Source organism: Pseudonaja textilis, chromosome 7 (assembly GCF_049901715.1).
Source record: "Pseudonaja textilis isolate UNSWEBS1 chromosome 7, rPseTex1.2, whole genome shotgun sequence".
NCBI lineage: Eukaryota > Metazoa > Chordata > Lepidosauria > Squamata > Elapidae > Pseudonaja > Pseudonaja textilis.
In genome coordinates this window covers 56,713,048-56,785,136 of record NC_141996.1, presented here as the reverse complement: position 1 = coordinate 56,785,136, position 72,089 = coordinate 56,713,048, and the positions used below count along the sequence as shown (strand labels likewise).

The following is a 72,089-nucleotide window of genomic DNA, read 5'->3' as shown; positions in this document are numbered from 1 at the left end:
GGGCGAGCATTGGATGAGTGGGGTGAGCGAACATTGGGTGGGCAGGGCAAGTGAGCAAGCAGCAACTGGTTGACCGGGTCAGGGGCATGGCCAGCCAGAAGTCACTATCGGTTTGGCGACACATGCCAAATCATCACTACCGGTTCTCCTGAACCAGTGTGAACCAGCTGAATACCACTACTGATTTCCAGAAGAAAAAATTGCAGACTACAGGAATCAAGAGCACTACTCACATGGCCCTGAGGACACAGATAAACCTCCAATGACTGTCTAAAACAGGGTTGTTAAATTCACATCATCATGGTGGCATCACATGATGTTTTGGGACTTTTTCCCCCTTCGCTAAATTGGGCAGGGGCATGGCCAGTGTATGACACATTCCGGCCCATGGGCTGTGAGTTTGGCAGCCTTGCTTTAAAAGAATGCAAATGATCAGCTCTCTCCAATGACTTTAAATCCTTCCATTCCCCACTATTCTGTCAGAGCTGAAGAAGTTTCTTGGATGAGAAGCGAAATGTCTTCAAAGAAAAAACAGTTGCCTCCTGAAAAAAGCATCTTTGGGACAACAGCCATTAGAAGAAATATCTCAGTACTATATACTATAAATGTTAATGAATTATGGAATAAATGCAATGACTTTTGGAAAGACCTATGCAAACCATTCAGAGCAGCTCATGCAATGATTTGCAATGCATTAGCAGAACCCAAGTTTGCAATAAAGAAAGGAAGCCCAATTTATGAAAATGGTAGAAATACCTGTCTAGGGAAATTTTATTGTTGGAAGTTAAAACCCACCCCTCCCCTAGAATGAAATATTCTAGGATATACTAAAAAGGCAGAATATTTCCCCTAAAAGATAAGTAGAAACTCAGAGAGGCAGAAACTCACTCCCTGCCTTTGTCAATGGTCCATTAAGGCCTGAGTCAATCTATTCTACATAACTAAAGATCTATCTCCTCCAGGTAGAGCCATAATAGGAATTGCCCAAAGCTCTTTCATTACATCATCACTCAGCAAGAGTCAACCAAGCCTGGGACTCAGAACAGCCTACAGAGTTACCCCTGCATCGCCCCATGGGAGTCTGACAACCAATCAGAATACAAGCTCAAATTCAAATCCCAACAGAGGGCATAAAACCAAGGGACTCTCAGCATTTCTCCCCTTTTTTCACCCAGGAGCTCCCAGGCATGTGATACTATCCACCATTAAACCATCTTTCCAAACATATTTCCAGTGTCTTTTTCCCCACTTGGAACTGAACCCAGAAGGATATTTCTTCCAACAGTATCATGGGACACAATCCAATATATTATGCTACAAAGATCTATTAAAGTATTACAAATTAATAGCAAGCAACCTCCCCCTCCTTTTAATAATCCTGGAGCACCAGGAAACTACAAGAGTTGATGTGGTTCTCATCTTCAAAAAAGGAAAAAAAACAGACCCAGGAAACTATATAGACCAATCAGCCTAATATCAATACCTGGGAAGATACTGGAAAAGATAATAAAAAACGGATCTGCCAACATGTAGAAATAAATAAAGTAATAACTAGCAGTCAGCACGGGTTTGTTAAGAACAGAACATGCCAAACCAAACTTATTTCATTCTTCAACACAGTGACTAAATTAGTAGACCAGCAAATTACTGTGGACATAATATATTTAGATTTCAGCAAGACATTTGACAAAGTAGACCACAACCTACTTCTTAGTAAGCTAGAAAAAAGTGGAATAGATAGCACCACCACTAGATGGACTTGCAACTGGCTGACAAATGGTACTCAACAAGTAGTCCTTAATGGGTCTAAGTCTACATGGAGGGAAGTAACCAGTGGGGTGCCACAAGGTTCTGTCTTAGGCCCAGTACTCTTCAATATCTTCATTAATGACTTAGATGAGGGAATAGAAGGGGAACTTACCAAATTTGCAGATGATACTAAGCTGGCAGGAATAGCTAACACCCAAGAAGATAGGCTCAAGATCCAGATGGATCTTGATAGACTTGAACACTGGGCCGTATCTAAGAAAATGAAATTCAATGTGGAGAAAAGTAAAGTGCTACACTTAGGCAAGAAAAACCAAAAGTACATATATAGACTGGGTGAAACCAGGTTTAATTGCAGCAACTATGAAAGGGATCTTGGAGTCTTAGTGAACAGCCAGCTAAATATGAGCCAGCAGTGTGCAGTAGCAGCCAAAAAAGCTAATGCAATCCTAAATTGCATTGACAGAGGGATACAATCAAGATCAAGTGAGGTACTAATACCACTCTATAAAGCCTTAGTAAGACCACACCTAGAGTACTGCATCCAGTTTTGGTCACCACATTATAAAAAAGATGTTGAAACTCTAGAAAAAGTACAGAGAAGAGCAACCGGGATGATGATGATTATCTGTTAAATCTGTTAATATTGAGATTTAGATCTGGAATATTTGTAGCGACCTAAGGTACTTCTCTGATGCATCTTTAAGATGCTCTGGATAAACTAAAAAGCAATCCTCTTATTTCTGGTTTACTAAATGAGTCTTTTTAAATTACTTTAGAAACTATGCTGAGTAGCAGTTCTATACAGTTTTATACAACATTGGATAGGAAAGCTTCTCTGGAATGCTGACAGGCCCCTGAAACTAGCTTTGTGGGTTTGATTTAAAAACAACAACATTTGTTTCAGTCAGTGTGAGATGAACTTCTAATTGCTTCTGGTTACCCAGATGTGAAATTGCTCTTCATTAAACAGTAATTTCACTAAAACCCATTAGTGTTTTTCCTCATCTTCTTTGGATAGTATGTGATTTTAAATTTGCAGCTAACACATGTTGGGAATAAAATTATTTGTTCCAAAAAATGTAAATGCATGAGGTCACAATATCACTTTTTTTTTCAACAAGAAAGCAACAATAATCTCTTTCTGGCAGACTATTTTCACAATGCTTCTTCTTGTGCAGAACATCCATTTTAAGGACTTCTTTTTAAAATTGATCTTCTGAGAATTACACTCATATTTAAACATCCATGAATCTCAGGGCACAGTCAAGCATTATATACAAACACATAGAACTCTCAATACTTTTTTTTAACGAACAGCAGGTTCTGCATGAAGAAGTAGAGTATGATACCTACCATTTTCTGCTTTAATTTGTTCCCAACATAATGCCATGACCCATGTGGGATTACATGCTGATGTTTACAAGAATAAAAAAGCATTTGTAAGTCCCCAAAGGAAATAAATGAGAATGGGAATTGAAAACTACATTATTCTCCCAGGTCATTTTTATTTCTATAGAATTGCAGATAAGAATTATGAATTCTATGAGATAAAGCAGCTATAGTGTAATGTAAAATTAAAGAGGAGATTGTTACATTTTCTTCCATTTTCACATATCACTGCTTAAAAAACATTAGGACCCCATCAGATACAATTTATCATTGTAGACAAGAATTAAGTGGAGTTAATTATCCCACTGTAGGATGTGGGCTTGGAAAATGCCTATGTTTGGCTGGATTATACTCATGTTAAAAATAATACAGCATTTTCATCTAGCTCTTATGTAAAAAAATCTCATAGGGCAACTTAAAGGAAAATATAAAAGATATTTGGAAAAAAAATGGAAAGAGAGAAAAGGATAAATGACACTAGTATTAGTTTTGGATTGCATTACTGCATCCATTTAAATGATTTCAAATGCTTGAAAGAAATTCACATTTCTTTCAGTTGTAGACTAAAACGTTTTATGCTAGCTTTTTAGCTGGGCAGCATATTTTCAACATGAATAAAATTCAGCACAGATCAGCTTGAAACCACTAGATATTGAAAGGACATATATGAATAAAAACAGGATTTACTCAGTTGACCAGAAATATTCTTAGGACATTGAATTGAGATGTGGTGGGAATATATTTAAAATAACTGAAAGCCCAGCTTTATAAGTATCAACAAAGTCAAATAACTGCAACTTTCCATAGCATGTTATATTCTATCTTGGGATAAAATGCATTTAATTGCAATTTAATAAAGGATAATATATAGTGTTCAATAATGTGGTTTACATAATTATTTCAATTTTATGAATGAAAATTTCTAAAATGAACTATCTAAGACAAATGACTTAACATTGTATAACAGCCTAAAGCAGGTACTGTCTAATGTCATTTTAGCTTAGTATGTTACACCTGTGAGCCAGTTTTGAGTAGTAGTTAAGGCACTAGGCTAGCAATCAGGAGACCATGGGCTCTAACCTGAGGTGGTATTCAGCAGGTTCTGACCAGTTCTGGAGAACCGGTAGTGGAAATTTTGAATATTTCAGAGAACTGGCAAATAGCACCTCTGACTGGAGATATTACAGTATCCTTCCCCTGCCACGCCCACCAAGCTCACAGAACTGGTAGTAAAAAAAAATGAATCCCACCACTGGTTCTAACCTACCCTGCTTACATACAGTGAAATAAAAGTAATATAGCCAAGGAGGTGCATTAATATAGCAAGGGGGTTAGATTAAGAAAAAAGATTTCTCCACTGTTTACTGGTTCCGAAATTATTTCTTCAGAAGGTTGTTGTAAGGAAACATTGAGAAAAGAAATGAAAAGTATGTTAGAGTCTGAGCTACTTGGAAAAAGAAGAATTAAAAAAGAAAACAACATTAAGAACAAAAAGCAACAGAAAAACAAAGAGACCCACTATTATATAGAAGTTGTCTGAAAACTGGTTAGGTGATGGAAGAAAGACTTGTGCTTTATTATGAAGTACCAGTATATACTCTTGTATAAGATAAGGATTTTTTATGTTTCACTATTTTGCTGCAAATTGTATTGCTTCTAAAATCCTTTATGTGCTATTGCAAGACAATAGTTTTAGTTCACACAGGAACATCTTTGCACTACAACAAACTCCCCCCAATACCAAATTACCCCTTCCCCCATTTCTATGGCAGCCACCAGGAATCAAGCAGCAAAAGATGTCAAGAAAACGTCGGCCTCCTTGCAAAAGAGGCGTTAGCCCTGGAAAACAAAACATAGAAGGTAACAGGCAAAGAAATATCCCAAATGGGAGTAAATCAATGTTTATCCAGGTATTTAGAGGGAAACAATTGTATAAGTTTAGGGGCCCTGACATCACAGTCATTAACCCATTCTGATTGTGAAGGAGGAAAATGTTTCCAAAAGACCAGATATTGGAGTCTTCCCCTATGTTTCCTGGAGTCCAGAATTTCCTTAATTTCAAAATGCTGTTCACCTTCAATTAGGAGGATAATTAGGATTAGGATACAGTTGAAAAAGCTGAGTTATTCTATCTGGAATATTTTAGAGGAAGGGAGGAAGATACAAGAAAAGAAGAGTTGTTAATTGAATTTCAAGAGGAATGTACAGCAGTAATTGAAAAAGAGGAAGGAGCCATAGGTGGTGTACCCAGAGAGCAACAAGAACCAAGATCTACTAGAGCAACAAATCCTTCTTATAAAGTCTAAAATGGATGAGAAAAAACTGATTACAATTAATATAAATGGGCTTAATTCAGCTATTAAAAGAAGAAAAAATATTTCACAAGTTAGAGAAATTAAAATTTGATATAATCTGCCTACAAGAAGTACATATTAAAAAACAACATTATATATTGAAACAACAAAAATTAGGCAAATTATTTACAGCATTGACACAGTGTAAAAAGAGAGAAGTGGTGTTACACATTAGAGATACAATCCCTGCGGAACAAATATATACAGATGATGATGGAAGGATTTTGATGGTGGAGATAACGGACAATAATCTAAAGATACTTTTAATAGCAATTTATGCCCCAAATGATAATCAAGAAGATTTTTACAGGAAATTACATAAGAAAATAAATTGCTAAAGATACTTTTAATAGCAATTTATGCCCCAAATTATAATCAAGAAGATTTTTACAGGAAATTACATAAGAAAATAATTGAACTGCACTATGCCAAGATCTGTCTGATGGGAGATTTTAATGAAATAATAAATGACAAATTGGATTATAAAACACACAAAAAACAGCAAAGAAAGCTAGAAAGACATTGCCAAAATCCTTCTTTCGAATGATAGATGAGATAAACTTAAAAGATGCACGGAGAGAGAGAAATGTGGAAAATAAACAATATACCTTTTATTCAAATATACATGCATCATCGTCTAGAACTGATATGATATGGATGTCAACAGAATTGCCTTTTAACAAACATTGAAATAGAAGCAAGTAGCTGGGCAGATCACAATCCAATAACACTTGTATGGAAAGGACAAAAAAGGAGATTTAGATGGACTTTAAATAATATGATATTAAAGGAAAAAGATTTTAAACAGAAAATTGAGAGAAAATTGACTTTTTTCTTTAAAGAAAACACAAAAGAGGATACATCATTACAGAAACTCTGAGACACAATGAAGGCTTACACAAGAGGCTTGATAATGGACCCTAAAGGAAAAGAAATATAAAACAGAAAAAAACCTTTAAAGTATTGGAAGATGACTACAAGAAGTTGGAAAAAGAACTACAAAAATTTCCACAAAAAAGGACATTAAAATTAAAATGGATATAACTAAACATAAAATGGGGCTAATGGAAAAAGAAGAAATAGCACAAAAAATTAGAAATGCTAAGCAGAACTATTTTGAAGATGCAAACAAACCAGGCAGATGGCTAGCATATAAATTGAAAAAGGAAAGAGACTCGAGAAGGATAAATCAATTGATAAATGAACAAGGACATATATGCAATAGAAATGTGGAGAAGAAAAAAATTATTCAAGATTACTATGGAAAACTGTACCATCAAGAGAATGTTCAGGAGGAAAGAATTCAACAATACTTACAAGGAATCAAATTTGCCTCAGATACCCAAAGATATTGAAATAATGTTAGAAAGTAACATAACAATGATGGAATTAACAGAAGCTTTAAAAAAGCAAAACATTGGGAAACCAGGTCCGGACCGTTTGCCAGTGGAATTTTATAAGACATTCCAGGAAACATTGAATCTTCACTTATTAGAAATTATGAATGAAGTTATGACAAAGAAGAGAATACCCAAAACACGGTCTGAAGCATATATCACACTTGTACCGAAGGAGGACACAGATCCACAGCAAGTTAAAAACTACAGACCTATATCACTATTAAATTCAGTTTATAAAATTTTTGCTTCAATTCTGGCAGAAAGACTGAAAAGATACTTAAACAATTTTATTCATCCTGATCAAAATGGATTTCTGCTGAAGAGACAAATTAAAGATAATATGAGAATAATTTTAGATACACTGGAATACTATGAGGCACATTGTGAAAAACAAATGGCTTTGATGTTTTTAGAAGCACAAAAAGCCTTTGATAATGTGAATTGGCGTTTTATGCTGTTACAATTGGACCAAATGGGCTTTGGTAAAAAATTTACTCAAGCCATAGAAACGATATATCATAAACAAACTGCAAAGGTTATGATAAATGGAGAGTGAACAGACTTTATAGATATAAGAAAAGGGACTAGACAAGGCTGTCCACTGTCGCCTCCGTTGTTTGTGTTAACACTGGAAGTGCTGAACAGGAACATCAGAGAAGAAAAAGAAATAAAAGGAATGAAAATTTAAAAAGAAGAGTATAAATCACAAGCTTTTGCAGATGACCTGGTATTTATATCAGAAGATCCATTGGAGTCTGCACCTAAACTGATAGAAAAAATAGAAGAGTATGGGAAAGTAGCAGGTTTGAAAATAAAGATAAAACAAAGATTTTTAGCAAAGAACATGTTAGTAAGACGAAAGAAAGAATTGGAAGAAGTTTGGGGGATCCAGGTCACAAACAAGGTTAAGTATTTAGGGATACATATAACACCAAGATGTAGCACGCTTAAGGAGGATAATTATGTCAAACTTAAACAACAGATTGCGACAGACCTGATAAAATGGGAAAATTTACAATTATCACTGATTGGGAGAATATTTACAATTAAGATGAATGTATTACCTAGAATCTTATACTTATTCCAGACAATTCCAATCAGATTAGGGAAAGAATTTTTTGAAGATTTAAATAAAATAGTGCTAAAATACATTTGGCAGGGGAAGAAAGCGAGAATATAACTTAAATTGCTGCAAGATGCAAGAATAAGAGGAGGATTTGCTTTGCCCAATTGGGAATTATACTACCAAGCGACGAATCTGATGTGGGTAAAGGAGTAGATAACACTAAGGAATACTAGACTTTTGAATTTAGAAGGACATGACTTGCTGTTAGGGGGTTATGCCTTCCTCTGGTATAAGGAAACTAAAATGCAGGGACATTTTAGAAGACATTATATTCAAGAAGTATTGTTTCTAAACTGGGAGAAGATAAAGAAGCAATATTATTTAAAAATTCCACTATGGTTATCTACTATTGAAGCTTTTTCCTATCCAATGATATATAAAAAGGAACAAACAGTTAGATATGGTGAGATATTGAATGAAAAAGGTGATCTTAAATCTATGCAAGCGTTGGAAGAACAAGGTGTAAAAATGAATTGGTTTTCATATTTGCAAATACAATCTAGATTTGATAAAGATGTTAAAACAGAAGGTATCTATGACAAGTTGACTGATTTAGATAAAATTTTGACAGGTACTGATGAAAAATAAAAATACCTTATGAACATTTGCTAGTTTAAATTAGAGGAAGAACAAGTAAAAGAAACAATGATTGTGTGGGGGGAATATGGGATATGGGATTGACTTAGATAAATGGCAAAAATTGTGGTCTCAAAATTATAAAATGACAATGTCAACTGCGTATAAAGGAAATTTGTATAAGATGTTTTACAGGTGGCACTTACCCCGATGAGAATTGCCTGGAAATTCAAGAATAAATCGGATAAATGTTGGAAATGTCATCAGATACCTGGTTCATATTACCACATGTGGTGGACATGCTCGGATGCAAAAAGATATTGGACTATAATCCATACATGGTTAGAAAAAATAACAAAACAACACATAGACTGTAAACCTGAGATATTTTTATCGGGAATTATACCAGAAATATATTGTAAAGAATTGAAATATTTGATTTGATTAACAGTGGCTAGTATTTGCTTAGTATTTGCTAAGAACTGGAAAAATGAAAAAATACCTATGCAGGAGGAAATTATTAAGAAAATCATGGACTGTGCCAAAATTAGTAAATTGACATTTGAAATTAGAGAACGAAAGGATAAACAATTTTATATGATATGGGATTTGTTTTATCAAAGGTTAGATAAAAAGACATGGTAAAGAAATAGACTAGTAAGCCTTACAATAAAAGTTAATAGATTGATATAGAATACAATATAAAATATATAACCATTAGATGAATGTATAAGATTAAATCATAATGAAAATTAGAATATCTCATATAAAATGATGGAAAAATAGTCAAATGAATGTTTAATAATTGATATTATATAAGCACAAGCTAGATCAATAAGGTGAGAATTTATATAACTTGTGAGTAATGGTAAAAACAGGATAGCACAAAAGATTGTAACCAACTGACACACTGTATGTATATAATTGAAAGATGGTTTTATGTTTTTATGTTTTGTTCATATGTTTGTTGTAAAAAATAAAAACTTTGTTTTTTTTTAAAAAAGATTCTTATGCTGTGGATATTGCTGTAGTTCTTTTTCCAATTTCTTATAGTCCTCTTCTAGAATCTATTGTGTTTGTCTTTTTTATATATATTCCTTTTTTTTGTATAAGTTATAACCACACCTCTAATATAGGCCTTCATAGTGTCCCATACATTTTGTAATGAGGTTTCCTCCTTTTTATTTTCTTTGAAAAAGAAAGCCAATTCTTTTTCCATGTTATTGGCAAATTCTTTTTCCTTCAGAGTTAAATTATTCAAAGTCCATCTTGACCTTTTCTTTTGTCCCTTCCAGCTGACCCATATTGGATTATGGTCTGCCCAGGTACTTGTTTCAATGTTTAGTTCTTGTATATTAGGGATTAAATCCATTGACATCCAAATCATATCTATTCTTGACCATGATAAGTGTCTATTAGAGTAGAATGTATATTGTCTATTCTTGCTATTCAATTCTCTCCATTTGTCTTTAATACTCTGTTTCTCTGCCATTTTAAAGAAGGATTTTGGCAATGTCTTTCTATTTTTTTTAAATTTACTTTCTGTGTTTTGTAGCTGAATTCTGTATCTACTATAGCATTAAAATCTCCAAGAATGCATATAATTATCGTATTCCAATTCAATTATCTTTTTATGTAATTTCTTGTAAAAGTCTTCTTGTTTTTTATTTGGTGCATATATTACTATTGAGCATCTTTAAGTTGTTGTTTATTTCCACCATCAATATTCTCCCTTCTTCATCTGTAAAGATTGATTTAGCTTTAATTGTATTCCTGATATATAAGACTACTCTTGTCTTGTTTTGTTGTGCCAATGAAGTGTATAAGTTCCCAATTACAGAAGAATTCAAAACTTGTGCATGTTGTTTTTTAATGTGCACTTCCTGTAAGCAAATTATATATAATTTCAGTTTTTCTAATTTATGGATTTTTTTTCCTTTTAGTAGTCAAATTAAGTCCATTTATATTTATAGAAATTAATTTCTTTTCATCTTCCATTATTTATACTTTATATGTAGGATTTATTGCTCTTGTTGCTCTTTGCTCTCTTGGTTCTTTTGGTTCCTCCCTGCCACCAATTGCTCCTCCATCTCATCCTCTTTCTTCTCTTTTTTTCTTTATCCATTTCTTCAGCCATCTCCTGTCTGATTTTAATTTCTTCCTTTCTTGCTCTCTCTTCTTCTTTTCCTCTAAAGTATTTATCATAGAATAGCTCTGCTTTCTCAACTGAATCCAGTCTGTGTTTTTGTTCTTGCCAAATAAACATCAAGCCTTCAGGGATCAGCCATCTGTAATCCACTCCTTTCTTAATTAAAATCTTTGTCAAGAATTGATATTCTATTCTCAGGTCTCTCACTTTCTTTTTTTTTTTTAAATAGATTTTATTAAATTTACAATTTAAAAACACATCGACAATACATTTACAAAGTAGAAAGAAAGACGGGTAGGGGGAAAGAAGGAAAACACCTGGCCTAGCACACCAGATAAAGGCTGGTTGGGGGAAAGAGAAAGGATATAGAGGGAGAGAAGGGAAGGGAAGGGGAGGGAGAATAGGGTAGAAATACAATTAAAAATGAATGATATCTTTTTGTGACAGTCTGTAAGGATCATTACTCTTCATCATATCCAATCTACTCCTCTTTTCCATTATGTTTAAGTTACTTTTTATCATTTACATAATTTGTCTCTGTGTAAGCCAATTATACCATGAGTCCCAGTTGTCGTAAAATGTTGAGGACTCTTTGTTTTTTAATGCTATCGTTAATTTATCCATTTCAGCACACTCACAAATTTTCTGAATAACCATTTGCTCTGAAGGTGTACGAGGTAATTTCCAGCATTGAGCAAACGCTAATCTAGCTGCGGTTAGAATATGGATTATTACGTATTTTGTTTTTTTGGATAAATATCTATCAGAGATCCCTAGCAGGAAGAACTCTGGTTTATAGTCTATTTGTTCTTTAGTTATCTCCTCCAACCATTTTCTGATTTTTTGCCAAAATTTTTGGGTAGTTTTACAAGACCACCACGTGTGGAAAAATGTTCCTTCAGTGCTTTTGCATTTCCAACACCTTGAGCTCATGTTAGGGTTCATCTTCGCCAGCCTCGAAGGGGGTAAGTGCCATCTATATAACATTTTATACATATTTTCTTTGTATGCCGCAGATTTTGTAATCTTGATGTTTCTATTCCAGATCTTTTCCCATTCTGTTAATGTAATGCTTCTTCCAATATTCCTACTCCACGTTATCATGTTCCCTTTCACTATCTCTTGCTCTAATTCTACCTCCAATAAATATTTATAGAATTTGGAGATATTCTTTTTATTTGATCCTAATAAAATTTTATCTAAATATTGTAATTTGCTATAGATTCCAAACTCTTTGATATCTTGTTTGTATCTGCTATGGATTTGTATATATAACCACTGGTCAATTTTAAATCCCTGTTCCTGTAAGTCCTGTCGAGTTCTTAATTTTCCTAGAGGGTCTAATAAATCTTTATATTTAGTCGTTTTTGTTATATCCAAATTGTTGGGATGAACCATTGCCTCCATTGTTGAAAGCCAAATTGGAATTTTTGAATAATGTTTTTCGCATATTTTTTTCCAATTAGTTAATAATGAATCTCTAATAAGGTGTCTATGAAAATATGACTGTTTAGTTTTCCCCACATCCCATAGAAATGTGTGCCACCCTCTCTGAAGATTGTGCCCTTCCAAGGCTAAAGTTCTTTTATTGAGTAAATTGACCCAGTCTTTTAACCATAATAAGTTGGCTGCCCAATAATATAATTCCCAATTTGGGAGCGCTAGCCCCCCTCTACTTTTTGCATCTTGTAAAGCCTTAATATTGATTCTAGCTTTTTTCCCTTGCCAAATAAATTTAAGTGTTACCTTATTTCTATCTTCAAAAATTTTTTTTGGTAATTTAATTGGGATTGTCTGGAATAAGTAAAGGAGTTTTGGTAAGATGTTCATTTTGATCGTGGCAATCCTGCCCAGTAGAGAAAGCTGCAGCTTATTCCAAGATTCTAGGTCTTTCTTAATTTGCTGTAATAGTTTATCATAATTATTCTCTTTGAGCGATTTACTATGTGGTGTTAACCATATGCCTAAATATTTGACCTTTTTTGTTGCCTGTATCCCCATGGTTTTTTCTAATTCTTTCCTCTGATTCTCTGTTAGATTTTTAATCAGTAATTTTGTCTTATTTCTATTAATCTTTAATCCTGCTACTGAACCAAATTGTTCTAGTTCTTTTATTAGGTTATGTCCTTTTTCCATGGGTTCCTCTAGGAAGAAAACCATATCGTCTGCAAACGCCTGTAGTTTATATTCCTCTGCTTTGACCCTAACTCCTTGGATTTCAGAGTTTTGTCTTATCCGTGTTAACAGTGATTCTAAAGCAAGTATAAATAGGAGGGGTGAGAGGGGGCAACCCTGTCTAATGCCCTTTTCAATGTTTAATGGGCCTGTTTGTTCACCATTAATTAGTATATTGGCCTGTTGGGTATTGTAAATTGTTGTGATAATGTTCTCGAATTTAGTGCCCAGACTCATGTTATAGATTTTTTGTATTAAAAAGTGCCAATGTAGATTATCAAATGCTTTCTCCGCATCTAAAAACATGAGTGCAAATTGTTTCTCTGAATGAACTTCATAATATTCTAAGACGTCAATAACGGTTCTTAGATTATTTTTGATTTGGCGGGATGGAAGGAAACCATTTTGGTCTTCATGAATGTATAAATTTAAAACTTGTTTTACTCTATTCGCTATAATTGAGGTAAATAATTTATAATCAGAGTTTAAAAGTGAGATTGGTCTATAATTGTTGATATATCTGGCATCTACATCCTCCTTCGGAATTAATGAAATCAACGCCCCCCTCCATGAGTCTGGCATTTTGGCTGCCAAAAGTACTTTGTTAAACACTTCCAGCATCAGTGGCCCTACTAGCTCTATTGTGGCTTTGTACAATTCTACTGGAATCCCATCTGGACCAGGGGATTTATTATTACTTTGATTCTCCATTGCAGATTTCAACTCAGACCATGTAATATCCTTATTTAATAATTCTTTGTCTCCTTCCCCTATTGTTTTATCATTTGTATTCTCCAGAATAAGTTCTTATTTTGTCTTCATTGATTTCTTCTTTTTTATATAATCTTTGAAAATAGTTTAATATAATATCTTTTTTCTTCTCAAACTCATGTTGTGGTATGCCTTTCTCATCTATTAGTTGGTGTATCAGTCTCTTTTCTTTTTCTTTTTTAAGTTTATAAGATAGCCATCTTCCTGGTTTATTGGTGTGTTCAAAATAATTTTGTTTGGACCTTCTCAAGCTAACTTCTATTTTATCTTGTTCAATTAAATTCAGCTTATGTTTGGCTAATATTAACTGGTTTTGTATTCCTTGGATCTTAGGGGTTTTTTGTAATTGTATTTCTAAATCTTTGATTTGTTGTTGTAATACGTTTTGTCAGGCATAAGTTCTCTTGTTTCTCATAGCATTATAGGAAATTGTTGTACCTCTTATAATTGCTTTCATAGTATCCCAGATATTCTGTTTTGAAGTTGTTTCATTATTATTATCTTTTAGGAAATAGTTTAGCTCCTCTTTCAGCTTATTAATATACTCTTCTTCATTTACTATTTGGGTGTTTAGTGTCCATCTTTTTTTTATTCCTCTCCTGTCTCTCCAAATTAGCTGTATTGGGTTGTGGTCAGCCCATTCATTTGGTAGGATTTTAATTTCTTTTATTTCATTAGCCAAATCCAAATCCATCCAAGCCATATCTATTCTAGTCCAAGTCTTATGTGGATTAGAATAGTATGTAAATTGTTTCTCTTCAAGATTCCGTTCCCTCCATAAATTTTTTAAATTTAACTCTTTCATCATTTCCTTACATGCTGCAGAAAGTTCCCTTTTCCCCTTCTTGTTTTTCCCCATATTACTATGGTCTTTTTGGTAGTCTGCAATGGAGTTAAAATCGCCAATCAAGCAAATGTTCCTTTTTTCAAAGCCTACTATTTTTTGGTGGAGGTGTTTAAAAAATTTCCCTTGGTCTTCATTTGGGGCATAGATTGCTACAAGTAAAAATGTGATGTGGTTTATCCAAACTTGTATAACCAGAGTTCTTCCTTCGGGATCCGACCAGGTTAATTCTGCCTTTACATCTTGTTTTACGTAAATTGCAATTCCTTTTTTCTTGTGTTTATTGGCCGGTGCCGTAAAAAGTTTCCCTAATTTTGGACAAATTAGATGTCTTTCATCATTTTTCGAAATATGTGTTTCTTGAAGACATATTATATCTGCGTTATGTCGAATAAGTTTTGAAAATATCCTTTTTCTTTTTGATATTGAATTTAATCCATTTATATTGATGGAGAGCAACTTCTTCCCCTCCACCATTTATCTACGTCTGCTTAGATTTTTGCCTAGTAATGATTCGATTCTCTTGTTGTTGTTGTTGTGGGATTTGCTCTTCTCTCCCAGGTTGTGGTTTATCACTTCCTGAAATTGGAGAAAGTCGTTCCTTTTGGGTTCTGTGATGATATCGATCCTCCTGTGGTCTCCTTTTAAGTTCTTCTTTAGTGGATTGACCATTCATATCCGTGAGCTGTTGATAAAAATCTTGGGCCTGTTCTGTCGATTCTATTTTGATTTTCCTCTCTTTCCACGTAATTAACATCCCTTCCGGGATTAACCATTTAAATTGGATTCCTTTTTTATTTAAATCATTAGCTAGAAATTTATAGTCTTGTCTTATCATCCTCACTTTCTTTGGAATTTGTTTTAAAATCATAATTTCTCTGCCTTTATATGATATTGTTTCCTCCCTAGACATTTTCAAAATTAAATCCCTCAGACATCTCCTAGAGAAGCGGATATGGATTTCTCTTGGACAGTTGTTGAGTCTGGCGTAGCTTGTGCTAACCCTATATACCTCATCAAACTCTTTAATTAGATCATCTTTTTCCTTTCCTAACCATTCAGCCAATATTTCTGCCATCAAATGTTCCAAATCTTCATTTTTTGCTTCAGCCACATTCTGGAACCTTAAATACGCCATTGCTTTGTCCATCTCGAGGTGGACCAGTGAGTTTTCCGTTTCTCTAAGTACATTTTTAAATTCCTCATCCATCCTTTCAAAGTTAGTCTCCATGCGTGTTGTTCTACTCTCTATATCTTTTATTTTCACTTCGTTTTTCTCCATGGCCTGCTGTAGAGACCCTATCTTACCCTCCACCTTCGATATATCTGCTTTCATTTCAGCCTTCAGTTTCCCCATCTCATCTTTCAATTCGCTTATATCTGCTCTAGTTTCATTGTGATTTTTAATCATCATTTCTTGCATTTTAGATATAGTTTCCTGCAAGGATAATAGGGAAGTTTGTATATTAATGTTAGGGACATTAGGCTGCTTTTCCCCCATTAAGGACTCCTCAATAGTTTTTTGAGTTGTTGGTGGGGTGGGTGTCAACATAGTCGATAGGGTCGGGGTAGCCTTCCTTCCTGTTTTTAAGGCCATAGTTGTCATGGATGTCATCTCTCTAAGTATTTGTTTTTGTTGATGCACAATTTTAGATATATTATCCCAAATCACCATTCAGTGTTTGGGTCTTGTATTTGAAAGTCTATTCGCGTATTTCAATTTAATATCTCACTCCACAGTCTTTTCCCCTGTATCATAAATAAATATCTACTACAGTATTCTAGTCTATGTAATAAGAAAATTGGACAGCAATAGTACATCAATTAACACTTTAAGGAATTAATCTTAAATGTCTTAAGTAGTCTAAGTAATTTATAAATAGTTTATATCAACAGAGTTTATCCCTCTTTACTATTAATACTTACAACAGTAATCTCTTAACTCTATAATAATGGTATACCCCCCTCTTCCCCCCCCCAAATAAGTAGAATTATGTAAGCTATTTAGGAGATACAATAGGGAGGCAGGGGGCAAAACAATAAGAGAAAGGGTAGGAGAGAGATTACCACAGCTTCAGAGAATCAACAAACAAAAATCAAGGAAGTCATCTTAAGGAGAAAGTAGTGCCAAACTAGTAATATTAAGTAGTACCACGTAATAAAGAAAGCAAGTTGGGTGAGCTAAAAGTCCATCTTCCAGCTAGAGAGTTCTTTTCAGCCTTCCAATCAGCAAATGGTGTAATGTGCTGACTAATCTGCAGTCCCAAAACCGTCTTTCCCAGCCTTCTGTTCGCCTCTGCCTTCTTCCTCTTGCTGCTTCTTCTTTCTTTGCTTTCCAACTTTTAAAACAACATACAAATCTTCCAAAGTCCAATATAATGCTCAGTTTGTCTTCTCCACAGTATTAAATAGATGTAATAGTCATGTTGTGCTCAGATCTGAGGATTCATAAGACTCAATCAATGTCAGTATTCTTTCACCTCCGTCACCTCCCTCTTCTCAAGTAAAGTCAAAAAGAAAGGTCCAAAAATCAGATAAAGCCCCTCACCAATTCCGGACCTCCGATCTCCTGGTTTTAGCAATCTCCCTCTTTCCCCAGAGCTTCCCTTTCACAGGGTAAATCTGTGCTTTCCCTTTTGTGCTTAGGCTTTTCCACTCTCCATTATAATCCTTTCATTTTCCCAACTGCTTTTCTGGCCGCTTTCCACCCGACTTCTGAGAGGTGCTAATCACAACCAGGAGAGAAGAATTTATGCTGTCATTCTTCTGTCATTCTGCTCTCTTCAGTCTTCAAAGGATCCAAGTTATAAACCGTTTCTCTGTTCCTGTAACTCTCGGCCTCGCAGGCTGTCACTGCTTTGCTTATTCACTCAAGTGGCAGACCGGACTTGGAGCCGCCATAGAATGACAGCTTACTCTTTTGCGCCGGATTCGGGAGCTTCCCTCTTCACTGTTGGGGGGTTGCCTTCCCCTCTCTGCAGCTCGAGGTTCTCCATGTTGACACGAACCTCTCGTGTATCCCTGGGGGATCGCTCCTGGCGCCAGAAAAGGTGTTCAAAGACTGCGACAGTCTTCTTCACCTCCGTTCTCCCTGTCCTGCCACCGGAAGCCTCTCAGGTCTCTCACTTTCATTGGTACTTGTTTTAGGACTTTAATCTCCTTTCCCTTGTATTTCAAAGGTCATCTCTTGTTTTCTGTAATATCTGCCTGTTTCTTATGGGCTTGATGAGCATCATCTAATGCTTTACGGGTAACTGGCCAGATAAGCTGGAGCTGGGTTATCCACTCAGCTAGTGATGGGACTTGGGGTTTCTCCTGAGGTACAAAATCCTGACCAGTGCTACTATGGATGGAGTTATTATATGCAACCTCTGCAAAAGGCAATAAATCAGAGCAGTCATCTTGCTGATAATTTACATAACATCTAAGGTATTGTTCTAGTACTGAGCCCCATTAGTTTGAGGATGATGGGTGGAGCTTAAGCCCTGGGCAGAGCCTAATAACTTCAAAAATTCTCTCCAGAAGTTAGAAGTGAATTGTATCCCCCTGTCTGAAATTATATGTTCAGGAATATCATGTAGTCTATACACATGTAGAATAAACAGTTTAGTCAATGTTTTAGCAGAGGGAATCTTTGCACGGGGTACAAAGTGTACCTGTTTGAAAAATAGGTCAGTAATCACCCAAATGACTGTATTTTCCCAACTCACAAGTAATTCCACAATAAAATCCATGGAAATTTCCTTCCATGGGGCACTCAGCCTAGCAACATTCTGTAGCAGACCAGCTGGTTTACCAGGGGAGTTTCCTATGGTTTGCAAACTTCTATCAGCAGCTCATTCCAAATTTTGCCAAGATTGCCAAGCCCGTCACCAAGCTGTTGAAAATGGGGAAAGGCCCATGACAGCTGTGACCAACTCAACCGTTAAGTTGGCCTTTAAAGTGCCAAAAGGCTTTTGAACAGTTGACTATTTTTGACTATTCAATAGGGAGCCAATTGTCAAGCACCCAGACCCGGACCAGCCCTTTGTGATCCAAGCTGATGCCAGTGATGTGGCCATCACAGCAGTTCTTTTCCAGAAAACCACAGAGGATAACTTGCAGCCCTTCATATACACCTCCAAAAAACTGACAGAGACTGAATGGAGGTGGGCCATATGGGAAAAGGAAGCATACACACTTCCTGGAGGGCAGTGCAGTGCCTTCTGAAATATGGACTGATCACAAAAACTTGGAGGCACTGAAGACTCCACGTAAACTCTCCCCAAAGCAGGGCCGTTGGGCACATTATTTTAAATGATTCAACTTTGAACTGAAATACAGTATATCCCAGGAGAGAAATACATTTTAGCAGATGCCCTGTCATGCAAACTGCAATACTACAGCACGAGGGAAGAAGTGATCCATCCAATAATTTACCCTTCCCAGCCAGCATCACAAGCATTCATGCGAGGCCAGGCAGCCCATAGAAGGACTTTGGATTTGGGGGGGAATAATCCAGAGGTTGAAAGATGAGCTATCAACTGACCAGTGATATAAGAACAATCCAGGGATATCAACCCTGAAGGATGGTCTAGGTCAGGGGTGGGATTCAACCGGTGTTACTACTGGTTTGGTGACTACTATGTTTTGGAAAAATGAGAAAATTCTAGATATAGTGATGTGGAAGCCCAGGAAAGTTTCAGTACTGGCTTTCACCAGTTTGTGCCAAGATGTGTAATTAAATAAAACAATTCTTTGAGGAATTGCAATGACTCTAAGTTCGTTTTATGATTATTGCATTGCTTGGAACCTGACAATTAGTTTATGCAGATTCATCCAGTGATGGTATTCAGCTGGTTTGCACCGGTTCATGAGAACCAGTAGCAACAATTTGGTCTGGGTCGCCGAATTGGTAGTGACTTATGGCTGGCCACGTGCCTGGCCTTCTCACCTGCTCGCTGCTCACTTGCCCTTTCTGGCTGGTCTATACTTGCCCCACCCATCCCCGCCCTATATATGTTGCCTTTGCCATATGGCCCAGCTATTCACCTCACCAGTTGCCATGCCAATGCCCGTTCAGCTCAGCTCACTAAAGGTAAGCAATTCATGCCGCCTGCTTTGCCTTTCGTTGGGGACAAGGGTCCCAGAGACATGCTATTCCCCAAGGCCCTGGAGCTGCTGCCTGTCTCAGCCGGGTCGGGGAACATGTGATTCCCTGGTTCCAGCCTTGGCCCGGAACCACTGCCCACTTGCCACCTGCTCTCCTTTAAGTGTGATGCATTGCCAAGTTTCCCCTCCTTCAGGGACCCTGGCCCTTAATCTCCTTGCTTCCTCCCCTACAACTGCCTCTTTCATTGTCCATAGCCATGACCTTACGTTCCTCCTGTGGCTGGCTGCCAGGGAAGGCAAGTCAGGGCTGAGAGCCACTGGGCTCCCTGCCAGCCCGCATCTTACCCCCCTTTGTCACAAGATGCCTGCAGCCACTGCCTCTTTTTTTGGTGTGAGAAGCCTCCTAGCTGATGACTCTTTGCCATCCAGAACCGGGCCGGCTGGCTGGAGGCTTCTTGCACTGAAAAAAAGAGGCAGAGGTGCTGAAAACTACCAGCCTCCACTTTTCGAATGCACCAAAATAGAGCTTCAGTCCCACCACCATCACTGCCCTGTTCTTTGCACCAGCCATGCATGTGCACCCCATTGCCTGCTGCACCGGAGGACTTGCCTGGGCAAGTACCTTCACTCCAGCACAGCAGGCAATGGGGTGCACCCTACTGTGAAGAACAGGGTGGTGAATCCCAGCTCTTGCTTCTTTGTCAGCCAGAACTGAGCCAGTAACCCACTCACCATCTCGTAGCAGAAGGTCCCAGGACCTCACGTATGCACGTGAGGCTGGGATTTTTTGTGAGGAAACAGTGTGTGAGTGAGTCCTGCTGGTGCTGTGAGATGCACACACTCTGTGTATGCCCAAGGAAGAGAAGAATTGGGTGAACTTTTCTGCCCCCCTTCCCTTCACTCTGCTGCTGCTCAGAAGGCAGCCGTCCCAGCCTGTCCTCTTTAAGGTACTTCAATGCAGAGGAGGGGACCAAAAAGGTACAGGCAGGGCACAGGAGCTGCCTTCTGACTCCCAGCCGAGTCTCGTTGTGTCCCCCCCATTAAGAAGCATATAGCCACCATCTCTTTGCCAGAGTGAGAAGCCTCCAGACGCCACTCCCAGCTTGGTTCTGGCCAGCAAAGAAGTGGCTGCTTCAGGCCCTTCACGCTGGCAAAAAGTGGTGTGAGAAGCCTCCAGCCACCATCTCTTTGCCAGCAGGAGAATCCTCCAGTCACCACTCCCAGCTCGGTTCTGGACAGCAAAGAGGTGGCAAAAACCATGCACCCCATTGAGCCCGCTGCACTGGAGGGACTTGCCTGAGCAAGTCTGAGTGGAGTGGCACAGCAGGCTGTAGTCCAGCCGCACCAAAAAAACCACACAGCGGCTGTAGGCATCTCATGACAAGGGTGAGATGTGGGCTGTTGGGGAGCCCAGCAACAACAATGCCTCAGCCCTGGCCTGCCTTCCCTGGCAGCCAGCTGCAGGAGGAAGGTAAGGTCATGGATAATGAAAGAGGCAGTCGTGGGGGAGGAAATGGGGAGATTAAGAGCCGGAACCTCTGAAAGAGGGGAAATGGGGTGACATGTGTGAATAGTGAAGGGAGAGTACGTGGCATGCACGATTAGATCAGGCCTTTGACAGATTAGGCCAGGCCTGCCTGGGCAGAAAATAGGTAGATAGGCAGAAATTCAATTTTTTTTCCTACCAGGTTCTTTGGGCATGGCTTGGTGGGGGTCATGTGACTGAGTGGGCATGGGCATGAGTGATGTCAAGTTGGACATGTTCACTCAGTCACATGACTCTTCCCCACCAAGCCATGCCCACAGAATTGGTAGGGAAAAAAATTGAATACCACCACTGGATTCATCCAATCTTTTCAGTTTGTACAGCAAGAAATATGATGAATCTGTAGTTTCCCCCTGCAGTCTGAAGTAGAAATAGAAATGTCATATACTCTTATTTTATACTGAAGTGTTCCAATTATTGAATGTACCCTAGGGTCCAAACATGGGACTCCTGTGGATTCAACATGCCCACAATATTTTCCTTGGCACCTCCCAGACTTCATATCTCATGTGACTTTTTAAAGATTCTTTTAACTTTAAAAATGGAAAGCTAATACATTGTAAAATAAGATACCAGCCTCTCTGTTTCCAATAGTGCCTTCAAGCCTCATAATAGGCCACTCAAGTGTTCTAAGAAAATGCAAATGATAGGTGTCTGCAGCTTAGGGTCATGACTGGAAATCATTCACCTTTCCTTAAAAAGGGCAACTGTCAGCTAAGCTGGGAGAGTTTTTTGCAAAGTTAAAGGAAGGTGGGAGGTAGCTGTAAGTGATTTCAGCAGTTTTCCTTCTAAGAAGTTGATGATTGTAATGGGCAATTAGTAAGAATAGCCATAGCATGGTCTTGAATTTTGTAAAGTTCCATGGATCCACTAGGGATTCATGGTGTTGTCCAGCCATTGCTACAGTGCTTTCATTACTGTATATATCACCACATAATGGTTGGGTGAGACTGTAAATTGGTAGTATGGAAGTGCTTTGTGTCAAGTTCTGTAAAGCGGCCCAATATAATACTATGTCCACTTTATTGTAAAATAAAATTTCTTCCATATAGGGAGCTTTTAATGCTATTGATCAAAGGTCATTGTGCAGCTATTCTGTCTTTGCCTCCATTTTTTAAAAAAAATGAAGAATAGAAGAAATGGTGGGGAAAGACAGGAGGGTTACAAATAGAGGAAACACTATAATAGAGTAGGTATGAGGGTGATTGCTCATAGAAAATTATTTCCCTGATTTATCTTTTATAGAAAGATCAATAATGGAAGTTTTTCCTCTCTAGAAATATATTTTCTAGAAAGCTTTTGTTGGAAGTTATAACCTACCCATCTCCTAGAAAAATGAAATATTTTAGAATATACTAAAAAGGCAGAATATTTCTCCTAAAAGAGAAGTAGAAACTCAGAGAGGAAGAAATTCAGCCCACCCTCCTTTGTCCCTGGGCCAGTCTATTTTACATAACAAAGATCTATTTCCTTCAGGCAGACCCATAATAGAAATCCCAAAGCCCTTTCATTACATCATCATCCAGCAGGGCTCAACCAAACCTGGGACTCAGGAAAGCCTACATAATTGCCCCTGCATAGCCTTATGGGAGTCTGACAACCAATCAGAATACAAGCTCAAATTCAAATCCCAACAGAGGGCATAAAACCCAGGGACTCTCAGAAATCTCTTCCCTTTTCACCTAGGAGATCCAAGGCATGTGATCCTGTCCACCATTAAACCATCTTTCTAAACAGCCTCCATGTTTCCAGTGTCTTTTTCCCCACCTGGAACTGAACCCAGAAGGATATTTCTTCCAACACTTTAAATATGTAAATAAAAGTGAATATCAGGAAGATATACTCTATAAGCCTTTCAAAATGGTGAGTGATCCTAAAAGAGAGTATTGTTTGTATGCAATAAGAAGCAAGTTCTTTAAAGCAAATCTAAGTTTTTTTAGCAGCTCTCATCTAGATTGCCAAAATCAATGGCAGCAAAGGTTAAATGATTTGTTGCAAGATACTATTTTCAGTGCATTACATTTATGTAATAAGCACTGAAAATAAGATTAGGTTGTTTCTGAGAACTGTAAAAACCAGTCAGGAGAAAATTGATGTTGTTTCTACTTTTCGGTGAATCCTTTCTGAAGGTCACTTTAGAAGAATCCTTTATCTACCTATCATAGAGCAACTACAGATCAGAAATTGTCAGTGTCTTGTTACTCTTCCCCATAACCATATTAGCATGTTTTTTTCCAGTGTCTCATAATAAACCATTCTTATAGAATAAACTATTCTTATAGAACCCCGTTTTGTTCCAACAAGGTTTACACCTTGTGCTATCTTCACAAATTTAATCAAAACTTAATGAAAACATTTAGTGGATTCTGGGGGAGGAGGGGAGGAAAAGGGGGACATGAAGTAATTTTCCTGAGAGAGGAATACATTTAGATCAACTGTCAAAATCTTGACCTAAGCTGGTTGATCAATAATTGTGAGGGGCTTTTTAAAAATTAACAATAAAGTTATATTTAAAAATTAGTTGTGAGGGGCTGCCAAGCACAAAAATCTTTCTGTTGATCAAACACTGTTTTACCAGGTAGAAGACACATGTGTGTGGTTCAAATGCTATATTGACCAACCTGCAGAAAGCAATGGCGATAGCGGAGGTTGTTGCTAAATTAAGTATGCTCTCCTGATTTAGCAGGCAATAGACTGCGGATTATGTGTACACCTAATTATAGTGATGGTTTGGTAGCTTTTTCAGGGAGAATTAAGCCCATTTCTCTTTGTTTCTCCTTTCCATTTTGATTGGAGAATTATTAGAGAAGTAGAAAATTGCTGACTAAGGCCATCACCTCCAACTTTGTCTTGCCAGCCTTTGTGAGACACATCCATTGGTCTTCCAAAAGATTGTTGGACATGTGTTTAAAAGGCTTTAAGAGAACCAGTGTGTGTCTGTGTGATTTAATCTGTCATCTATAACTGGGGAATGCTAATTGTAAGATCTATATTGCAAAATATTTTCCTCACTTACAAATGAAAAACAGATGACGTGGGGGATAAGCAATCTGTAAGCTTGTCTGTAGAAGATACGTGTCCATTCCCTCTTACACTTCAACCCATTGGAATGTGCAAAAGTTAGTTTATTTCTTCAAAATGATTGTGTGGCTCCATAAACTCTGCTTCTTTCAGCTGCCCTATTGTGCAGGCAGTCATGCAACATCATAAATGTATTATAGAAAGTTAGCACCCACCCCAGGGGTGGGATTCTACCAGTTCACACCTATTCACTTGTTAACATTCTCAGCAGTTCGGAGAACCGGTTGTTAGAAGAAATTACTGGCCTAATCCTGTAAGGAAGGCAGGAAGGAAACATTCTGGTGTTGCTTACAGAAAGTGCCTCTCCGTTAACCATTACTACATTCTTGGCAGGACTAGACTTCCTGTCTCAGCAACTTCTCTGGAGTTTTTTCCCCCTCCTTTGCTGGTACTTTGCTTCTGTGGAGTGACCATTCAAAGTTACAATGGCACTGAAAAAAGTGACTTATGACTATTTTTCACACTTACGACTGTTGCAGGATCCCCAGTCATGAGAGGCCAGGTGAGGAGATGTGTGCCTTGATGTGAGTGATATTGAGTTGGCCATGCCCAACCAATAACATGACCACCAAGCCATGTCCACCCAGTCACATGACCACCAAGACACACCCACCAACTAAGCCACGCCTACAGAACTATTTTTTAAAAAATTTGAATCACACCCCTGACCTACCCCTCTCCTAGAACAATGAAATATTCTAGAAAATATTTAAAAGGCAGAATATTATATCTCACTGGATGAGAAAAGTAGAAACATGTTCTTGGAAATCAGCCCCCACCTTTGTTAATAACCTTAGAAAGACAAAAGGCATCTTATCTACAACACAAAAGACCTTCAGCTCCAGGGTGATGGGATTAAGACATGGCCCTCAGGACATGATAGAATTAGCCCTCTACCCATCTCACTACATGGCACTTGGGAAGATTACATCACCCAGCAAGATTCAAGCAAGCTTGGGACTCAAGATAACCTACAAAGTTACCTCTGCATAGCCCCATGGGAGTCTGACAACTAATCAGGATTTTTTGCCACAGGAACAGGGAACAGAAAGCCCAACAGAGGTTATAAATCTCTCTCCCTCTCTGATCCACGTGTTCTTTTTGCCCAGGACCTTAAATCATGTGGTCCTGCTGTCCACCATTAAACCATCTTTCTAAGCAATCTCCATGTTTCCAGTGTCTTTCTTTCCACTTGAAACTGAACCCAGATGGACATTTCTTCCAACAGTATAGTAATGTTAGGACTTGAGTCACGATGTTGCAATGGTGCTGCATCCTTCTACTTTGTCCTGTGGATACCACTGATCTCAGTTTAAATGGTCATAGAAGAAGCATAGAATGTCTAGAGAGAAGAGGGCATGCCTATAACAGCCTAAAATGGCCAGTAGAAACTGGCTGATTCCACCTTTTGGCCGCATAATCATCAGCATTATGGAGGAGGCATCCTAATCAGTTTGTATTGAGAGATGAGGAAAAATAGTACAACAGGCTAACTAACTATGGAGGACTAGGAATGTGATGAAGGTAACACTGTACAAATATATCCTTTAACAGCAGTTAGTGAGATAACTTAATCCCATGGTTAATGAATTGCAAAAAAAAAAAAAAAAAAAAGTCCTGAAATGTAGATGAATTTCTTTCTTTACAGGAATGATAGCAGCACAAAAGTTAATAGCCGTTTCTGATCAGTTGTTCCCAAATGTCAATTGTTAAGTTGGGTCGGTTGAAGAGGCAGGACTCCAGCTAGTGACTAACAGCTCCTTATTGAGTAGACTGGTACATAGAAGTGAAGTGCTTGTCCAAGAGCTCCCTCTTTTAAAGGGAGCTGTCAGGCAGCTCAGCCACTGAGATCCCTTCATTTTCCCACCTGGAAAATGAACTAATGATTTTAAAATAATTCTTTTCTCGACTTTACCCCTCATTGAATATTCAACATTAATATAAGAAAAGGACAGCTTAATTTTACTATGTGCTAACATTTATTTATTTACCTATTTATTTGTTTGTTTGTCAAACATGTACAAGATAAGTATAGGTATGAACATAAACATGAACAAAGGAAGTAAATACAGATAAGTGGGAACAGTAAGACAGGGACAGTAGGCATGCTGGTGGGCTTGCACACCCCACGCCCCTATGTATAACATAAGGCATTGTTTGTCATTTGCCTGGTTTTCATTAGATCATACCCACTCCTTTTCCAATCAGAATTTTCATGAGATTATAATGGAGAGATGGGTTGCTGAATATTTCCTTGCAGTCTTTTTTGGCTCCCACACATGGAAAACTTTGAATTTCCACACAGCTTAAGGAGTGCAATTTTGCATGTTAGTCTTAAGGCTTTCTGTACATTGCTATCATAATGGACCTAGTCAAGCTTGAGATGAAGAGAAAACCCGCTAGGGGATGAACAATAAAGCTTAGAAGCTCCAAGAGAAGCTAATTCTCCAGAGCTTGCAACTGCAATGAGTTGCATTTTCAAAGTCCGTAGTTGGAACAACAGCACTTGGTACTGTTATATGTATTGCAATTTTTTTGCTTCAAAAATAACAGCAATATAGTTATACAGTATGTTTTTAAAAGAACAGAATATATTTGCAGATTTTTGTTTTTGCTTTTATGTGTATTCACTATATTTTCTTTTCATGAAGTTACTTCACTGGAAGCACATGTTCCTTTCCATGGCAAGGTGGAGCGGGGAAGGATGGTGTTAGTGGCAATATTTGAAAAATTAATGTGTTCAACTGGAGCTGCTTCTTGAACAGTTTGGTGTAAAAATTTGAGAGCGGGTTTTCCATCCATGTAGAAAATTTTGTTTTAATTATCTATGCAGTATAAAATACTGTAGTCAGTTCTGCTTGGATTTTACATAATGATGGATTTTATATATGCATATACATATGTCATGTATCTCAAAAGGGCAGTTCGCACACCTTTGATCTGTGTTATTAGTTCTGCGTAGCAACAGGGGGCCAAAGTGGCTAATTAACTAACCGGGAGAACAAAGGAAGGATGAGATAACACTGAAGCATCTATCTTTTGCAGGAAGTTAGGAGGCCAGAATTGGGAACTAAACTAATGCCTATAAAAGCAAGCCGTATCTTCCCCAAGATGTAGCTATTCCTTACATGCATTGTATCTGTATCTTCTGGATATAGTTCACCCAGTATTTTGTTTTGGCCATAAATACAATCTGCTTCTTTTTGCAAGCCTCGTCTCAAGTCTCACTATCTTTGGCATCTCAGTGGCATGGGGAAACTTCTGGTACCTTACATTAAATTAATTAAAAACTATTAAAAAACATCTTTCACTAAGGGCTGAGAGAAGCTGTAAAAGTTGTCCATCTGAAGGTTCCTTATTAATAAGCAAATTTCCAGAGGTAATTAGAAGAGTATGTGAACTCAGTGTCCTTTTGAATAACTATGGTTTGAGTAAAAAGATGGCTATTCCCATGCCTCTCAGAGCTCTAAATCCATCAGAGACTTCTGTCTTGTGGTCTCCTCATGATGAGCAACTATATGGAGCACTTGTGGAGGATTTCAAGTCCTCTCTTTGCTGGTCTATTCACTGGTTCTTTATTTTGCTGCAGACATCAGTTTCCAATTTCTTTCCTGGAAGTCCCATCTGTGATGAACTTTTGATGAAGATGAATATAAGGTACAGGGAGAATTGTTTGCCTTATTAATATCAAGAAACAAAGGTCACTTAAGAACAAATACTGCATTCTCTATGTTGCTTCAGAGTGACTGGCTGATGATGACAGGCTGCCAAATGGTGCAGCAATGCGGAATGAATGAAAAAAAAATAGTGCACGAGCCTTGATCTTAGATACATCTTAATTTGAAATACACGACGAGGTTCCATCTTGTGCAGAGCATGTAATGCATTAAACCCCTTAAGAAAATTGATTACCTTCCAGATACATTATGAGGATGGTTCTAAGAGATTTTCTGTTCATTATTTATTTAGTATCTATTACCTGACTCTTTAAAAAATTAACATTGCATTGAATATTTTTGCTGAGCTCCAACCAACTAGGTTTGATTTTAGGAATGATTTCTAGGATGCTTCACAGGATATGTTTCTAATATTGGAGAATGGGACAATGATAATAGACTTTTGCACATTTTCCCAACAAATATGCTTCCTTTGCCTAATCAAATGGATTTGGAATAGCGGATTGAAAAGACAATAGTGTGCTTATAGTATTAGGTATAGTGGGATGAAATGCAGCTGGGAGTTGACTACAACACAATCGATCAATTTTTTTTTAAGATTGTTATTTGTGGTCTGCATTTAAAAGTTCAGCAAACATTATTTTAGGAAAGGACAATTAAAACTTCAATGCCTAATTAAATTACAAAAAATGATGGAATACTGAGTCTTTTTTCTAGTTTTCTATTTTATAGAGAGAACATACTGTTTACCTGCTCTTTGATGAATTATTTGTCAATTACACATTGATCTACTTTTCAGCATAACAATTGTACAAAATGCCACGTCCATTTTGTAAGATTAAATATGTTTTAGCCATTACTTTGATTTATGAATACTAGAGTTGTAACCCCAATAAAAGGCACTTATTTGATTAATTATATAGAAAGTATGTTGTGATTCTATTCATTTATGCCAGCTGGCTGAGAATAGTACTATTATTGAATGCTTTTATGCTGCAGTAACTAAAATAGAATGAAGACACTGTAATAAAGTTACAATACACGAGAGACACTGAGGATCCTAGTTGGCGTAAGAGGGAACAATTGATTGATTCTAAAGCATAGGCAGGCAGGAATCTGAAGGTGGACATCTGAATCCATGTCTGTGTTACTCTTGGGCAAGGTGTCGCTGCCTCTACCAATGTAAATTGAAAGAGCTAAAGAGGCTGCAAGAATAGGCATATCAGCCCTGCAATGCAAGCTAGGACAGAATGGTTCTGTAAATTAGCCTCCACCATTTGGGAACCCCTAATCATCCAATGAGGTAAGTTCAGTTTGCTTTTCCTTTGCCAGCTGGGTAACAAGAAAATATTAACTTTGCCATAGAAAGGGAAAAATTTATAGGACAACAGAAACTTCTAAAATGTAAATATAATTAGCTTTTTGAACTATAGGGTAGAAACAGGAGTGGGATTCGACCTGTCCGACCAGGTTCGGGTGAACCGGATGTTAAATTTACATCTGTTTTGCCAAACCAGAAGTTGAGCTGACTGGCTGCTCCTGCCCACCCCTCCCACCCGCTCCCATGAGTCTCCATACAGCCAATTTTGGATGCAAGTAAGTGCAGGGTCCGTGCAGAGGCTCTGGGAGGGTGAAACCGGAACTTCTGGAAGTCTGGAAATGAGCCTGTTTCCAGCTTCCAGAGGCCCTCCAGAGCCAGGGGGAGGCTGTTTTCACCCTCTCAGAGGCCTGAGGGAGGCCTCCAGACTCTGGGGAAGATGAAAAACGGCTCTCCCAGACGTTCCAGAAGGCCACACTCACCCAGAAACTGGGCAGAGAACTGGTTGCTGGGATTTTTTCCACCCCTGGGTAGAAAGAAGCAGAAAGATAATATAAAGAAGAAACAAACATGTTTTGCAGACATAGCCAACCCAGTGTCCCTAAGGTACCAACATGCCTATATATCCTTCCCTTTGTGCCTGTCAAGCTCCTCACTGAACCTAGGTTTTAAATCTTCTTCTAATTTAAAATGAAATAAGATACTAGCAGGCTTCCCAGCACAGTGCCAACACAGAGCAGCATCTGTTTCCAAGTTTAACACAACTGAAAGAGGGAATTTACCTCCCCTAGACCAACTAAATAAAAAAAATTCTGCTCTGCTGATTTTGCCCTGCTTACTGCCTGCAGTGAAGAGTATTCTCTGTTCCTGATTCAGAGGAAGAGGAAATAACCCAGATGTATGGAAAGTTTTATTTCTTTATTGATAGTACTAGGATGGAAGATCTTTAGGAAATCCCAAAGCTATAAGGGAAATTGAGCAAATACCTAGATGGAAAGGCAAACCCTGAGTAGTTATCAGAAACTGAACTGATCTTTTGAAAGATATTTTATTTTGCATGAACACTACTGAATTTCTAACATCTGAACAATTGTTATGAATATAAAATCTCTAGCATGTATTTTATTGATAAATTTATGATTCAGGACCAAACCAACAAACTTTAAAGTGAATTTGCAATAAAAATGCATAAATAAAAATTACAGTATAAGCTGTGAAGAGGACATCAGTCGATCCCTGTAAGTGAATACTAGAATTTTAATTGGCAGCTGAGGCTATGGCTCACATAGAGAAGACACAGAGATAGGAATCTTAAATTGATAGACATTCATTAATTCAACAGATGCCACTTGGAACTCTCTTCTATGATCTTCTTTCCAGATAATATTTCTTAAAATTTAGATCAGCAATAAAGAACAAAAAGTTGCCAAAAAGCTTTAAAACCGAAAAATGTATGAAATATTTTAAAAAGTTTTTAAAAGTTTAAAATTTTATTTGAGTTTTAGTACTGCCATAAAGCTAGTCAATTAAAATTTTAATACTGCTCTAATATTATTTCACACTGAAACAAACCAAGGCCCTTGAGAAAGGCTAACCTTTTGTGACTTTCATTCTAATACCAATAAAAATATTTACCATAAAGATTAGCATGATAAGCAATATCCATATAACATAAACACATGACTAATACTAATTAGAGAAATCGTCTATAAAGTTAACTTTCATACCAAATTGAATGTTAGGTGCCCATACTGCCAGGAAAAAGTTTTAATATTAAAAATTACCCCGTCAAGAAATATTTATCCTGACACATTCCTGGGACAACTACTGTGTTTAAAAATTGTGCAAAAGCTAATCCTAACCTTAAATATAAACTTAGAACTCAAGGAAGCTTAACCCTAACCTTACTTTCATCCTACTAGAAATAGAAATTTTCTACACTAGAAGTACCCTGAGAAGCACTTTGTATCGTTATATAAATAAAAACCTAGCATTATCAAAATTCATTCATGAGCTAACTTACCTGTAAGTTTAACTATATGTCTAATAAAGGAGAATATTTGTAGCTCAATATTAAAATGAGGGGTCCTTAGTGCGCTCTGAGTTTGCTTATTTTCTTACAAAAGTTTCATTAGTGCTAGTCCTTCCAGCACTGATGATGTTACCTAGTTAGGGTAATGGAACATTTGCAAGAAAACAAGCAAGCTCAGAGAATAAGCTGGCAGGAACAGCTAACACCCTAGAAAATAGGCTCAACATCCAGATGGATCTTGACAGACTTGAACAATGGGTGCTATCTAACAAAATAAAATTCATTGTAGAGAAAAATAAAGTGCTACACTTACGTAAGAAAAACCAAAAGTACACATATAGACTGGGTGAAACCAGGCTTCATAGCAGTAACTGTGAGAGGGATCTTGGAGTCTTAGTGGACAACCAGCTAAATATGAGCCAGCAGTGTGCAGCAGCAGCCAAAAAAGCTAATGCAATCCTAAATTGCATTAACAGAGGGATACAATAAAGATCAAGTAAGGTACTAATACCACTCTATAAAGCCTTAGTAAGACTGCACCTAGAGTACGGTATCCAGTTTTGGTCACCACTCTATAAAAAAGATGTTGAGACTCTAGAAAAAGTACAGAGAAGAGCAATCAGGATGATTAGGGGACTAGAGGCTAAAACATACAACGAACATTTGAAGGAACTGGGCATGGCTAGTCTAGTGAAGAGAAGGACCAGGGGAGACATGCTAGCTGTGTTCCAATATTTGAGGGGCTGCCACAGAGAGAAAGGGGTCAAGCTATTTTCTAAAGCACCTGAAGGCCAGACAAGGAATTATGGATAGAAACTGAACAAGGAGAGATTTAACCTGGAAATAAGGAGAAATTTTCTGATAATGAGAACAATCAACCAATGGAACAGCTTGCCTTCAGAAGTTATGGGAGCTTGGTTGGGCGGAGATGGCTGTCAGAGAGAGCGGACATGCGAGCGAGAGACTCTGTGGAGCATGACCCTCTATCTCCATTCGTAGGACTCTTCAGAGTCAAAGGGAGACCTGTAGGTTTTCCGAAGGTGTGGGAGTTCCAAAGATCCTAGGCAGATGGCGGTTCGTGTTGGATATTGGAAGATAACCTGGAGTGAACAGATGGAGGAAGTGTTCTGTACCAGTGGCATTAGCATTCTTGTAACACTTAATTCTGATTGGTCAAGACGCACTGCACTTGGATTGGCTGAGTAAGCCGCAGCAATTGGCCCATTGCGAATCGCCCGCGATTGGATAAGCTGATCGCGGGAGATTCGAAACGATGTCATTGGCCGCGGTGCCGAAAGCAAGTTCTATATAAGCCACCACCGATCCGAAGCCAAGCAAGCCGATGTAAGCACACAATAAAAAGAGCTTGGAAATCACTGTTCTTGTGTCTTGTTTGGGGACCGATCTACTGACATAACACTGGCAACGAGGATGGGATTGTGAAACAGAGACCCACCAGCACGTGGCACCGCGACCGACAAGATGGCCAGCAACATTGCACCACCCGCACCTTTCAACCCAGCTGCCAAGGACTGGGAATCCTACATTGACCGATTCCTGATGTTCCTGGAAAGCAGCAACCTCAAGGACACAAATGGGCAGAAAAAAAGGGCTGTGTTCCTGACACACTGCAGGCCCACAGTGTTCAAGATGGTGAAAGCCCTCGCAAAACCCGACGGTGCAAAGGCGATGGACTGGGCTGACCTCGAGCTGTTGCTGCGGAGCTACTATGCCCCCACCGTGCCCACCCTCATCAGAAGTCACCACTTCTACCAGAGGGACCAGAAAGTGGGTGAGAGCATCAGCGACTTTGTGGCTGACCTACGAGACCTCGGGGGCACGTGTGGGTTCACCGATATGGATGAAGCCCTGTGAGACCGCGTCGTCTTTGGGCTCAAGGACCCCATTCTGCAGAGCTGGCTAATGGTGAGAGGCAACATCTCCCTCACAGACGCCCTCGCAGAAGCAACCACAGCCGAGGCAACCAGGAAATCGGCAGCTCGGATGCAACTGACGAGCGCAGGAGACCGGCCCCCAGCCACTGAGACAACCCCGATGCCTGCGACACACTCCGAAACCAGCCGCCAAGCAGTCACCACCACTCATCAGGGTGACCTCGACTCCCTCTCTGACACCGCAGATGAAGAGGAGGACATCCACCGACTCCAAGCGGAATGGGACTGGCGCGAACAGCAAGGTCGTAAGTCAGGGTTCTTGTGTGCCGGGTGTGGGGGTGACCATCCTCAGTCAGAATGCTGATTTTTCAACGCGATCTGCCAACATTGCGATAAGTGGGGCCACATCGCCAAGGTCTGCTGGTTCAAGCGACCCCACAGCCCCAGGCAACGAGACGGCAGCCCCTGGAGATGAGACGGCACCCCTCCCCCCAGGGCCAGGGACCGACAAGCCGAGAGCCAGTGGAGCCAGGACGGGAGGAACAGATGCCTCGGCGAGACCTGACAAAGAGAAGAAACCCACCAGATGGTCGTCATCGGCCATTCATCAAGCTGGGATGCCCGAAAGGTGCACGTGGCGGTAGGCATTGAAGACCAGCCATGCAAAATGTAGGTGGATTCCAGATCCTACCTCTCCATGGTTGCATGGCGGGAAATCAAGCGCCTGGTGCCTATCATCCACAGGCGTGAGCTGGAAAGCCAGAAACTAATCCTAAAGGACTACCAGGGGAACCGCATCCCCGTGGTCAGAATAGGACACTTCAAAATCATGTATAAAGGGCACATCAAAATACTTCCCCTGACGATCGTAGACAAAGACCACCCCAGCCTTTAGGGACTGCAATGGTTCACACCGCTGGGAATTGGGGTGACAGGCATCAACCATGTCGCCGAGGTGGACTGGGAGGAGCAACTCGCGAAGGACTTCCAGGAGGTCTTCGATGGCAACCTAAGCAAGTACCGAGGGCCCCCTATCTCCTTCAGCCTAGACCCCAGCATTGCCCCAATCCTCCTTAAGCTGTGGCGAGTGCCCTTCGCACTCAGACCCAAGATCAATGAGCAGCTAGACAAGCTCATTGAACAGGGAATACTCGAACCAATCGACCATGCCAGGTGGGAAACCCCCATAGTCACCCCAGTCAAGCTAGATGGGTCAGTGAGAATCTGTGGGGACTACAAGGCCACCCTCAACCACGCCCTGCAACAAAGCGCTTACCCCATTCCAGTAGTACAGCACCTTCTGCACTCACTGGGGGGAGGCAAGGTTTTCGCGAAGCTCGACCTGGCACAAGCCTACCAACAACTGCCAGTCGATGCAGAAACCATAGAGGTGCAAACCATAGTAACCCACCCGGGGGCTTTCCGCTGCAAGAGACTCCAGTTTGGAGTCAGCGTAGCATCAGGGGTTTTCCAGAGCCTAATGGAAAGGCTACTCCAAGGAATCAAGGGGGTAGTGCCCTATCTTGATGACGTGCTGGTGTCAGCGGCCAATCAAAAACAATTGGAAAGCTGCCTAAGGGAGGTACTAAAAAAATTCAAAGACTCGGGGCTGAAGGTCAAAAAAGAAAAATGTCAGCTGTGCACCGAGGTCGAATTCCTAGGGTACATCCTAGACCAGCACGGAGTCCACCCCATGGAAAAAAAAATCAGGGCCATCAAGGAAGCCCCGAGACCAAGAAATAAAACTGAACTGCAGGCATTTCTTGGACTGTTTAACTTCTATAATGTTTTCCTGCCCCAAAAGGCAACCGCGGTGGAGCCATTGCATAGGCTATTGAACAAAGCAGCCACCTGGAACTGGGGGAAGTGAGAGGGAAACGCATTCAACCGGACAAAGGACCTACTCACATCGGATGCTGTTCTCATCCAATACAGCGAGACCCTACTGCTAACAGTAACATGTGACGCATCCCCTTTCGGTGTCGGGGCTGTCCTTAGCCACACACTTCTGGACAGAAAAGAAGTGCCCATCGCCTTCTTTTCAAGAACCCTATCTAAACCGGAAAGGAATTACAGCCAGCTGGACAAGGAGGCCCTGGCAATCATCGCTGCCATAAAGAGGTTCCACGAGTACCTCTATGGCAGAACATTTACCATCATCACCGACCACAAACCGCTGTTACGGATTCTGCCGGGGAACAAGGCAACCCCGAACATACTATCCCCTAGAATGACAAGGTGGTCCAAATTCCTTGCCGCCTACGATTACCTTCTAACACATCGACCCGGTAAGACAATCTCACATGCAGATGCCCTGAGCCCCCCTGCCTGACTTGGATGCCGACCCGGCACCCACAGCGTCCACTCTAAACATCGAGACACTACCCAATCTTCCACTGACTGTGTCAGACATTGCCCGTGAAACCAATAAAGACAAACGTCTGGTGCGGATCTTAAATTGGGTGGAAAAAGGGTAGCCGGAAAGAGACGACGACGAACAATTCAGGACCTTTCAGAGCCGACAAACCGAACTATTCACAGAAAAAGGTTGTATATTGTGGGGAGACAGGGTTGTCATTCCAGAAACATTACAAAAAAGGGTTTTAGAACTGTTGCATGAGGGGCACCCAGGCATCGTTAGAACAAAGGCCCTGGCCAGGAGTTACGCCTGGTGGCCAGGGAAGGACAAGCAAATCGAAGCTTGGGTGGCAGCGTGCAGGCAATGCCAAGAATCCAGGCCAAGCCCACCCTCCGCCCCAATCCTGGAATGGAAACCCCCAGAGGGCCATGGTCCAGGATTCACATAGACTACGCCGGGCCAACAAAGGGGCACACATTCCTGATAACGGCAGACGCTTACTCCAACTGGTTGGAAGTAAGCAGCATGAAAACTACCACCACAGAGGCCATCATCAAAGAACTCAACAAGCTATTTTCAACCCATGGCCTCCCAGATGTGATAGTATCAGATAACAGCCCCCAGTTCACTGCGCTCACATTTGAAAAATTCCTAGCAGAACGGGGAATACGGCATGCACTGACAGTGCCAGCACATCTGGTGGTGAATGGGAGGGCAGAACAAATGGTCCAGTTCACAAAAAAGACAATTCAAAAAATTGAAACCGGGGAGATGCAAGAAAAAAATAATAAAATGCTATTCATACAACATATAATGCCAAACATGACAACCAATAAAAGCCCGCCAGAACTGTTAATGGGGAGGAAATTAAGGTCCCCACTACACAGGTTGCACCCCATGTACAACCCAGAAAACCCCCGACTCATTGAGCAAGCATCGAACATCACACCAGGCGACGCCGTATACAAAGAACCGCAGGGGACCCACTCTGGGTACCGGCAATGATAACCCAGGTAACAGGTCCCCACTCGTATGGTTACAAACGAACGACAATCGAGCATGGAGCGGCACATCGATCAGCTAAGATCGAGAGCTAACATGGGAAATACTACCAACACACAAACACACAGAAATAAAGAACCAGAAGGGGGAATCACCCAAACAATAGCCAAGGGGGAAGGAAAACCCCCAAAACAAAACAGACAACCCCAAAATGAAGGAAACCAACAATACTCACCAGCTGAACCACCGGGAGATGAACAGCTCGAGAAGCCTCGCCTGGAAGGAACAGCCAAGCCAGCTCAACCAGCCCAGAAAGACCAGGCGGGAGCAGTGAAGCCAGCAGCTCGACCAGCCCTGGTAGACCGGGAGGGAGCTACGGCGAAAGGCCCGACTCATCCTTCCAGGTGGTTCCATAGATGAGGCAGAGAGCAACACGGAACCCGACCAAACCACTCAAAGACCAAGCACCAACTAACCCGCGCAGGTCCAGTAGACAGATACAGAGCCCCGCCTACTTATGGGACTACGTCACGTAGGACCAAACCAAGAGGGGAGGGGTGTTCTGTACCAGTGGCATTAGCATTCTTGTAACACTTAATTCTGATTGGTCAAGAAGCACCACACTCAGATTGGCTGAGTAAGCCACAGCGATTGGCCCGTTGCGAATCGCCCGCGATTGGATAAGCCGATCGAAATGAGAGATTTGAAACGATGTCATTGGCCTCAGCGCCAAAAGCAAGTTCTATATAAGCTGCCACCGATCCGAAGCCAAGCAAGCCAATGTAAGTACACAATAAAAAGAGCTTGAAAATCACTGTTCTCGCGCCTTGTTTGGGGACCGATCTACCGACATAACAGGAAGGACAACCAGTAATGGACCTCCATGAAGGCTGACAGCAAGACACAACCAGCAGTGATATAGCAGAATGAAGGTGAAATCAGAACTGACAGTTTTGACATCCAACTTTAAAGTGAATACAGCAAGAGAGATCGGAGCACGATTGGAGGGATAACGGAGTGAAACTTGGCAGATTGAGCCAGCCCTAGCTAGCAGTGAAAGGAGCGGTGAAACAAACTGCAGGCAGAAAGATCAGAAGAAAGATACGGAAATAGAGTACTGGGAACAAATACAGAACAGGAGCAATGGGAAGATTTAGAGCAGTAATCCTGAAGAGCTAAGAAAAAGAGGAGAAGGTGAATTAGATAAGTGACTTGGATTGGATATTTCTTTTGAACTGAACTGAAACTTGAAAATACTTGAACTGCGTGACTTTGGATTTAAAACGGATGTTACACAGACAGAGACACAGCATATTTAAGATCAGAGAAAGAGAATTAGTGGCTGTGCTTGAGAGACATCTACTGGTTACTGAGAAGAAAGAAAACTGGATTGAAACTAAAAAGTAATAAATCTAAAAAAAGAAGTAAAAGTGTAAGAAGGGGGAAAGGGGGGGGGGTTATTTAAGCTCTTTAAGATATTACTGTACTATTTTTGTCTCTAGATTTATATATTTGATATTAAGGTTTCTGATACTAGAAATTGGTACCACTATATTATTACATATCATATGATAACATATTACTATATATTATATAATATTATTTAACTATCGTGGAAGTTCATCGTGGCAGTTCAGCAGCAAGTGGCAGGATGCCACAAGGCTTCTCTCAGTGGTATAGCTGGGAGTGGTAGGCTGCCATAAGGCTTACTGTGGCAGTGCAACTGCTTGCATCAGGATGCTGCGAGGTCAGGGGTGGGATTCAAATTTCTTAACAACCGGTTCTGTGGGCATGGCCTAATTTGTGGGTGTGGCTTGTTGGTCATGTGACTGGAGTGGGAGTGGCTTGCTGATTGGGCATGGCTATGTGGTCATGTGACTGGGATGGGCGTGGCCATATGGCTGGCAACCCAAATTTAAGTGGTCCTCACTTAATGACCAGGTCCTCGCTTAGTGGCCAATTGCTTAGCAAGTGCTTTTTGCCAGTTTCCAAGGCCTGGAGAAGCCCAGGCAAGGCCCAGGCAGGTGACCATGTGGCTGGCAACCGAAATTTAAGTGGTCCTCACTTAATGACCAGGTGCTCGCTTAGTGGCCAATTACTTAGCAAGTGCTTTTTGCCAGTTTCCAAGGCCTGGAGAGGCCCAGGCAAGGCCCAGGCAGGTGACCATGTGGCTGGCAACCCAAATTTAAGTGGTCCTCACTTAATGACCAGGTGCTCGCTTAGTGGCCAATTGCTTAACAAGTGCTTTTTGCCAGTTTCCAAGGCCTGGCGAACCCTTGAGAGGGCAAGGCGAGGCGTGGGCAGCTACGGTGAGGGCTGCAGAGGGCTGGGCGAGGCCAACTCAACATCACATCTTTGCCCTAATGACTAAGTATTTAAAAAGATATACCAAATCAAAAAGGTAGTTTATTATGTCATGTCTTTAATGCTTAAATGATAAAAAGGTACACAAAACTATATTGTTACAACATTTTAAAATATTAATCAAAAACTATTACATAACAAAACTTTACAAAAAACAAAACTTATTTAAAGTACTTCCAAATTGCTTTTCTATTATCATCCTGAGTTACAGTTTTCTTGTGTTTAATACAAGCATATCAGCTGTGTGATGATGTGCCCGTAACCACTTCTTCACTATAGGAACAGGGTCTCATTCTTGCACAGGTAAGCCAATTAGACTGATGGTCAGGAGGTTTGTAATATTGGAAACTGTAAGGCGACTTCTGCCTTCTGAACATATTATGTTCATCTGCAAGAAGCCCCTTTCTGCCTCTGCTGAACTGACTACAATAGTTTTAATAATATCTCTAGCCTTTTTAATGCTGCAAGGAATTGTATAATTTTTAGAATCTTTTAGTACATTTTCTATGAAATCACAATAATCATTAATATTGATTTCATAATTGAAAATTCGACCAAATGCAACCAATTTAATTGATCAATATCTTTAAATTGGCAGCCTGTCTTTAAATGTTCTCAATCCATCAATCTTTTCTTCAAATTAGTTACAATGCTTTGTATAAGTTTTTCACGAGGAAGTCCCACAAATCGATGATTTTGTATAAAATTTATATTTTTTAAAGGTTTAATTCATCAACCTTATTTTCATATGAACCCTTTTTCTCTATAAGCATTTCAAATGATCTTATTGATCTTAGCACAAGTTTTTCAGCCTTTATAATGTCTATGTTTCTCGCTTGCAATGCATTAGAAAGGAGAGATATTTCAGTTAGCACATCAAGGCCAAATCAGTGAGAAAATATGAGTTTTCAAGATGGGCAGCCATACCAGAGTACTTTTTATTTGAACAGAAAAACTGATGTAGCGCTGGATAAGCCTACCATACAGCTAGGGTTGACCTTAAACTACAGAGGCAGCCCATCTTGGTCCAAAAACTCTACCAATTTTTATAATTTCAATCTCAAGTTGTTTGGAAATTTTGTTAAGTTCAATTAGGTTCTTATTCGATTGATGGAAAATAGAATATATTTTATCAATAAAAATTTAAAAATGATTGATTTGCTTTATTTCCCTAATAGAATCATCTAAAACAAGTTGCAAACGATAGTTTAAACAGTGCCATATTATAATATTTGGAAATTCTTTAGCTAGTGCTTACCCCAGATTTTCTCCCAAGCATAACACTGGCTCCATCAGAGCAAAATCCAATTGAATGTTTCTCCAGATAGTTTCTATTAAACCCAACTTTATTCAAACTTTCTATAACCGAACAATATATTGTCTCTGCATCTTGTTTATCTAATTCTACTAGTTCAAGGAAAATTGTTGGTGAGAAAGCTGGACCCTCAACGTTTAAATACAGTATAAGAACTGGTTTGGAAGATATTGTTGAGGCTTTCTCAATTATCAAACAGATTTTGTGAGTTTTCTCAATAATTTTGGTAAATAAATGTTTCCTGATATCTTTTGCAATAAAATCTACTATTGCAACTACAGTTCTACGTGAATGCAACCCTGCTCCCAAATCTACACCATTTCTTTTTTGTAACTCAGTTAGATCTTCTATTTATGAAAATGGTCTGCATGTTTGTGCCAGACTATAAACTGTAATAAACACTCTACATGTACTACCCAGATATTTCTCACTCATCTTCTCCAGTCCTTTGCTTATGGCATCCTGCTTACATTGCTTTAACTACTCTGTACAGATGTTGTGAGCCTTAGATGAGAAATGTTCCTTCAATTTCTTTCTGAGAGAAGCTTGTTGGAGTTCTTTACTCCTTCCTGATGGTTCAATTTGGTAATTCTTCCACTCCATAGCTCCATGTACACTTTTTTCTTTGGTCGAAATTTCAAATCTTCTGCAAAACTTGCAGCCTATTTTTTTCTGGGAAACGTCCAGTCCATCATATTTTTCCCTAAAATTATTGTATTGCTGCAGTGTCCAGCAGTCAGGAAGGTTCCCTTCAATGTCTGATTCAGCTCTTCCAGTACCTGATGATGTGCTGGCTCCTTCCTCTGGTCATGGTATGGATGATGTACTGGCTCTTTCCTCTGGTCATGGTGTGGATGATGTGCTGGCTTCACTTTCTTCGATAGATGATGTGCTGGCTCTGCTTTCCTCAGACTCCAATGGTTGTGGTTGTGACTCTTTTGGATCTCCTTTTGTTTTCTTGCCAAAGAAAGCAGACAAATTCATTTGCCTTTTCATCTTGGCAATATGCTGCGAAAAAAATCAACAGTGGTTTGGACTCGATTGTTGTTGTAAGTTGAGTGGTGAAGGCAGTGGCAAGCAAAGAAAGAAGGTGAGGAATGGAGATCAGTAATATTCAGTTACTTTTAAAAATCCCTGACACTATAGCTAGTTAGTGTTTAAAAGATGTTATGGAAGAGGAACAAGTTTCACCAGACAAGAATGAGATGGAACTGAAAGTGGATTTGAAAATGACAGTCTATAAAAAAGATGTTGCACTGGGACTTCTGGGTTGAGCTCTCCTCGCCGACGAACTATAGATCTTTTTTCCCCTGAAGATGACTGAAGCGGTGGTCCAAAATGGCCACCCCGAAGAGGAGGACTCAGCTGGACTAAGATTTGTTCAGGAGGGAAGAAAGAGGTGGATAACATCTGAACCAGGACAATTGGGCAAAACAACTAAACAAAAAGTACCCCAGTATTAAGGTAACATTGAACTTTTAAGAAAAGAAAAGTGAGCTGCAAAAATACAAAGGGACAGGAAAAAATAATAATTTTGACAGCTAAGTGGGGCTTCGAACTGGGAAAGAAGCCGGAACTAAAGATTTAATTAAATTGGACTAAAATATTTTGGCAATAAACAGGCATAAAATAAAGCTGGACTTAAGATTGTCAAAAAATAATAATAATAAAATTTACAAATTGGAGCCTGGATTGTGCTGGAATATTGAGGTTTGAAAAACCCTAAATAAAAAAATAGGGGAAAAAGGTGAAAACTTTGTATAACAGAGAGTGCCATCTTCCGACAAAAACTTGAACTCAAACAAAAGGGAAAGCATTCTGTTTCTGTATGAACTTGTGTTGATATAATGTTAAAGAAATATTGAAACAAAGTAAGAATCTTAGAAAGTGAAAGCTGAACCAGAATAAAGAAAGAAGCAAGGAAAGACTGATTATGGGATTGATTGATGTTTTTGGTATAGACCCTGGGCTGGAATAATTGAGAACTTTAGAAAACTGAAATAAGAAAGAAGGAAAGTAAAAGTGCTTTTTGTGGACTTCAACGATTATAAAATATAAGAGTGTGTAATGATGATATCTCTTTGGGAATTAAAAATGGAACTTAAAAATATGAGAGAATTACTACAGGAAAGAGGCAAATCACTTTGCTCTGTGTTAGAAGAAATGGCAATGGCAATTGAAGAACAAGAAGAAAGAACTTAGAGGAGGAGGAGTCAATTCAAGGAGAAGCCATCTTAAATAGACAATTAACACAAAGAACACTACAAAGACGAGGGGAAAGAAGGAAGGCTAGAAAGTTGAGATTTAAGAAGGTAATCAAAAAGGTGAATACCTGTGAAATTGGGTAGAAAGATCTAGCAGAAAGGGGGAAAGGAAGATATCAAGAAAGAGAGGGAATGAGAAAAGATATAGGAAAAAGAGGGGGAGGAGAGGCAGTAAGAAACAGGTGCATGAAATAAAGAAATACGGAAATAGTAAAATGATGAAAAGAAATCATTTTTTCAGAGATAATGGTTGATGAATTAAAAAGGGGATTCTGCAGGGTGACAAGGGGTAACAAGAATATATTTGCAATTAAAAAAATAGAAAATAGGGTAATATAGATTATTAAAGGAGGGATAGCTACTGATAACTCTTATTAGATGAATATACATTTTTATTTTTTATTCTTAAAAGAAAAGTTAAAGTTTATTGAAGAAATTGTAATAATTGAAATTAATGTGAAGATGTTTAAAAATGAGGTCAATATCAGTGACCAGAAATTGAATAGTCAATTTTTTCCCTTTTACTTTTTTGAAATTAGAAATAAAATTAAGGGGGGAAAATATGTTGCAGAATCCAAATGAAAAGATTTAATGATTATTATTGTAACTACTTAAAAATAATGGTTTATTGGGAATTAAGACGAGGGAATAAAGGTATATTTTAACCACTGAGGTGTCACACTCAAAGCAGTAAAAGGGGGGAAACCTGTACTTGTTTCTTTTTCTTTTGTGATAAAACTTGTATTAATTTAGAATCTATAGAAAGAATGTGTGGTGGAAAAAATATATGACAGATTAAAGAACTACTTAAATTAATAAACTAATACAGACTGTTAAAAGGAAGGAGATACATTGGTAACTTTTATTATTATTATTAGGCAAATATATATTGATTATTTTTATTTTTAAAATAAATATTAAAGGATTATATTTGAAATAATTGAAATGAAATGAAAAGATGTTTTGATCGAGATTAATGTAAGAGATTAGGATTAATTTGCTTGTTTCTCTCCTTTCTGAAAGTTTGGAATGGAAACGGTAATAATAGAATTAAGTATGCATATATGAATGTATAACTATTGTCATATTTGTATGTAAAAGTGATGACCCGGAAATATGTTGTCCACTAAAAAGAGCTTTTTGTTTTTATGTGAAAAATTGAATAAAATTTGTGTTAAAAAAAAAAGATGTTGCACTGTGTATATAAAAGAATGGCTGATATTTTCATAATTACAATTGATTAATTGAAAAAGAAACACTTAAAATGGAAATACTATTAACAAACCAAGGGAGTTTGTTATTTTGTGCCAGTAGTAGCACAAAAATCTTTCCTAGGCAAGACTACTTACCTGGACCAACAGTCCCTAATGGAATGCTCTCTCTATAGCAGAGAGAGAGAAGCCAGGGGAAGCTATGTTTGGTCACCTAACCTTTTTAGAATGCAGCTTAAAAATATACTGAAGCTTTTTACAGCCTTACGCAGATATATATAGTACAAAAAAAAGATAATAGTACAAAATTATCTAAGAAGTTAGATTACAAATGGAATTGATAGGCACATTCACAAAGCAATACTGAATTTTTTTTCTGAAATTTATTCCTCAGTTTAAAAAACTGGAATATATGAATACAGTATTGGGCACTGCTAATGTAGCTATTCAAGAGGATATAGTGTCCAGGTTAGCAAAAATGGTAAAGCAATATGTAGATTTAAATTTTAAAACCAGAAATATTTTGTTGGTACCCACATAAAGGGTATATATATTCAATACATATTTAATGTTGCACATGTTAACAGCAGTTAGAATTGTTTGCACAATAATGGAAAAACGAAGAGATCCCCATAGATGACAATGAAATTAAAAAATTACAATGTGGAGAAATGGATAGAGATAAGAGGTAGAAATTAGGTGGAGAATGATCATTGCTATGTATGAATTAAATACAGAAGGTTGATAATTATAAACATGTTGATATAATTAACAAAATTAGAAATAAGTCAATACAAAGAAATTTAAATAATTTTTCTATTACACTGCTGTACTTATTGATATTCGTTTCTGCTTTGCTTTTTCATTTATGAAATATTTTATAATACTTTATAAGTATAATAGAATTACAGAGGTAAGGTAAAGTAAGGATATATTGTTGTAGAATAGATTGGTGATGATGAAATGAACATTATAAAGTAGATTAAGTAAAAATGGTGACTTGCTCACATCAAATGATGTAATATTAGTAGTGTAGTAAGTAATTAATAATAGTAATATAAATATATATAGTGGATTTATGATATAAGGATTAATGCAAATTGGAAGGCAAAGACTGCAGAGATTGTGCACAAGTGATTTGTACCAACCAACACACTATGTAACTGAAGATGGTTTATGTTTATGTTTGTTTTGTTTATATTTAAAAAAAATAAAACACTTTTATTTAAAAAAAATCCATTTATGTATACATGCAACTTCTTGTTACATTGATGTTGCTATATATTGATTGAAGCAGAAGCATACAATGTATAACATCAATGTAACAAGAAGTTGACTGACTCCCTTTTGGTAAGTTGCTTTTCTTTATTTATGTATTTATATATTTTTTTACTATCTGTTTTTGTTTTTATTAATCATAAAAACAAAACAGATATTAAATAAATAAACACATTAAAATTATTTTACTATTCATCTTGATGTTTCTTTAAGCAAAGAAGAAAGATCAAGATGAATAGTAAAATAATTTTTATTTATGTGTTTATTTATTTCTTTAGTATCTGTTTTGTCCTTATGATTAATAAAAACAAAAACAGATAGTAAAAAAAATAAATATAAATATAAAAAAGCAAGTTACCAAAAAGGAGAAAGGCAAGTTGGCTAGCCAACTATGCCGGGGTTCTCCTCAGTCTTCTAGCTTGCTGTGGCAAGGATGGCCAGCGCAGGAGTTGGCTCTCAACCGGGCTGGCAGCAGCAGTGGCAGCAGGAGGTAGGAGACAGGCCCAGCAGGACTTTCTGCTTTACCTCCTCACTACCAATCGGTGGTGGGAAGGCAAGGCAGCAACCCTTGGGCTGCGGCGGGCGAGGGAAGATGGTGAGCTGGTGCTGGCGGCCTAGCCAAGATGGTGGCCGACATGTGGGTGAGGCAGCGGCACCCGGCCTGGGAGTCAGCTGGCGGCAGCAAGAAGAGGTAGGGGACCAGTTTTTATGATGTAAAGGAAAAGACAACAATATCATTCTATGTAATAAAGGTCAAATGTTGTGTTTGAAAACTCAGTTGAATGTCTTTCTTTATATTTAATATATCTGGGTAATTTCTTTGTCTCCTCTTTCCTGCTTATTAATTACATTTTATTTTGTCATTCCCTCTTTGTATATTAAAAATACTTTTAAAATCCCAATGAAACTTAACAGTATGATATGTAACTCTCCCAAGTACCATAGTTGTAAGGTATGTAAAGTAGTATTTTTGTCTATTAAAATACTTAACTCCCCCCGATACTAATATATATTATGAAATATGTACTGAAAACAGTGAACTAAATGAAAAGACCTCTTGTGATGATTTAGTCTGTGGCTTTGTGCAAATAATTTGTAAAATAAGAAATTTTGAATCCTTCGAACTTCAGCTGAATTTTGAATTACGTTGTGTTTCATTTTTAAAGGTGTTCAAGATAACATATAACAACATGTTTTATTTTCACATATCATGATTGCAATATATCACAGTAAAAATGGTATCCATCAAAAACATAGCCAGTTTCTGATTGTGAACAGATCACAAACTACCCTTGTGCAAGTTGCAAGTTTAAATGAAAAAGAAGTCAGTTTCCACAATGTGATCTTTCACATATAGCCACCATTTTCAAAGAGAACATCAAAAATTGTTTTGAAGTCATTGATCTCATTGATTGAGAACCCCAGGTATTATGGAAAGAACCTAAAGGAGTCACTAAAGATGAATATGAAGAGTACTGTCAAGATTGAAGAAAGCAAACTGGATGTCATAACAATCTATCAAAATTGCCAAGATAAACCAAACCCAAGCAAGACAAAAATCCAGAAAGAAACGAGTGTCAGAGAGCTGTTAGAAGAGACAAATGTCAGTGTATAAAGATTCATGAACTGGAATAGACATGGCAACAAGTCAGCCAAATGGGGACTGTTTGGTGACTGAGACAGCTTGGAGCCTGGGTGTGTCTTAACTTAAGTGTTCTGTGTATAAAACAGTTCATTTTATCTTTGCTGGAAAGTTCTAGTGCTTGTTCTTGTACTTGCTACTTCTCTCTATCACATTGCAAGAGCATTATTGTATTGTATACATGCATTATGTTTTATATTATTGTATATAAAGAAGTTTCTTTGATATAATGAATCCTGCTGAATTATTTGTTTGTGTGCTGGCTGGATTGCTACAAATTCTGACAGGTTATGGGCTCAGAGCACACCCAACCAATCCAAACACACAGTAAGACTGAACTGTAATCAAGCGGAGGGACAACCTGTGTTATAAGCAAAAGAGAACAAGACTGAGATAGCTTGCAGGATGGCTGTTGATTTCAAGGAGAGCTCTCTGCTTCAATTGGGACAGAAGAATTATATTATTTGGGCTGCAAAAATGGAATGCTTCCTGAAGGCCAAGGAGCTCTGGGATATTGTTATTAATCCACCCCAGGGGCCATTAGCAGCTGCAGGTCAAAGGCAGCATGATAAGGCACTGCCCTACATCATTTTAAGTTTAGAAGATGAACAATTCTGGAATGTAGCTGATTTAAAAACTGCAAAGGAGTTTTGGCTGAAATTGAGAAGTGTGCATGTGAGTGCATCAGCATGCAATATTGTGCAATTATTGAGACAATTGTACAGAGCCTGGCTGCTACAAAAAGAGAGTGTAGCGAAACATTTGTTGCGGATGCAGACTCTGTTTATTGAGTTAGAACAGCATGGAATGCAGATTCCTGAATCTCAGAAAGTGCTGTTGGTGTTAAACAGTCTTGATGAAATGTGGGACATTGTTCAGCCATTTCTGAATGCAAACCAGAGCAGGAATTATGTATGGAAGCCCTTAAAGTCTGTTTGATTTCTGAAGAAAATAAATGCCATTTAGAAGAAGCCACTAGGATAAATTATTGAGGTGGGGGCCCAAAGAGCAGAGAGAGAAAAGCAACAGACAGGATTTCTGCAGAGACCAGAGTAACAGAAGAGACTGGATTACAGCACAGCAAAGACTTTCTGAAAAGAAAGAACAGGAACAACAGTGGTGTTTCATCTGGGGTGATAAGATTCATCTAAAGAAAGACTGTTTACAAGGAAGAAAACCAATAGATGGACAAGCTGCTGTTGTAAAAGTTACCTATTGTAATAGTAGAGACAATTGGTTAATAGACAGTGGGACTAGTCAAACAATTGTTAATAATTTTAAATTGTTTTTCAGAATAGATCCAGCTGGAGGTGATAGAGTGGCCATGGCAAATGGCAAGAAGGCTAAAGTCACAGGAAAAGGCAGTGTGCTGATTCCATGTCTGGAGGAGAAGTTTACATATTATGTGTGCCTGAAATGGAGCATAATTTACTGAGTGTCTCACGTTTAGATAAACAAGAGTTTGAGACCATCTTTGTAAATGGGAGATGTCTCCTCAAAAGAAATGGGTGCGTATGTGCACAGGGCATAAAAGAGGATAATCTTTATGTATTGCAGGGACAAAAGGTTCAATGTGCTCAAACATTTGGAAATGTGGCACGTGATTCATGCATTCATCTCTTGCACAAAAAGATTGGCCATGCCAGCTTCAGAGATTTGAAAAAGATGCAACAGTTTGGAGAAGAATTAAACTTTTTTTATAAATAAAAGTTTTTTTATTTTTATCACAACAAAAACAAACATAAAACCTTCTTTCTGTTCCACAGTGTGTCAGTTGAGTACATATTTCTTCGTGCACAAAATAATATCATACTTATTTAACTTGTATATATTTGTAATTGTTCTTATCAATATTTTATATCACATTTGTCACTTATTCTATTATCCTTAACTTTTAAGTCCTTAACTTTCAATAATATATTTCAAATTCATTTTCTTACTCTAACTCATCTATTTATCACTAACAATATGTTATACTATACTTATATAATTCAATTCTTTACTCTTCTATCCAACCATTCATAAAATAGATTCCAAATTTTATAATAGTCTTTTTCTTCTTGTTCTCTAATCGCCATTGTTAATCTACTCATTTCTGCACATTCCATTATTTTCTTAATTATTTCCTCTCCTGTCAGAATTTTTTCATTTCTCCAATTTTGTGCAAATGCATCCTAGCTGCTGTTAAAATATTAATAATCAAATACGTTATTTCTTTGTTATATATATATATAGAGAGAGAGAGAGAGAAAAAGGATAATTAATATTTTATAACAGAACACTATTCAAGCTATATGTTGTTTACCAAGACTAAATAGTGTGTTTGTTGTTATTTGTTCAACCGTGAATATTGCACTTTTTAACACAGAGTTCAGAGCATTATCACAAAATAACTAAATCTATCTATATTTTTAAAGGTTTCCTAATAGGGCTTTGTGGAACTAATTGCCACAAATGAAAGCAAGCAAGAAGGTGTTCACACCTGTGAACTGGCAAGCTCTGTATCATCACTGGCATTCTTCACCTTAGCTAAATGCCTGGAAACAGAGATGGTTAGACGGTTGATGCTCAGGCAAAAGAAGATTGTACTTAAATATACATGAATACAGTTAATTGCTATTCCATAAAGGATGTTGTTCCTAGTCTAAATATAAGTTCTCTGAGGTTGCTTTTATGTGAATTGGACTTCAGAATAATTGGATTCTAGCTCATATTTTCTATAATAGAAGCAGAATAGGACTGTTAAAACATTTATAGAATGAAGTATGTTTCTTTCCTTTTTTCTTTTTAATAAAGTATAAAAATAGGGAAAGAATGCAGAATAATCAGATAATCTATCCCCTATTATGTGAAGTCCTAACTCTCAGGAGAAGGCTCTGGGAAAGACAGAGGGAAAGACAAGAAGAATCTGACCAGCAGGAAGATAGATGAACTTAGTTTTAATAATAACAGCTACATTGTTGGAAGACCTGAAAGACCAGCTTAGGGACAATCTGTCATGTAAAAAATCTATCTGCAGAGTCTCTAAGAGTCAAGATCAACTTGATAGCAGAATCAATCAATCAATGTGTTCTCTTATTTCAGTAATATACCATTTCACTGTTATACCATTTTAGTTTTTGCAAAACAAAATTGGCATTACTAAATAGAAAGATCTACCATTATTGAGCAAATGCATTGCACCACAGAACAATTCTGTATAGTTTTTAGGAAGATAATAGCAAAATGGCAATAGAAGAGGCTGATTGGGGATTGGTGGGAAAAGACATGCCTACACCAGACTAATCAAGTATCCCTCTGTTTTTATATTTGACATGGGTAAATGAAAGGTCTTCAAAATTTAAAATTGTAAGATAAATTTATGGTAAGAGGAAGTAGCTGTAAGAGGAAATAGCTAGCTTAAAGCAGGGGTGGGATTCAACTGGTGTTACTACCGGTTCGGTCAGAGTGCATTTTATTTTATATTCATTGGTGGTCATCTGACATTCCCATTGTAATGGGTAGTAAAGTGTTAACATATTTTATAAAGCTGAATAGTGCCAGAATGATGTGGAAACTATTTTAGCACTACAATGGCTAATGATGATTTATTTAAACCTGTTTGGTGATGAAATGAAAGCCAGGGGGAAATCTAGAAAAATGTTGTTAGAACATGGTTCTACCATTTTTAGATTTAAGTGTAAATATACCTCAACTGAATATAGAAATAAGGGGAATATTTTACTTACCTTCCTTCATACCATGTCTGTCACATTCTTTATCAAACCATTTATATGCATATATTCTAAAAACTGTCTTTTTGCCTCTTAAAGGGTAGAAAATATATTAAAACAGATCAAATTTCAGCAAAATTCAAGTAAAAGGGGAAAAATGGATACAATACTGAAAACAACATAGGCCAAGCAGAAACATGATATGGAGAAAAATCATTAAACATTTACTGCTCTTCTGTATCTCTCCTTTCCTTGGTAGACATACTAAATATGTTGAGCATTCAGAGCAGTCTCTTTACAGTTATATCTTGTCAAGGTCCCTTATGAAAACATTATGTATTAAAGCAAAATATTAAGATGGCATTGGCCTTGCAATTGAGTCTCTTAAGGCAAATGCTTGCTTAGAAATTACAGCACTTTACTATAATTAACAATTCCAATAGGTTGCATTGTAGCCTCTTTCTCCTGTTGTAGCATTTCATCCAGAGTTCTCTGTCCAGCAGGCTAGAAGCAGCAGAGCAGGAGGCCAACGATGGAGCAGATGTTGTTTTCTTCATCTTACAATGTTTAATTTTTTTATAATCCACCAAAGAAAGGAAGAAAAAAAGAAAAAAAATCAATTGTAATCCAAGGTGAAAATGTAAATATAAATTTAATCCAAAACCATGTGTACTTTTCTTGAGGTTCTTTCTCACCTTAATTCAAGTATGATAGTAAAAAAAGCAAGAAAAATGAAATAAGAAAGAAAAGAAGAAAGTTCCAAAATAGCAAGTTGTAATCCAATTTGGCCCTCCAACCCTCAGAATTCAGCCATCAATTATTATAGTTCCAGGAAAGAGAGTTCACAGAACTTCTTTAAAAATATACACACAAAAAAAGTAAAATTTTAAATGTCCAAGAGAAAGGGGAGACTATAATATTCAGTTCTCAGTTATCTGGTTTGTTTTCATTAACTTCCAAGAGCTGCACTGTTTATGACAAAAGTTTTCAGTGTTCCACTCACTATCCAGTAAAAATAACTTTATCTTCTTGTACCATGCAGTCGAGGTCATGCATTTCCCATATATTTTCCCCCTTTCTCTCTTCTTTCTTCTATTTTCATTTTAGCCTTTAGGTGGCACTGTTGCTCTGCTTTCTCTTTCTCTTCCTTATAATATTCCCAAACAACTTTTAAATCTTTATGTTTTATAGTTAAATATAGGAGGAAAAAAGGGGAAAAATCCAAATCACAGTTCTTACACTATCTGATAATTTTTAATAATCCATTAAATCCAGTCCAGTTCTCAATAACATTGTTCATTCAGAAAGTCCATGATTAATTATTTCCACTTTCAATTGACCCTTAAAAAAAACTTCTTCTCCACTTTTCTTCCAGAGGTAGGAAAAAAAACCACTTCCACCTCTAACTTTGGGTCTCTCTTTTCACCCCACTGTTCCCTAGGGGGGAAGTTCTTTCTTTACTAGTTAGAAATTCAGTAATATTGCTCACCTAGCATGATCACACCTTTCAAATGCTTCTTGCTTCCGGTAGCTGTCCCAGCCTCATAGCAGCTCGCAATGGCCATTTTCCTCTGCCACTGGTTAAAATGTTTCTCTGGATCCACCAGGGAATGTGCAGTCTCCCTGGGATTGACAGAGTGTGCCTCCTTTGGTTATCATCCCCCCAGGATGATTTGGGTCCAGCTGGACGACTCGGCAACCAGGATGTTGATGACCACCCCCCCCCCCCAGGAGCTCCTGGAAAGTCCATTGTGTCACTGCAATGTCAGCTCTGCACTGATACAAGCTGTACAAGAACAAATGAAGAGAAAGAGAGAGTAGAAGAGAAAGTAGGGAACACAGAAGGAAAAATATAAAATATACAACAAATGATGATGAAAAATGAAAAACATATGCCAAAAATAGAAGAGAGAATAGATTTAACAGAAAAGAGTGTAGGAGAACTTGACTATAGATTGACATCAGCTGGTCAAGATAAAGACAAAACAATTATTTCATTAGAAATGGATAAAGCTGATTATTAACTAAGATTTCAGAACATGGAGGAAGAACAGGGAGAAAACCTAACAGAGACAATGGCAGAAATGTTAGCAGGGCTGTTGAAAGTGACTAAAGAAAAGGTGATGGTGGATATTGATGAAATATTTAGAGTACAAACCAGATACACAATGAGAAATAAATTGCCCAGAGAGGTCCACATGAGATTTACTAAGAAAGCCATAAAACAGAAATTTTGCAGAGAGTGAGAGATGACCCCTTGAAGCATAAGGGAAAAGGAATAACAGTCTTAAAACAAATTCTGAGAAGAGTCAGAGATTTAAGGAAAGAACACTTGTTTTTGACGAAATGCTTAATTAAAAGAAGAATGATTTTTAGATGGCTGATACCAGAGGGAATATTGGTGACCTGGCAAGAACAAAGGCATAGGTTAGACCAGTGTTTCCCAAAGTGGATGGTACTGTCCCCTGGGGGGCAGTGGGATGCCTTAGGGGGATGCTGAGAGGCAAGGGGGCCTGCAGGGGGATGCTAAGAGGCAGCAGGGGGGTGCTGGAGGTGAGGAGCAGGGCACAATTCAGGGGTGAGAAAAAATCCTGCTGCCACATTCCAGGCAAGGCCCCACAGGATCATCCCATTGACTTGCACACTCTGGTGCAAGGAGCTCCGTTCCGAATGCAGCCTTGGGAATAGGAGAGCAAAGCCAGAGTGGCTTTGCTCTCCTTTTCAAACATCCCACCGCCGCTGTGTTCCACCCCATTGAGCCCCTTGTACTGGAGGCACCTGCCCAAGTAAGTTCAAATGGAGTGGTGCACGAAGTCAATGGGGTGAGCCTGAGAGAAGGAAAGAGAGAGGAAAGAGAGAGAGAGAAAGAGAGAAGGAAGAAGAGAAAGAGAAAAGGGAAAGAAAGAAAAAGGGACAAAGAAAGAGGGGGCATGGAAGGAAGGGACAGAAAGAAAAAGAAATAAAGAAGGAGGGAGGGAGGGAGAAGAAAGATAATGAGATATCTATACTAGTCCAATCACCTGCTCCAGCAGAGTTAGAAGTGTGTGTGTGTGTGTTCTCGTAATTTACCGATACATTTTGGTTTTTGCCTTCTTCAGAATTGGCACTGTAATACATTGGGGAAAAGTAATTTTTTAGGTTGGAGATCTGGTCCAATGGATCCTGTTTAAAGCCTCAACAAAATGTGAGAGCTTCCTGATAGTCTTGGCCATGTTTCATCCACAAAACCTTTAATTAATAGAAGCCAAAGATGTTTCAATGTGCTGGCAAAGGTGTTTCAATGTGCTGGCAAAGATGTTTCAGTGTGGAAAAGGACCTCTAAACTAGGCCTCATTTCAATCTGATGCATCAGGTCTCTCTCTCTCTCTCTCTCTCTCCTCCTCCTCCTCCTCCTCCTCCTCCTCCTCCTCCCCTCCATCCCTCCATGCCCCCCTTTCTTTGTCCCTTTTTCTTCCTTTCCTTTTCTCTTTCTTTTCTTCCTTCTCTCTCTCTTTTCTCTCTCTCTCTTTCCCTCTCCCAGGCTCACCCCATTGATTTGGTGCACTGCTCTGCTCAGACTTGCTTGGGCAGGTCCCTCCAGTGCAGCGGGCTCAATGGGGTGGACCTGTGGGGCCGGCACCTAGAACACGGCAGTGCTGGCACATTTGAAAAGTAGAGCAAAGCCAGCGGTCAGTAATTTTTGCTGCAAAGAATCACAAAAGCTTCTGGGTTGTGCACATGAAGGGACATACGTCAATGCAATTCAGCAACATAAAATAAAGAAATACAAATAAAACAAATCAACAAGAATTGGCAAAGCATTTCTGATTAGATTTTATTCACTACTAGAATCTAATCAGAGATACTTTGCCGATTCTAGTCCAATGACCTGCTCCCACAGGGTTGGAAGGGAGTATATGTATATGTGTGTGCATGGCTGTCAAAACTCCAAAACCAGGTCAAGTAGTTCTGAGGAGGCCAGTCATAAATTATAACACTTGCTAAGCAACCGGCCATTAAGTGAGGAACACTTTGGTTTGCCAGTCACCAAACCACGTTCACCCAGTCACGTGACCAGCAAGCCACGCCACCAGCCACGTGACCAGCAAGCCACGCCCACCCAGTCATGTGACCAGCACACCCACTCAATCACATTACCAGCAAACCACACCCTCAAATTAGGCCACACCCACAAAAATTTGAATCCCGCCCCTAGGTGGGGGGCATTGAGGATGAGTTTGTAGCACCAAGGGGGCGGTGGACTGAAAAAGTTTGGGAACCACTGGGTTAGACTCAATAGAAAAGGCAGAGCAATTTTATGACCATTATCTTAGTGAGCAAGAGGAAGAGAGAACAAGGAAGATGAACTTAGATGATGAGAGGAGCTCACAGAGGAGAAAGATAAGCAGCAAAGAGGAGAGAGAACAAGGCCAAAAGAAGCAAGAGAAATAAGAGTGACAAGAGCAACAAAACCTAATTATAAATAAAATCATGGACACTTATCTTCCTTTAGGAAGTAATTTAGTTCTTCCTTTTTTTTTTTTTTTAATAAACTTTATTAGTTTTACTTTTTAAAAAGTCAACAACAACACAGCTACAAAGTATATACAACAAAAAGACGAACAAGTCTTGGCATGGGCCAAAAGGGAAAGAGAGGAAAGCTTGAGAGAGGAAAGAGGGAAAGGGAAGGGAAGGGTGGGGGGGGAAAGTGGGGATAACAGAAGTAGAGAAAACATTTATAATAAAACCATATTTTTGTGACTGTCTGTAAGGTCTTTTCTTCTTCCAGACTATCATCGGCAGTGCTTTTCTTTATCTCTGCCTCGGAGGCCTCGGCCTTAATTTTCTTAGAGGTGATCTATCTTTGATTAAGCCAAATGTACAAAGGATTCCAATTGCTATAATAGGTTGAAGATTCTTTATTTTTTAATGCTTGTGTTAGTTTGTCCATTTCGGTAGCATTGTAAGATTTTCTGAATAACCATAAGATCAGTGGGGATAGAGGGTAGTTTCCAGCACAGGGCAAATGCCAGTCTGGCAGCGGTTAAGATGTGGATTGTAATATACTTTGACTTTTTGGATATTTGTTTATCAAAAATTCCTAGAAGGAAGGACTCTGGTTTGTACTCAATTTGTTCCATGGTTATTTCCTCTAGCCAGTGCCTAATTTTTGCCAATACTTCTGGGTTTCCTTGCATGACCACCACATGTGAAAGAAGGTACCTTCTATGTGTTGACATTTCCAACACTTGGGGCTCGTGTTGGGGTGCATCTTCGCCAATCTCGAAGGGGGCAGGTGCCATCTATAAAACATTTTATATAAGTTTTCTTTATAAGCTGCTGATTTTGTGATCTTAATGTTCCTGTTCCAGATCTTTTCCCATTCTGCTAGGGTAATGCTCCGACCCACATTTCTGCTCCACGCAATCATATTTCCCTTGACAATTTCTTGTTCTAGTTCTGTTTCTAATAAATATTTGTAAAATTTAGATATATTTTTTTACTTGGTCCTAGTAGAATTTTGTCTAGGGTCTGTAATTTATTGTAGATTCCGAATTCCTTAATGTCTTGTTTGTATTTACTATGAATTTGTAGGTACACCCACTGATCAATTATAGATCCTCGCTCTTGCAGTTCTTGTCGTGTTTTCAATTTTCCTTGTGGGTCTAATAAATTTTCGTACTTAATCATTTTGGTTATATCCAAATTATTAGGGTGTACTATCGCTTCCATTGGGGATATCCAAATCGGTATTTTTAAATAAATCTTTTTACGTACTTTTTTCCAATTAGTTAATAAAGAGTCCCTGATAAGATGTCTATGGAAATATGATTGCCTGGGTTTCCCAGATTCCCACAGAAAGGCATGCCATCCTTTCTGCATATCGTGGCCTTCTAATACTAGTGTTCTTTTGTTGGTTAGGTTCACCCAATCCTTTATCCATAGGAGGGTGGCTGCCGTATGATATATTTCCCAGTTTGGCAAGGCTAACCCTCCTCTGCTTTTCAAATCTTGTAGGGCTTTTACGTTAATCCTAGCTTTTTTCCCCTGCCAAATGAAATTCAATGTTATCTTGTTTAGTTCCGTAAAAATTTTTTTATTTAGTTTAATTGGTATTGTCTGGAATAAATATAGAAATTTTGGCAGAATATTCATCTTAATCAAAGCAATCCTGCCCAATAAGGAAAGTTGTAAATTGCTCCAAAAATCTAAGTCTTTCTTAGTTTGTTGGAGAAGTTTATCATAATTGTTTTCTTCCTTAAGTCTGTTCATAAATTCTTTTTCTTAAATTAGCTGAATATTTAGCATCCACCTTTTCTTTGGCTTTTCCCTACCTTTCCAAAGTATCTGAATTGGGTTATGATCTGCCCATTTGTTAGGTAAAATTTCAGTCTCTTTTAATTCATTTGCTATTTCACCGTTCATCCATACCATATCAATTCTTGTCCATGATTGGTGTGGATTTGAATAGAATGTAAATTGCTTTTTCTCTGCGTTTAACCTTCTCCACGTATCTATCAAGTTTATTTCAGTCATCATTTCCACATATTTTTGGCAACTCTCTCTTTTTCTTTTTCTTTCTTTCTCCCCCCACTACTGTGATCTTTTTGATGGTCCACAATGGTATTGAAGTCCCCTAAGATACAAATGTTTTTTTTTTCTAATCCTACTATTCTTTCATACAAATGTTTCAAGAATTTTTTTTTGTTTTCATTGGGGGTGTAAATTACCACGAATAGAGTTGGAATTGAGTTAATCCAGATTTGCAGAACCAGAATTCTTCCGTCAGGATCTGTCCAAATTAGATCTGCTTTCATGTCATCTTTTACACATACCGCTGTCCCTTTCTTTTTCCTGGGGTCTGCAGGTGCCGTATATAATTTCCCTAGCTTGGGGCATTCTAAATATTTTTCATCTGACTTTCTTATGTTAGTTTCCTGTAAACATACTACATCCACATTTTGTTTAATTAATTTGGCTAATGTTCTTTTTCTTTTTGTCGTGGAGTTTAGACCATTTATGTTAATTGATAGTATTTTCTTTTCCTCTTTTATTGTCTAGTTAATTCTCGCCCTTTGTCTTGTAGTTGCTCCCCTTTCTCTTTGTGGCTTGTAGTGTGTCCTCGGTTCTTCTCTCTCTTGTTGTTGTGTGTTTTTAGGATTTCCTGGGCTCCTGTCTCTATTCTTTTGATGATCTTGGTGTTCTTGGGAGTTTGATTCTAGTTCGTCCTTACTACTCAGTTCTTCTGGGCCTACCAATCATTCATAAAATTCTTGGGTTTTTTCCATGGAATCTATTTTAACTTTCCTTTCTTCCCATGTAATTAACATCCCTTCTGGGACTAGCCATTTAAATACAATACCTTTTTGGTTTAATTGGGCTGCCAAAAATTTATAGTCTCGTCTTTTTTCTCTCACTCTTCTTGGGATTTGTTTAAGAACCACGATTTCTTTATCTTTGTATTTAATTGTTCCTTCTCTAGATATTTTGTATATGATATCCAGGACCTTTCTTCTAGCAAATCTTACATGGACTTCTTTTGGGTATTTGTGGCATCATGTATAATTTGTACTCACTCTATAAACTTCATCCAACTCTTTCATAATATCATCTTTGTCTTTTTCCAACATTTCCGCCAATATTTCTGCTATCACCTGTTCCAGATCCTCTTCTTTTGATTCCACTATATTCTGGAATCTTAAGTATGCTGCAGCCTTATCCATCTCCAAGTAGACCAGTGAGTCTTCCATTTCTTTGCTCACATTCCTTAGGTGTTCATCCACCATTTCCAGTTTCTTTTCAATTTGTTCTATCCTTTTCTCTACCTCTTTTATTGTTGATTCATTTTTTTCCAATGCTTGCTGTATTGTTCCAATTTTCTCATCCAGTTTGGAAATGTCTACTTTCATTTCTGCTTATAGTTTCCCCATCTCTTTTAGTTCATTTAAATCTGCTCTTGTCTCAATATGGTTTTTCATCATTAATTCGTGTAACTTCAGCATAGATTCTTGTAAGGTGAGAAGTGTCGACTGGATATTGGCATTTGTGGTAGAGGATTGGTTCTCCCCTGGTAATGTTTCCTCGATTGTCTTTTGTGCCATAGTTAAGGGCGATGTCAATGAGGTTGTTAGTGTTGGAATAGTCTTCTTCCCAGTTTTAAGAGTTGTAGTAGTTGTAGAAGTCATTTCTTTTAGAATTTGTTTCTGTTTTTGTACTATATTAATTACGTTATCCCAAATTAACACTCAATATTAAATAATATAAGGTGAAAGTAGACACTAATCTAATTGATTGATTTGTCTATCTATTAGCTTTCTAGATTCCTTAGTATATTGGTAGGCTAGATAATCTTATAAATGTAAATATTATCCAAGGTAATTTCAAATTCAAATTCTAAATCAGATATATAATTACATAGAATCTGGTACTTATATCACAATCTCTATACTTAACTTCTAAATATTGGTAATGATAACTGCTTTATCCTATCTCTCTAATCCTATATACAAATACTATGTATAAATCCAAATATCTATAGATTCTATGGAGTACTTTATCTAAATGTATATATTATAAAATTATATTTTAAACATTTATAACTCTAAATAGGAATAAATTCACCTCACTATATAACAATTAACTATTTAAAATGATCAGCAAGTACATTCAAATATTGCTATTTAATTAATTATCATTGTTAAATAATTGATGCTTAATGCTATTATTATTTCCCTTGTCTTTTCTATATATCTAAATGAGATATAAATCTCAGTACTTCTACATCAACTAAATCAGATAAGCCATCACCATTACCACAATCGATTGTCTTTTCTTCTTATCCGTAACTAAAAAGAAAAATTAATAGGGGAGAGATAGCTAGTCAAAATGGCAGAGATTGAGAAGAATAAAAGATCTTAATGTAACTGTTCAACTCTCCATCTCTGAAGTTGGGAAATTCCATCTCCAAGCGCATGGGAAGTGGAGAGTTGCTGAGTAATGTCTATGGTTTCACAGTATCTCAGCACACTCCGCTATATCCATTCCTCCTTTCAACTCAAATTTCTTAAAGTCAGATCCTCTGAATTTCCTCACCTAAGACAGTCTCTTCAATCAACAATCCACATATTACACCTCCAGATCGATAGTCCAAAAAGCACAAATAAGTTGTTAAATATCATCTATAGTAACACAATGTCCCCACTTGCTTCACCACTTCCGATCTTCCTCCCATCTCCAACTTGATAAGTCCAGTCTTCCTGGGTGGAAACAAATCAAATCACTTACACCTTTCAATTGTTAATTTTTTTTTCTCCCATTGGTATCAGTGAGACAGACCTCTCCGATCTTCCCATCTTCTCTATCTGATCGTTAGTGTCCTTACTCTCTTCTGTCTCTCATGCCCTTTCACTTTCACTCCCTCTCACATCTGCTTCTTAGCTGCTTCTTTTGGGCTCCGATCTGGCTCTTCCTGTTGTCATCTACAATACTTCTTCAATGCTCCATGCTCTATCAGGATCACAAATTTCCTCACACACACTCTTCTTCATTAACCACCACAGTCTGTCACTCACTTGCTTCCTCTTGTAGGTAACAGTTCGGACTTCAGGACTGCCATTGTTGGTCTCTACAGGGTGTCTCTACATTGCAATGAGAGTTGCCTTCTCTACACCACAGCTTGAGTCTCCCCACACTGACACATTTCTCTATGGGGTATGTGCACCCTGAGAGATCGCACCAACAGCAAGAAAAGATAGCAAAAAGCCACAAATAGGCTTCAGCACCTTCACTCGTCCTTAAATCAGCACCAGAAGTCAATATAAAGATAATTTAAGAGGTATATTAAACTTAAGGGCAATGTATATAGTTAAAGGAAGAAAAAGGAATGTAATTGATATGTATATATGAGTATTATTGATGCTGGAGCACTGCAAAAGTGATATAAAATGATGAAATATGTTTAATAAAAATATTTTTAAAAATAATAATAAACGAGCTAAACAAAACCTTTTTGAAACTGCAAATAAACTACGAAGGTGGCTGGCATACAGAATGAAGAAAGAAAAAGAACAGAAATGGATTATTCAACTAACAGATGATAAAGGAATTCTTTGCTATGGAAATGAAGTTAAAAAGGACATAATTCAGAAATACTATGAAAAACTATATGACCAAGAGATAATCTCAAAAAATAAAATAAAACAATATTTAGAAGAGGCAGAATTACCTAAAATTTGACAAACAATTAAAACAATGTTAGAAGAAAGAATAACAATGATGGAATTAACAGAGGCAATAAAAAGACAAAATAATGGCAAGGTGCCAGGCCCAGATGGGTTACCAGCGGAGCTATACAAAACCTTACAGAATTCTTTTAGCAACACAATGTTGGAAATATTCAATGCAGTATTGAGAGAGGCGAAATACCAAGTTCATGGACGGAAGCATACATTACTCTCATACCAAAAGAAGATTAGGATTTACAACAGATAAAAAAACTATAGACCGATATCTTTATTGAATGTGGATTATGGAATATTTGCTTCAATAATGGCAGAAAGACTAAAGAGACTTTTAAATCAATTTATACATTCAGACCAAAATGTTTTCTTTTACCTAAGAGACAAATAAGAGACAATATGAGAATAATTTTGAATACCTTGGAATACTATGAAGGGCACACAGAGAAGCAAATGGCGTTGATCTTCTTAGAAGTGCAGAAGGCATTTGAAAATGTGAACTGGCAATTTATGTTGGCACAATTGAAATAAATGGACTTTGAGGAGAGGTTTACTAAAATGATCAAGGCAATATACTACAAAAAAACCTGAAAAGGTAATGGTGAATGGAGAAATGACTGAAAAGGTTAATATTAAGAAGAAAACAAGGCAAGGATGCCCCTTGTCACCATTGTTGTTCATATTGACTTTAGAAGTAACAAATAGAAATATTAGGCATTAGACAAAGGGTATGGAAATAAAAAAGGAAAAATATAAATTATAGGTATTTGCAGATGATCTTATTTTCATACTGGAAGAGCCATAAGAAATAGGTCCTAAACTAATTTAAAAAGATAGAAGAGTATAGTGAGGTGGAAGGACTGTAAATAAATAAAGAAAAAAACTAAGATTTTAGTAAAAGTGTTGCAGGAAAACAGAAGAGAGAATTAATGGAAAGTTTAGATATTCAGATCACGAAGAAAGTGAAATATTTAGGGATCCAATTAAAAGCAAAATATGTGATGAATAAGGAACATAACTATTATAAATTGAAACAACAAATTAAGATAGACCTGGAAAAATGGAAAAATCTGCAGTTATCACTGACAGGGAGAATAGCCACAATTAAAATAAATATATTGCCGAGATTATTGTATTTATTTCAAACAATTCCAATAAAACTGGAGAAAATTTTTTTGAAGTTCTAAATAGAATAATGTTGAAATATATATGGCAAGGGAAAAAAGCAAAAATTAATTTAAAAACGTTGCAGGATGTAACTAGAAGAGGGTGTGAACTAGAGGAGGGTGTGGGCTACCCAATTGGAAATTGTATTAACACGTTATTAACATGGATGAAAGAGTGGATTGTATTAAGGAATACAAGGCTACTGACATTGGAGGAGCATGACTTGTAATTGGGTTGGCATGCTTTCTTATGGTATGGAAAAAGTAAGATACATATGTACTTGGTACTTGGTTTGGCTCCCTTTTGCAGCAATGTGGCATGGCATGGAAGCTATCAGCCTGTGGCACTGCTGAGATGTTATGGAAGACCTCAATGCTTCATTTGCAGCCTTCAGCTCTTCTGCATTGTTCGGTCTCATGTCTCTCATCTTTCTCTTGGCAATGCCCCATAGATTCTCTATGGGGTTCAGGTCAGGTGAGTTTGCTGGCCAATCAAGCACAATAATCCCACAGTCATTAAACCAGGTTTTGGTGCTTTTGGCAGTGTGTGCAAGTGCCAAGTCCTGCTGGAAAATGAAGTCAGCATCCCCATAAAGCTCGTCTACGGAAGGAAGCATGAAGTGCTCTAAAATCTCCTGGTAGATGGCTGTGTTGACCTTGGACTTAATGAAACACAGTGGACATGGCTCCCCAAATCAACACAAACTGTGGAAACTTCACACTGGACTTCAAGCATCTTGCACTGTGTGCCTCTCCATTCTTCCTCCATATTCTGGGTCCTTGGTTTCCAAATGAGATGCAAAAGTTGCTGTCATCAAAAAAAGAGGACTTTGAGAGCAACAGACTAGTTCTGTTTTTCTTTAGCCCAGGTAAGACGCTTCTGACATTGTTTGTTATTCAGGAGCAGCTTGACAAGAGTAATACGACATTTGAAGCCCATGTCCAGGATCCGTCTGTGTGTGCAGTTCTTGATGCACCGACTCCAGCCTCAGTCTACTCCTTGTGAAAGTCCCCAACACTTTTGAATGGCCTTTTCCTGAAAATCCTCTCCAGGTTGCGGTCATCCCTGCTGCTTGTGCACCCTTTTCTTCCGTACGTTTCCCTTCCACATAATTTTCTATTAATGGGCTTTGATACGGCACTTTGGGAACATCCAACTTCTTTTGCAATTACCTTTTGAGGCTTTCCCTCCTTATGAAGGGTGTCAATGATGGTTTTCTGCACAACCGTCAGGTCAGCAGTCTTTCCCATGATTTTGCTTCCTACTGAACCAGACTGAAAGACCATTTAAAGGCTCAGGAACCCTTTGCAGGTGTTATGGCTTAATTAGCTGATTAGAGTGGGACACTTTGAGCCTAGAATATTGAACCTTTTCACAATATTCTAATTTTCTGAGATTGTGGTTTCATGAGCTGTAAGCCATAATCATATCAATTATGACATGTCACGGCTTGAACTATCTTGCTTTTCATGTAATGAGTCTATCTCATATATTAGGTTCACCTTTTAAGTTGTATTACTGAAATAAATGAACTTTTGCACAATATTCTAATTTTTTGAGTTTCACCTGTATATGGCATTCTGAACATAAGTATTTCAAATTCTACATTAACTTTATTATACCATAGAAAACCATACTGTCCAAACCTCAAGTTATGATCTTTTAATTCTAACATCCTTTTGTTTCTCAAAAGCAACCATTCTTTTATCCAAACTAAACAACAGACTGCAAAATACAGTTTAAAATATGTCAGTCCTACTCTTCCTTATTCCTTTGCATCTTGGAGAATTTTAAATTTAACACTTGATTCCCCCACCTCCTTACTATGTAAACCTAGATGTATGTTTTTGTCATTACAAACAGTGAATTGGTTGCCATAGATGGTATTGTTTGAAAGAAAACATTATTCTAGGCCAGTGGGTCCCAACCTTTTTTTCGCCCCGCACCTCTAAAGAAATTTCACTCGAACCTTACACCCCCTGAAATAAATAATAAATAAAAATGCCAACATATAGCCAATATCCTATTATTTACCTGGACTTTTCTCGCACCCCCTGGAATATCGTCTCACATCCCCAGGGGGTGCGAGAACCCCAGTTTGGGAACCCCTGTTCTAGGCAATGCATTCATTTTTATCATACATATTCCCCCCAATATTGATAACTGTAAAATTTCCCATCATTTCCAGTGTTGGAAGTCTTTATTCTGAACACACCTTGACTACACAACCCAACCTGTCTAGAACATGGAGTCATTCAGTGACATGGAACTGACTATCCATACTGACTATCACCTGAACACAAATCTTAAACAAGGAGTGGGCAGATTTTTTAAAAGGATGATGCTCTTAGCGACTACTAGCCAGAGCAGTTGTAAATTATCCTGTTTAATCTCAAGCAATTCATCTTTCAGAACCATAATAGAAGCAGAGGATTTTTTGGGGTGGGGAAGGGATGCTTCCCAGAACTGTCTGTTCAGAGTATGTTCTCCATATGTGAGAGAGCTGGAATGCATAGCTGAGAAGTTTGGGTAATAATTTAATTTGGTGAAGTAGATGGTGGTAATGAAAAAGAAATGTACACATAAGGTAGCCATTTATACAGTTTAAATGCCAGAGCAATCTTCCTTTCAGTATTATTTCTTAATTCACAAATGAATTCCTTTTTCAAATGTAGTACAGTTTATATGCATGGTATTATAGTTATTTATGTCAATCTTTTCAGATCCACCTCCCATAGGCCATTTTCAGAGTGGTTTGCTAGTAACAAACAAACAAAAGGTTGCTATAGAAACAGACAGAGCAATTTGTAGAATGGAACTGTAGGAAAAAAGCTGAAGTATTTTATCTGTTACTGTTAGGAAGATGATATCAATTTGGATGGCATGCTTCTTTTTAAAAATTAGAGAACTTGTATTTCATTAATTTTGTCTATGTTCTTTATTTAGGAAAATTTAAGAGAGAGAGAGGGAGGGAGAGAGAATGGGCATAAATTTACCAATTTTCAGAGTGAGAGGTTGGGAGCAGGCCATAGTCAAGTAAGGGATGACCAGAAAAAAAAATACACAATAGAAATGAATAGACCCAAGTCTGATGTCAAGACTGACTTTAGTGGGTCATAAGCTTATAAATGGAAAGGAGAATAGTAATGAGAGTTTCCCTCATTTTTAGCTGAAAGACCCAGCAGCAGAGATGGGATTCAAATTTCTTAACAACCGGCTCTGTGGGTGTCGCTTAATTTATGGGTGTGGTTTGGTGGTCATGTGACTGGGTGGGCATGGCTTAATGGTCACGTGACTGGGTGGGTGTGACCAACTCAATGTCACTCACGTCAAGAGGTGCCTCACTTCCCAGATATTCCTTGTCACACTCAGCCTCAATGTATCTATAGTCCTGTAAGATGTTGTTAACCTTTTTCAACTTTATTATCTACATGCTATAGATGTAGTTTCATGGACCACTGAAAGGAGGAAATGGCTCACATGCTTTGCCCAAGAGTGTGATAGGCAACAAGCTTTTAAGGGGCTGCCACAAAGAAGGGAGGCAATGTATTTTCCAAAGAAGCAGAAGGCAAAACAAGAAGCAATGGATAGAAACTGAACAATGTGAGAAGCAATCTAAAACTAAGGAGAAATTTCCTGACAGTGAAAACAATTAACCAGTGGAACTGCTTTTCTCCAGAAGTTCTGGGTGCTCCAACACTGAAGGTTAGGGGTGAGTGGAGCCAGCTGGTCTCGGAATTACCAGTTTGCCGAATTGGATGTACAATTAACATCTGGTTTGCCCAAACCAGCCCAAACCAGTAGAATCCCATGCCTGCCCAGCACCTGAACCAACTGGGCTTCAGACAATCTAAATGTGCTGTGTCACATTACATTCACTAGATGAATGTGTTGCTACATTGCAACAAGTCTTTCCCAAGACAAAATTATGCTAAGTAGAAAGGGTTTGGCTTTCTCATGTGTGACCATGGGAAGGTGCTTAGCCTACAAAGGCATGAGAATCACTTTTCTAATATACAGAATATTACAGGAAGGGTCAAAGCTGTTTTGATCATTGTTGTCAATTCTAGGAGTAACTGTCAGAGATGGCTTCTTTTTTCTTAACTCAAAAGATCAACCACTTGGAAGTGCTGATATTTTTATATTCTGACTCTTGGTAATGTCCATCAGTATATCAAATGTACAGTATTGATGCTATTGTTCTTCCAATTGCAAACTTTTCAGTATGCTACCTATCTTGGCAAATTCAGAGGAACAGCACTGATTGGTGATACCACTGTTGCTAATGTTATCAACAATGCCATATAATACTCTTCTATAGAAATCCTTGCATCAATATATTGAGGAACCTTTATTACTTCTATGAACACCTGAATTCATTAATTACCATTGTTCTTGCAGGATTGTATTCTTTGTTTAGAATTACTCAAAATTGTGCCATAATTGCATTGTTTTCTTCTTAGCAGAAGCTAAAATAAATTCAGCTTCATGAAACTATAGCTTTTCATAGAACTGTATTTAGAGAATCAAACTAGCCAACAGAACTACCAATAACTGAAAATTTTGTATTTGACAGTATTTATCAATGATACCAACCCTGCTGACTCTGGCAAGCTCATTACAATAAGACAATTATCTAACTACAGAAAGCAAAAAGGAGCAATATATTCAAAAGTATGAATGATGGCCATCCATAATCAGTTAGGGATTACATTCCCTGAGACACATCTCCATTAGGAGGACACCCACTCACTCACTATCTGGCAAGATCTCAGAAAAACATGTGAGTTCTGCCTTTTCATACAAGTTTAAATCCCTGCCCCCTTTACATGTATTATATGTGTATGACAAACATTAAAAAGGGCAGACCTTCAATCATTTGGTTATATCTAATATTTTGAAGTTATTGATTGTTTCATTTTGAAGTTATTTGATTGTTTATATTATTTTTACATATTTTCTGTTTTTTATTATCAGCATCATGTCAAGGACTCTAAATGAGGAACTAATTAAGTAAATGCAGTGAACTTTCTGTTCTTTTTCTATACCCTCTGGGATAAAGTGGCCTTATAACTGTATACAAATATTTATACAAATATGTGCAATCTAATGAAAGGAATATTTCTCTTGATTAATCTGCCTGCTTGTAATATTAATTGTTGAAAGAAATGAGACAAAAGACTAGACCTGCGTTCGGGCTGCTGATTTGTGGGTAGCTTCGGCTGCGGTTGCTTTGGCTATGGCATCGATGAGGGAGATGTCACCCTCTGCTTTGGAGTGCTGGGTCTTTCAGGCCAAGAACGACCTGGTCTCGCATGGCCTTATCCAGGTTAGCGAATCCACACAAACCTCCAAGGTCCCTCAGGTTGGCCATGAATTCACCGATGCTCTCGCCCTCACGCTGGTCTCGTTGATGAAAATCATGCCTTCGGATAAGAGTTGGTATGGCTGGAGCATAGTGGTTTCGGAGGATGGGAGCTAGGTTGTCCCAATCCATCATTTTGACATCTGCAGGCTTTGCTAGCGCCCTGGCCATTTTGAAAATGGCAGGCCCGCGGTGCATTAAAAATACCGCCCGTTTCTTGCTGCCGGTGGGGTTTTTCAAGTTGTTGGATTCCAAAAACATTTGGAAACGATCAATGTAGGACTCCCAGTCCTTGCTGGCTGGGTTAAATGGTGCAGGTGGTGTGGCGCTGCTGGCCATTTCGCTGGTCGTCTCTGTGCCGTTCGCCACGTGCTGGTCAGCCTTGTTGTCTCAGAATCCCATCCTTGTCGCCAGTGTTAAGTATGGTCGGTGGGTCCCATGAATAGACGAGGCTTGAGTAGTGAACAACAGCTCTTTATTTAACAGATAGATTCTGAGACAAAAACCCTAGCGCGCAGCAGCTTTTCTTATAGAGCTGGCCGTGGCTAGGCAGCCAATGACAACTCTTTGAGTTTGCCACGCTTGGTTTCAGCCAATCGCGGCAAACCCTGTATGAGCCAATCAGGAACATTCAAGCCATCCAATCACGACCCGGCTTTTCTGGACCAATAGGAACGCAGGGTTCAAGCCTGCTAATATGGAACAACATGGCCATAGGTGTATACTATACAGCTCACCCAATCAAGCAGAAAAAATAGATGTCCTTTTTGCCAACCAACTAACAAATATATGTAGGAAACACACTACAATAGTAATGGGGAACTTCAATTATTCTGATATCAATTGGAAAATTAATTCTGCAAGTGAGAAATCAAATAGGTTCCTAACCAACCTAGCTGACAACTTTGTTGTCCAAAAGGTAAAGGATGGAACTAGAGGGACAGCCATACTGGACTTAAATCTTACAAACAGAGAAGAAGTGATAGAGGGAGTTGAAATTGCAGGAACCTTGTGTCAGGGCTCTGATAGTACCCCCCATTTAAATCATGAGTCACTAGCCTGATTTTCAAAGCTCAAAGAAGTTTTATTAAGAGAAGACATGTTGGTGCTGCCTGGGTGTAGCCGATTCTGAGACACATCATTCATTGTCACCCTTGACCCTGGTTTTCCCCCACTCCCTGGGTGTATCATAATTCATATTCTCCAATGGGACATAACCATAGCCAAAAGTCATCAATCATATTCTCCAGTTAGAATTTTGCACAGCAGAAACTTTGGCCACCTGGAAACTATCTATGAAAACATCCATGGAATGCAATTTCTGTTTTGCAGCTGCTACACTACTCTCCCCTCCCTTTCTGTTGGCAACTCTAACAGACCAGAGAAATATTTTATGAGTTGACACCTTGGGTGAGAGTGACCATGTCATATTAGAATTCAACATAATGCAAACATGAGCAATAGAACATAATGACACTAGAGTCTGAGATTTTAATAAACCCAGAGAGAACTTGGGAAAGATTCAACTATCATGTAATCTGCAACTCTTACACTGCAAAAACATATGGACTACACCACTCGACCAGGGCAAAGCAATAGACACAATCTACATAGACATATTTAGAAATCGAATCGAATTAGAAAACCAAGGAGTATACGAAATCCCCTGCACTGCCTGCCCCACCACATACATTGGACAAACTAACAGAAGAATAAGTGCACGCATTGAAGAACATAAGAACTCAATCAAAAAAGAAGAAATGACCTCTTCCCTGGTCCAACACCTCAAAACCACAGGACATGAGATTGACTTTAAAAATACCAGAACCATCGCCAAAACCGAACACTTCAACAGCAGAATAATCAGAGAAGCCATAGAGATAGAAAAACGCCCACACAGCATGAACAAACGAGATGACACCTCCCGCCTTCCAGCCATTTGGAAACCCGCCCTCATGAACAGACGAGTACCTAACATGAAGAAGGACACCAGACCCACACCCATGAGAGCCACACAAGATGCCACCACCACACTTCCATGTAGAAAACAGACTCACACCCACTCAGAAGATGAGACACGACCACGGACCAGAAGCCGCACTGCAGCTGCATCACTACCCACTTCAAACCCCTCCGAGCCATACATGAAGCAAACCGACACCCACTATGAAGATGCAGCACGACCACAAACTTGAAGCCAAACAGCAAGATCACAGCTCACCAACTCAAATCCCCCAGCAACTAAGACTAACCTGAGCACAACCAAGCCCCCACCTGAACAGAACACGCCTCCAGCCAATCAGAACACGACCAACCCCCAACCAATCAGAACACAGCCAAAACCCCTACCAATGAGAACACACCCCACCCAATCAGAACACAGCCAAGCCCCCACCCAATCAAGTCACACCCCCACTAGCAGTTAAAAGGAAGAAGCAGCTGCAATCTCACATCACTCAGAGAAGCACAGAGCTGAAGACAGAAGCCTGAAGATGATGAATGAGACTTCATCGAAACGTTGCCTAGATACTTCGAATCTTACGCAGGAGAAAACCCGAACAACCAAAGATCCACATACAAATACCCGCGAGAACCTCAGAAAACACACACACACACACACACACACACACACACACATATATATATTCTTAAGTTTTCATGGGTACTTACATGTATGTTATTCAGCTTTATTCGGGTATTTTCCCACATCATTGTAGTTGTGCTTTTAAAGTTGTAGCAATGTTTCGGCAGAATCTCATCTTGCTAGCCCCAAATTTAAAACTGAAACCACTGTAAAAGTCTGACTCACAGACGAACACAATACAGAAGCCTGATTATGGCAGATGAGATTCTGCCGAAACATTGCTACAACTTTAAAAGCACAACTACAATGACGTGGGAAAATACCCGAACAAAGCTGAATAACATACATACATACATACATACATACATACATACATACATACATACATTCTTATATGTATCCATGTATTCATAACTATGTTTTTACTTATACCTATTATTTTGTAAGCAATTGACAAACAAACAAACAAATAAGTAAATAAATAAAATTCCTTGGATGAAAATCCTAAAGGGGAAAATAACTCAAGAGTCTTGGGAAACTCTGAAAAGTACAATCATAAAAGCCCATACCAGCACAATACCACTGAGAAATAAAAATAAGAAATCCAAAAAGAAACTAACATGGCTGTACAAAGATCTCTGACAAATTAAAAGACAAAATGACAAAAAATGGAAAGAGGGACACACAACTAAGGCAGAATATCAGCAGATAACCAGAATCTGCAAAGATGAAGTCAGGAAAGCAAAGCCTCAGAATGAACAAAGACTTGCAACAAAAGTCAAAGATAAAAAAAGTTTCTGCCAATATAACTAACAAGAAAAAAAAATCAGTCCACTAAAGAGAGAAGATGGCAAGGAAGTAACAGGCAACAGAGAGAAAGCAGAGCAACTCAACTCATTCTTTACATCGGTTTTCATGCAAAAAAAAAAAAACTACAGCTCAACCTACAGACTAGAAATAAAAGTTAAAATAAGCAAAAAAATACTTTTTAAATAAAAGTTTTATTAATTTTCAATAAACAAACATACACAAAGAAAACACAAAACATGTAAACATAAAACTTCTTTTTGGAAAGCGGCTTAGTCCCGGGTTACATCTTTTTGTACAGACATAAATCAAATTCATGCTCACTTTATATACCATTTCATATCTTATTTACCATTCTATATTTTCTATATAGCTTTCCCCCTCTTTTCACTCTTTTAATTCTATTTTATTTATTTCATCTCAGTTTAAATAATTATACTTGTATCTTTTGTCCGTTCTATTTCAATTATCAATTTATCTTTTCTCTTTAACACAAAATTTCTCCTGTAATCACTGATTGAAGTATGACGCTTTTATATCTTTCCCCTATAATTAACACTTAAAATAATATATAGTTTTCATTCTGATTCTGCTTAGTACATTCTCTAAAGCTACGTAGTACATTTTAAAATAAGAAAATAATAAGTTTATAATATAATTAAAACAATAATCCATAACAAATTAAACTATCATTAAATCTTAGGCATTTTACACATTCCCTTTAATATTTTATTAAATCATATAATGTTCCAGTTTCCTAACTTTGTTTCAAATACAGATACAACAATACAGTCTTATGTACTTTTGCAGAATCTCTTTTTTAATTATGTTTTTACCCTTTATCTCTGAAAAAAAACCTGTTTCTTTACATCCTGTTTCAAACCTTTGTAACTTCTCTTCACTTTTTCCCTTCCTTTCTTCTCTGATCTAGCCTCCCCCCGGTCTCTTGATCTCCATCCTCTTAATCTCCATTCTCTTCTGTATTCCTCTTTTCTGTTGCTTTCTGACATTGTATCGATTTTTCACCTTATTTTTCTCTTTTTGGGTTGTTCTTTTAAGTCTTAAATTCTCCATTCTCTTTTCCCTCTTTCCCTTTTCTTCCCCAGTTAAAGTTGTTTGTTGATTAAAGATGGCTTCTTCTTCTTCTTCTTCCTCCAGACCTTTTTGTTCTTGTAATTCCTGATAGGTAGAAATCACCATTTTTAAGAAATGAAAAACAGATCCAGAAGAGCCCTTCCCTTCTTGTTCCTCTTCTTTTAGCTTTTTAAATTCCACTTTCAGTTCTTCAACAGATAATGCCATTGTGAAAAGTTTTTTAAACAACCCAAATGTTTTTAATCTTTCAAATAATAATTTCCAAAGGTCCCAAAGTCACCAAGCAATCCAAATAAACACAATCTGTTTCATTTAGCACTTTCTTCTTTTTATACTTTCTCTTCCTGGGGTACAGTTCAATTGCAAAGTTCCAAAATGTATCTTTTAGAAGTCTTATTACAGTGTAACTCTGATCTTATAAGCTCCAAGCAGCCTCCTCCAGCAAAGTCTTAATATTAATTCTTTACCTCTCCCTTCCCACTTATAGCAAAAAAAGAATTTTTTTTTCCAGT

At 38.1% G+C, this 72,089-nt stretch overlaps 1 pseudogene; it reads right to left on the bottom strand.

Annotated features, from left to right (window-relative positions):
- Positions 1 to 39,918: 39,918 nt before the first annotated feature.
- On the bottom strand, positions 39,919 to 58,231 carry LOC148125350 (E3 SUMO-protein ligase KIAA1586 pseudogene; annotated as a pseudogene).
- Positions 58,232 to 72,089: the final 13,858 nt, after the last annotated feature.